Below are 72,089 nucleotides of genomic sequence, written 5' to 3'. Positions count from 1 at the left end.
ATCTTCGCACGGATCTGTGGCAAGAACTTCGAAGTTTCCGCAACGCAAAAAAGTGATTTTTGCGGCTCGAAAGTTCCTACACATAAATGATGAATTAATTGAGACCTTAACCCTTCGTATTCCTTGAAGGCTATAAGTAGCCATCCTCAGAAAGATTCAAAGGTGAATTCTTTCTCTCCGAGTCTCCCTCGTCAAGTTCTTCTTCGCTTTCTTTTACCGGAAGAGATCGGTAGTGCTTCCAAGACTTTGTCGATCCAAGAGGCTAGCACCTAACGGATCATATCAAGTTCAAGTCTCGTAAAGTTTCTGTCCAAAGCCAAAGAAGTTGTTGACTCTGTAAGTGGGCTTTTCGTTTCGAGTATAGCTACGGAATATGTTTATATTTCATTATTTTATATTACAAGTTCATTTCTTTTTGTTCCAAGATGCACTGTTATGACTCAAGTTAGATATGGTAAAGGAAATTTCCAAAAATATGATAAGATATGACAAGTTATGACCCTGATGTGGTGGGTAATAATAACCGATATATGGCCCTGATGCGGTGGGTAATAATAACCGATATATGGCCCTGATGCGGTGGGTAATAATAATCAATATATGGCCTCATCCCTTAAAGGAATTACATATAGGGGCTGATCAATAAAAGGAAATATCTGAAAATATGATAAGATATGAGAAGTTATGGCCCTGATGCGGTAGGTAATAATAACCGATATATGGCATCACCCCTTAGAGGAATTACATATAGGGGACTGATCAGTAATACCATGGAAAACAAGATGATTAACAATGCTATGTTTTTGACTAAGTTATGTTTCTGTCATGAATTCTGAATGTTTTGCTAGAAGTATATGTTTTCGTTTAAGTTATATTTCTGTCATGAATTCTGAATGTTTTGCTAGAAGTATATGTTTTCGTTTAAATTATGTTTCTGAAGTTGTGTTTTTGTCATGTTTCATGAAATATGTTTTCGTCATGCATTCTGAATGTTTTGCTATATTTTATATTCTGTCATACTATGTTCGATCAATCCCACTTACTGAGTGTTTCCCCAAGCACTCACCCCCCTTACTCCCATCCCTAGATAAAGACGATGAACAAGTTGAGAAGGAGGAGCAGGAGATGTTTTGGGGCTGGTAATGAAGCCGTGTCCAAGTGATTTGTCCTTTTAGTTCATGTTATCCTTATTTGTACGCTTTCACTTTTGGATTGTAAAGACAATATTTTCGTTATATTATTACTGGTTTGGTATGCATTTTATGAGGCTTGTTGTTTTCGAGTATTTATATTCGCGAGCAACGTCGGTGTCACGTGCCTTGGTCACGGGGCGTGACATTAACTAAGTCAGTATTAATTCAGAGTTAAATTTGTTAAAATTATTAAACAAAGTAAAGGTAAGGTTCAATTTAAGTCAATCTTTAATTGAGATAAATTATGACTTAATTAAAGTAAAGTTAAAATTTTGAATAAGGTTTTAATGTACATTCAGGTTTGTTTTACAATGACTTAGAATAAAGTTAATATTTTAATTAGGTTAAATTAAGGTACTGATCAAATAAACTTAAGTTCTTGAAAAAAAAGTTAGACTAAACACTTATTAATTATTTCATGAAGTCTAAAGTCTATGTTAATTGAAATTTGATTGATTCAATTGTTTAAGTGTCTAAATGAATAATTTTCTTTTAAAAGTTCTTTTTAAATGATTTTTTAAAAGAGATTTTTTTACAAAAAATAAATAATTTTAATTTTAAGTTTACTTTAACTTTAACTTTAATTTTAATTTAAACTAAAATTAAAATTTTAATTTAAAGTTTTCAGTATTAATTTAAGTTTTAAATTTAAGTTTTAAGTTTAAGTTTTAAATTTTAAGTTTTAATTTAAGTTTTAAATTCAAGTTTAATACAAGTTTTAAATTTAACTTAATTTAATTAGTTTAATTTAATATAATTTAATTAGTTTAATTTAATATAATTTAATAGGTTTAATTTAATTTAATTTAATTAGAATTTAATTCAATTCAATTTAATTAGTTTAGTTTAATTAGTTATATTTAATTTAATTTAGTTTCATTTAATTTAATTTATTTTAATTTATTTTAATTTATTTTAATTTATTTTTAGTTTAATTATATATAATTTAATTTAAATTTAATTTATTTTTAGTTGAATTCCAATTTTATTTTAATTTAAATTTTAATTGAATTTTAATTTTAATATTATAATTTAATTTTAATATTATAATTTAATTTTAATTTAAAATTAATGGAATTTTAATTTAAAATTAATTGAATTTTAATTTAAAATTAATTGAGTTTTAATTTAAAATTAATTGAATTTTAATTTAATTTTAATTTAATTTTAATTTTTATTGAATTTTAATTTTAATTTAAATTTTAATTCAATTTAATTTTAATTTAATAATTTAATTTTAAGTATATTAAATTTAATTTGATTTTAATTTAAGTTTTAATTTTGATTTAATAATTTAATAATAATTTTAATTTAGTTTAATTTGATTTTAATTTAATTTTAATTTTAATTAATTTTAATTAAATTTAATTTTTGTTTAATAATTTAATTTTAATTTGTTTAATTTAATTTTAATTTAATTTAATTTTAATTTAGTAATTTAATTTAAATTTTCATTTAGTTTAATTTGATTTTAATTTAATTGAATTTATTTAATTTTAATTTAATAATTTAATTTTAGTTTTAATTTAGTTTAATTTTATTTTAAATTAATTTTAAATTTTTATTTAATTTTAATTTAATATTTAAATTTAAATTTTATTTTAGTTTAATTTTATTTTAATTTTTAATTTAATAATATAATTTAAATTTTAATTCAGTTTAAATTGATTTTAATTTAATTTAATTTAAATTTAATAATTTAATTTTAATTTCAATTCAGTTTAATGTGACTTTATTTTAATTTTTAATTTTGATTTAATTTTAATTAAATTTTAATTTTAATTTTGTTTAATTTAATAATTTAATTTTAATTTTAATTTAGTTTTATTTTATTTTAATTCAATTTGATTTTAATTTAATTTTAATTTTATTTTAATTTAATTTAATTTAATTTATGTCCTTAGTCATCTCACCCGATCTATGTTTTCAATGAGGAAATCCTATAATTTTTTTGAGATGAGTTAAGTTCAATTTCAGGATTTGGTTTAACTTTGTGTTAGATTTAGGTTTACCTTTAGACTCAACAAATAGACATTCTTCGGATAAACTTCTGGGCTATGGTGAGTCACCTAGACATCATTAGAGTAACCATGTCTTCGAGGTTTTTCAAATAGTCATATCCACTGAACTTAGTACAAAACCTTAGTCTAACTAGTTAGGATTCGTAAGGGGTAGTTTCAGTTAGTTCCACTCAGCCAAATGTACCAGGTCAAAGCCATATCTTCCTAGACATGCATAGACTGAGCTTTCCTAGCCTACTATCATCCAAACTTCACCATAGGTAAACTATACTGACAAGGGTATTTTGGTAAACTATACTAACCTTAAGCGCATCCCCTAATTCAGTAGGCTTCTCTGTTGGATTTGACTCGAGTCTGAATTCGATTTTAACTTGGTTCTTTAACTCCAACGGTTCCTCGTGAAGCTTGGTCAAGTAGGTCCAAAACTCGTGGGCATCCTTGACCTTTCCTATCCTGCATGTAACTTTATTAGGTAATAGATCTGAAATTAACTTTATTACCTTTTGGTTCGCTTCCGAGTTCTGGGTTGATCATCTTAGTGTCATGTCGCCATCAAAGTTGTTCATAAAGATGAAGCTTTCCATATGCATCCTCCACAAATTGAATTCGTGTCTCTCGTATATCTCATATGGTGATGGTTCGTGGATGCTCCGTCCTTCTTGATGAGACATTGATACACTTGCAAAAATTATAGACACGAACTCACGAAGCGATTTCCAAGACTTTGTCTTGAGATAAGTAGTGTGTGAGATAAAGAATTAAAGGTATTTCACCAATTTTTTTAAAAAAATAATAATAAAATAATAATAAAAAGTATTATGATAAAATTTACCAGAATTGTTATTTTATTAATTTAAACTAATAGTGTAAAAATTGAAGTGAATTTTTAAAAAAAAAAATTGGAGAGAAAAAACGAAAGGCGTAAAAATAATTTTTAAATGAAAACGATATATAATTTTGCTTTTAAAAAAGACCCCCTTTGCCTGATTAGTGGCTGCACCAATTCACAACGGTACCTGCTCTGATACCACTTGTTAGATCGTAAAGTTTGCTAGAGGGGGGTGAACAGGGATCTTCGGAAAATCGTAAATTGAATTGAGTAAGCAACGGAAACAGAGAAATAAGAACAATGCTAACACACTAAGTTTTTTACTTGGTTCAGAGCCTTTATCGACTCCTACTCCAAGGCCCACACTCATCGAGTGCTTTCGTTAGGTAATCCACTAATAGTTCGTAAAAAGAATTACAAGATTAGTACAAGAACAAAAAACTAAATTTCTGACAACAAGAAAATTAAAACGTAGTCGTAGGTTGTCGGAGGAGCTTCGCAACATCACAGGAACAGTGCGCAACAGAGCAATCGTAGAAGGAAGTTGTTGTTCTTTGCTCTAGGTGGAGGCCTCTGTTGGTTGCTACTCGGAAAACCTAGAGGTTCCACTGTACAAAAATTTTGTACAAAGGTCTGAACCTTTTCCTAGCTACCATGTGTTCTTTTAAATTAAATTTTGGATCGCCTGCGGAACTTAACACGTTTGATCCAAAACTTAATCTATTTGTTCTTTTAGGTTTTGACTTGGATCTCCTGCGGAACTTAACACGTTCGACCCAAATCTCCTTAAGTTATTAATTCCATTAAATATTAATTTCCATAATTGGTTCCCAGTACTAACGTGGCGAGGCACATGGCCTTCTTGGATATGGGAGCAACCACCACCGACTAGACAAAACCTTTTATAGAAATCTAATATTTAATTTCCTAAAATAACTTTAGGTTAACCGAAAAGAACAATCAAATCACAAGGAAAAGAAAAAACAAAAGAACACAACATCGAAAAACATATTCGAAATACTAGAATCGTAAGCCTCTTGTATTTGGTATTATTTCCATAAATAACTAGCATGATGCGGAAAGGAAAAATTACTAGTTATACCTTCTAGAAAGACCTCTTGATCTTCTACCGTATTCCTCTTCTAACCTCGGACGTTGTGTGGGCAACGATCTTCCGAGATGAGAAACCACCAATCACCTTCTTCTTCCTTGCAAGTTTCGGCCATCAAAACATCTTCTAGGATGAAGAGGTTCGGCCACCACCACCATGCTCCAAGGGATGCTAGAAACGAGGCTTTCTCTCCTTCTTCTCCTTCCTTGATCCAGCCACTAACAAAAGCTCCACCAAGAGGTAAGTTTCGGCCAACAAGAGGAGAGGAGAGAAATAGGGCCGACCACACCACCAAGGAAAAAAGAGGGAGAAAAATAGAATAGAGTCGTTAGCTTTGAAGCCTCCTCTACCCCCTCTTTTATAATCCTTGATCTTGGCGAATAAGGAAAATTTAATAAAAATTTCCTTAATTCTTTTTCCATTGAAAAGGAAAAATTATTTAATTAAAAACAATTTTCTTTCTCAATCTTATTTGGCCGGCCACACCAAAGCTACAAACAAGGAGAGTTTTAATTAATTAAAACTTCCTAATTTGTCTCCAGAAATTTATAAAATTTCTCCAATAATTTAATCCCTTCATGATTGGTTTATAAAAAGGAAATTTAATAAATTAAAATCTTTCTTTTAAACATGTGGATAAAAAGAAAGTTATCTCTAAAAATTAAAATCTCTTTTAATCTACAAATAAGGAAAGATATCAAATCTTTTCTCAATCTTTTGTAGAAACAAATAAAAGAGAATTATTAATTTTTAAACTTTCTTTTAAATCATGAACATGGTTAAAAAGGAAAGTTTTCTTAAAATTTAAAATCCTCCTTTAATCAACAAATAAGGAAAGATTTCAAATTTTAAACTCTCTTTTAAACATGTAGATGATTTACAAATAAGGAAAGTTTTTACCAAAAATTAAAATCATCCTTTTAAACTACAAATAAGGAAAGAGATTAATCTCTTCTCTTAATCTTTTGTAGAAAGTTATAAAAGGAAATTTTTAATTTTTAAACTCTCTTTTAAAATCATGATATCCACATAAGAAATAATTTTAATAAAAATCCTTTTAAATATTCTAGTGGCCGGCCACCTAAGCTTGGGACCCAAGCTTTGGCCGGCCACCTACATGGATCATCCACTTGGTCTTGGCCGGCCCTAGCTTGGGTTCCAAGCTAGCTTGGCCGGCCCCATTGGATGGGTAAGAAGGTGGGTATGCGATGGGTATAAATCTCTATATACTAGAGGCTACGATAGGGACCGAGAGGAGGAATTGGTTTTAGTCTCCCGATGAAATTAAGCATCCCGTGTTCGCCCCGAACACACAACTTAATTTCATCAATAATAATTCATTCCACTAAAGAACTATTATTGAACTACCGCACCAATCCCAAATTACATTTTGGGCTCCTTCTTATTATGAGTGTGTTAGTCTCCCTGTGTTTAAGATAACAAATGTCCACTAATTAAGTAAGTTACTGACAACTCACTTAATTAATATCTAGCTCCAAGAGTAGTACCACTCAACTTCATCGTCATGTCGGACTAAGTCCACCTGCAGGGTTTAACATGACAATCCTTATGAGCTCCTCTTGGGGACATTCTCAACCTAGATCACTAGGACACAGTTTCCTTCTATAATCAACAACACACACTATAAGTGATATCATTTCCCAACTTATCGGGCTTATTGATTTATCGAACTAAATCTCACCCATTGATAAATTAAAGAAATAAATATCAAATATATGTGCTTGTTATTATATTAGGATTAAGAGCACACACTTCCATAATAACTGAGGTCTTTGTTCCTTTATAAAGTCAGTACAAAAGGAACGACCTCAAATGGTCCTACTCAATACACTCTAAGTGTACTAGTGTAATTATATAGTTAAGATAAACTAATACCTAATTACACTACGACCTTCCAATGGTTTGTTCCTTTCCATTATGGTCGTGAGCTACTGTTTATAATTTATAAGGAAACCGATAACATGATCTTCTGTGTGTGACACCACACACCATGTTATCTACAATATAAATTAATTGAACAACTACATTTATCATAAATGTAGACATTTGACCAATGTGATTCTTATTTCTAGATAAATGTTTATACCAAAAGCTAGGCTTTTAGTATACACTCTAACAATCTCCCACTTATACTAAAAGACTAAGCTGTCATATCTGCTGCCATACATCTGATTCCCAACCCTTCAACATGTCCATCAAAAGCTCTCGCCTTAAGGACCTTAGTGAAAAGATCTATAGGTCATCATTTGATGCATTCTAGGCAGCAACAACTTCTCCTCGTTTATACGATTTCTCGTATTGGGTGGTACTTGCGCTCTATTGTGTTTACTTGCCTTTATAGACTTATGGTTTCTTCGAGTTTGCTACTGCACCAATATTATTACAATAAATTGTAATAATCTTTGAACAAACTAGAAATCATATCTAAGTCTATCTTGTGGTTATTGAGTCATTCAGCTTTTATGACTACCTCAGAGGCTTGCCATATACTAAACTTCTATGGTGGAGTCCAGAAAAACACCTATGCTTATCACTCTTCCATAGTTATGACTTTAGCTCCTAAAGTAAACACAAAACCCCGAGGTTGACTTATTATTGTCCCTATTCGATTGGAAGTCAAAATCCATGCAACCCACAAGGACCAAATTAACTGCCTTGTAAGCTAGCATATATTCTCTAGTGCCTCTAAGGTACTTCAATATATGCTTTACTGCAATCCACTGTCCTTGTCCAGGGTTACTTTGATATCTGCTAACTATGCCCTTGGCAAAACAGATTTCTGATCTCGTGCATAGCATACATTAGGCTTCCGACAGCCGAAGCATAAAGAACTGCCTTTATTTCCTTTATCTTCTTTGATGTCTACAGAGACATATCTTTAGATAAAGTTACTCCATCCTAAAAAGTTAAGAAACCTTTCTTGGAGTTTTGCATGCTTAAAACGAGCAAGGATTTTTCTGATATATGAAGCTTGGGATAAGTAAAATATTCTTTTCTTGCGATCACTTATTACTTTGATCTCAAGAATATATACATTCTCCCAAGTCCTTTATATCGAATTATTTGGACAACCATACCCTTACTTCTGACAACATTTTGATATTGTTTCCAACTACCAAAAATGTTATCTACGTATAGTACAAGAAATACCACCACACTTCCATCACACCTTTTGTATACACAAGACTTATCCGGTTACTAAATTCATAGACTTTGATAAACCGGATGTTCTAAGACCTTGAAGCTTTGCCTCAGTCCATAGACTGATTGAGCTTGCACACAAGATGTTCTTAGCCCTTTGCAATGAACCCTTCTGGTTGCTTTATATGGATGCTTTCTTCAAGACTTCCATTAAGGAATGCTGTCTTGACATCCACTTGCCAAATAGATAAAAGAATCCGGATAGAGTTAAGCATGGCTACCAGTGAAAAAGTTTCCTTTTTCATCAAGCCTTGCTCTGAAAGTTACTACCTTCCTGTCTATCCCTCTTTCCCTATTATAGACCTTTTTACACCCAACGGCTTTTACACCATTTGGTGATTCTACAAGTTTCCAGATTTTATTAGAATACATATATTCTAATTCTATTATTCATTACTCTTTGCCAAGATATTGCATCTTTATCTTGGAGTGCTTCATCATATGTCCGGAGATCGGGTTCATGTCCTCCAGGGATCGAGTCCAAAACTCTCCCAAAACATGAATCTTTTAGGTTGCCTAACAACCCTCCCACTACGATAAGGCACTTTCGTAATTGTGTATCATTTGTGATACGTGTTGCGATTTCTTGTGGTATCTCATCTTGTACAATTGGTACTAGATTAGACATGTCTTTTATTATTTCCTTAAGAACAAATTTTCTTATGGGCACGCGGTTTATTACATAGTCCTTTTCTAAAAATCGGTCATTGATGCTAACAATGACCTTCGATTTAAGACTATAAACCTACTTTCATTTCTCTAGGATAACCCACAAACAAGTGAATTTTCAACTTATCATTGTCTCTCTTCAGCATATGTGCTGGACTACCCAAATCTGAATATGCTTCAAAATAGGTTTACGCCTATTCAGCAATTTTATATGAGTAGAGAGTTCTGACTTTGGAAGGTACTATGTTCACTTCCGTTTCCAGAGTATATCCTTAAAATGAATTTGGTAAAATAACTCATCATCAATCTACTTATTTCCATAAGAGTCCTATACCTTCTTTCTACTACACCATTCTGTAGAGGTGTACCAGGTGTAGTTAGTTTGGATTGAATCCCTACTTCTGATAAGTGACTCCTAAATTCTCCCAAGAGGTACTTGCCACTATGATCTCACCATAGGTTCTTTTTACTTTATCGTTTCTCCACATCACCTAGTACTCTTTGAACTAATCAAAGTACTTAGTCTTGCGGTACATTAAGTAAATTTATTTGTATCTTGAATAGTTGTCTATAAAATAGGCGAAATATTCAATACTACCTCTTGTCCGGATAGTCATAGGATCACACAAATCAGAATGAACCAATATCTTTGACTCCATACCCTTTAGACTTGAAAGCTTCTTGGTTATTTTTCCTTCCAAGTAAGACTCGCAGGTTGGAAAGATTTCCACTACTAATGAACCCAAAAGTTCATCAGCTACCAATGAATCATACTCAAGTTAATATAACCTAGCCTTAAATGCCAAAGATATAATTGGTTCATTTCCGAAGGTTACTTTCTCTTAAAGTTAGAAGATGTGTTACTAATTTCCATTTGTTCCATCGTGAGAGTTATTGGATTTATAAATTGCCAACCAACGTACCAGAACAGATAACTTCCCTCTTTTTCTTAATAACAACTTTGTTATTAAAAGAGGCAGAATATCAAGTTCTTTGAATAGTTTAGAAACTGAAAAACTAGTTCTTTCTAAACTTGGTGCGTAAAGACAATTACTCAAAAATCCATGTTTTATTCTTATCAAAAGATAAACATCTCCCACTGCAACAGCTACCATTTTTACAGTAGTGCCCATGTGGACGGTGATTTACCTTTTATTTAGTTGTCGGGTTTCCTGGAACCCTGCAATGAATTGCAGACATGATTAATGGCATCTTGTATCTACACTCCAGGTTCTGGTAGATAACACCACTAGACATGTTTCAACTAATGAATTAAATACACCTAAATTGTTCTTAGTTCTTAGAAGACAGTCTACCTTAATGTCCAAGTCCTATTTTCAATCATTACAATTGGGACTACTAAGTCTTTTCTATAGTATGACTACTAGGGGATTGACAAATATTTAAATCCTAAGAATCACAAAAAATATTTGGTCAAGATCAACTCCTTAAAAATCCCCATGAATTTTGTATGCCACGTTAGTGTGGACGTATACAAAATCAAAGAGGAGATTTTATCCATTAATTTTATTATCTTGTCAACTTTACTTTATGACGAATAAAATTAATAGTTGATCTGTCTTTGATCAAATATTTGGTCAAAACTTTTGAATTTAAAATAATATTGATTCCTCAAATAATATTATTTAAATTCACCAACACCTCAAACACCGTGAATTTTGCATGCCACGTTAGTGTGGACGTATACAAATTCAACATTTGTAAAAGGAGGGTTTTAACCCATTAATTTTATTATCTTGTCAACCTAACTTTTGACAAATAAAATTAATTGTTGGTATTATTGGTCACACAAATAATAGCAGTGACTCCGATGGGGAGGATACTATTAAATGTGTCTAAGTGTATACCATTACTTGACACTAAGTCCATTAATAAGATTATGCACCTTCGTTGGGAAGATCACACGCTCTTAATTAACTTCCTATAGTCATCCAAAATGGAAGTCATTCTAGTGATCCACAAACAAGCTCATCCGTTATGGAGGAAGGCACTTAGAGCCAACGCAAACTTGTTTGCATCACTTACAAATCAATAATGGAGACCATGGGATTTACTTAAAATCCCTCTCCCACTTAGTTATTTATAAATGAGGAATTTTAACTATGCTAGCCTACTAAATATGTAAACCAACATGACATGACAATATAAAAGCAATAAATAGAAAATCTAATTTTCAACTATTATGGCTTTTATCTCTAGTTGTCCTCCGTGTGTTGTCATCCCAAGCTATTGCCATATTTGGCCACCGCCACCGGGTCTAGCTGTCGCATCCATCTTGCTCCTAGTTCCGCTGCGCCTCTGGTCCTCAGAAGGTTCCACAATTTGCAAGATTCGATCTGCGACATAAATAGAATTTTACATTTTTGATCCTATATTCCATAAAAGGAATGTACATGTATCTAGATCAAAAATAAAATCCTAATAAAACTAAATACAGCTCCTGCTGTATTTTATAATACAATCATGCAAACACAATAAAATGCCCTTGACATGTCCAAGGGTCCAATCACAAACATAATAACTATAAGCAATAATAGTTGGATCCTGCATCCACAAAGTTAGCACATCCTACTATTATCCTGCCTAAATTAAGGTATGCATAATTAAACATACAATACATATGAGCTCCTCAAGACATCTGTTGGTTGCTACTCGGAAAACCTAGAGGTTCCACTGTACAAAAAATTTTGTACAAAGGTCTGAACCTTTTCCTAGCTACCATGTGTTCTTTTAAATTAAATTTTAGATCGCCTGTGGAACTTAACACGTTTGATCCAAAACTTAATCTATTTATTCTTTTAGGTTTTGACTTGGATCTCCTGCGGAACTTAACACGTTCGACCCAAATCTCCTTAAGTTATTAATTCCATTAAATATTAATTTCCATAATTGGTTCCCAGTACTGACGTGGCGAGGCACATGGCCTTCTTGGATATGGGAGCAACCACCACCGACTAGACAAAACCTTTTATAGAAATCTAATATTTAATTTCCTAAAATAACTTTAGGTTAACCGAAAAGAACAATCAAATCACAAGGAAAAGAAAAAACAAAAGAACACAACATCGAAAAACATATTCGAAATACTAGAATCGTAAGCCTCTTGTATTTGGTATTATTTCCATAAATAACTAGCATGATGCGGAAAGGAAAAATTACTAGTTATACCTTCTAGAAAGACCTCTTGATCTTCTACCGTATTCCTCTTCTAACCTCGGACGTTGTGTGGGCAACGATCTTCCGAGATGAGAAACCACCAATCACCTTCTTCTTCCTTGCAAGTTTCGGCCATCAAAACATCTTCTAGGATGAAGAGGTTCGGCCACCACCACCATGCTCCAAGGGATGCTAGAAACGAGGCTTGCTTTCTCTCCTTCTTCTCCTTCCTTGATCCAGCCACTAACAAAAGCTCCACCAAGAGGTAAGTTTCGGCCAACAAGAGGAGAGGAGAGAAATAGGGCCGACCACACCACCAAGGAAAAAAGAGGGAGAAAAATAGAATAGAGTCGTTAGCTTTGAAGCCTCCTCTACCCCCTCTTTTATAATCCTTGATCTTGGCGAATAAGGAAAATTTAATAAAAATTTCCTTAATTCTTTTTCCATTGAAAAGGAAAAATTATTTAATTAAAAACAATTTTCTTTCTCAATCTTATTTGGCCACAGCTACAAACAAGGAGAGTTTTAATTAATTAAAACTTCCTAATTTGTCTCAGAAATTTATAAAATTTCTCCAATAATTTAATCCTTCATGATTGGTTTATAAAAGGAAATTTAATAAATTAAAATCTTTCTTTTAAACATGTGGATAAAAGAAAGTTATCTCTAAAAATTAAAATCTCTTTTAATCTACAAATAAGGAAAGATATCAAATCTTTTCTCAATCTTTTATAGAAACAAATAAAAGAGAATTATTAATTTTAAACTTTCTTTTAAATCATGAACATGGTTAAAAGGAAAGTTTTCTTAAAATTTAAAATCCTCCTTTAATCAACAAATAAGGAAAGATTTCAAATTTTAAACTCTCTTTTAAACATGTAGATGATTTACAAATAAGGAAAGTTTTTACCAAAAATTAAAATCATCCTTTTAAACTACAAATAAGGAAAGAGATTAATCTCTTCTCTTAATCTTTTGTAGAAAGTTATAAAAGGAAATTTTTAATTTTTAAACTCTCTTTTAAAATCATGATATCCACATAAGAAATAATTTTAATAAAAATCCTTTTAATATTCTAGTGGCCGGCCACCTAAGCTTGGGACCCAAGCTTTGGCCGGCCACCTACATGGCTCATCCACTTGGTCTTGGCCGGCCCTAGCTTGGGTTCCAAGCTAGCTTGGCCGGCCCCATTGGATGGGTAAGAAGGTGGGTATGCGATGGGTATAAATCTCTATATACTAGAGGCTACGATAGGGACCGAGAGGAGGAATTGGTTTTAGTCTCCCGATGAAATTAAGCATCCCGTGTTCGCCCCGAACACACAACTTAATTTCATCAATAATAATTCATTCCACTAAAGAACTATTATTGAACTACCGCACCAATCCCAAATTACATTTTGGGCTCCTTCTTATTATGAGTGTGTTAGTCTCCCTGTGTTTAAGATAACAAATGTCCATTAATTAAGTAAGTTACTGACAACTCACTTAATTAATATCCAGCTCCAAGAGTAGTACCACTCAACTTCATCGTCATGTCGGACTAAGTCCACCTGCAGGGTTTAACATGACAATCCTTATGAGCTCCTCTTGGGGACATTCTCAACCTAGATCACTAGGACACAGTTTCCTTCTATAATCAACAACACACACTATAAGTGATATCATTTCCCAACTTATCGGGCTTATTGATTTATCGAACTAAATCTCACCCATTGATAAATTAAAGAAATAAATATCAAATATATGTGCTTGTTATTATATTAGGATTAAGAGCACACACTTCCATAATAACTGAGGTCTTTGTTCCTTCATAAAGTCAGTACAAAAGGAACGACCTCAAATGGTCCTACTCAATACACTCTAAGTGTACTAGTGTAATTATATAGTTAAGATAAACTAATACCTAATTACACTACGACCTTCCAATGGTTTGTTCCTTTCCATTATGGTCGTGAGCTACTGTTTATAATTTATAAGGTACTGATAACATGATCCTCTGTGTGTGACACCACACACCATGTTATCTACAATATAAATTAATTGAACAACTACATTTATCATAAATGTAGACATTTGACCAATGTGATTCTTATTTCTAGATAAATGTTTATACCAAAAGCTAGGCTTTTAGTATACACTCTAACAGCCTCCTTATATAGGAAGCTCCGGGAGCTCGGATCCCTTCCGGGCGCATGGAGCGTGACATCGGCCCAGCCAATTAGCGCGCTCCACGTTGCGACGAGATAAACTTTTGCATTCCGGGCGCCCGGACCAGCTCCGGGTGTTTGAATCCCTTCCGGGTGCCTGGAACCCCTTTTTCCAGCAAAAGTTTTTTCTTACAAGAAAAAGAGTAGTCCGAGCAAATAAATATTATACTACCCTGTAAAACAAAAGTTAGTACAAATATATATATAAACAGAGTAGTAATTAGATTCTGTCTCCTCGAGACTAGAATCTAGTCACGATCTCAACTTAGATTTCCAAAATGGATCTAAGTTGGATCGACGCCTATAGTTCCCTCAAACGGAGAACGCGTCCTCACCAAATCACTTCCCTCTAGTGACTTACTTTTACTTACCTTTTGTCTGACATCTGGTCAGCCAGTCGACCTGTCTATACTTCGTGCCAGCTATTCGATCAGCCCGTTGACTTACCTGAACTTTGTGTCAGATATCTAGTCGGCACGTTGACCTATCTAGACTTCGTACCAGCTATCCGGTCACCGCGTCGACCTAGTTGGATTTCTTGTCAAATATTCGGTCGGTCTGTCAACCTATCTAGACTTCTCCTACACACTCAGTTAGATCCTTAGATCACAACAAACCTAACTTAACATTGTCATTCATCAAAACCTGAGTTAGACCGTTAGTGCTAACCGCATCAACACATTGTTTATCTACCTTACTCCATGCTTACATTCTTCTAGGGCATGTAACCAAAGTCCAGCATAACCCTACGAAGATCGCTCCGGAGAGTTTTCCCAAGTTATAATGCCATTAAGTAAAGAAGTAACTCTAGAAAGTCTAGTTAAAGAGTTACCATAGGGCCACCTAGTCATACAATCATTAGAGTTATCCTATTTACTTCCTAACAGTAGATTAATGACATTAAGTAGAAGGGATAACCTAGAAAGTTCTATTAAAGAGTCACCCTTTGTCACTAAGGGCCCCCCACCGATCATACAATTGCTAGATTATGTAAATCACTTTCTAACATTAATAAGGGAAAAATCCACAAACTTTAATTAGCTTCCCTTCTAGGGAATTACCCTCCATTTCAAGGGGACGTCGTAGAGAGTAAGGATACCCTCTGTCATAGGGTTCCCCGTTCATACAATCCAAAGCACCTCCTCTACTTGGTGAACAAAACTCTACATCTACATGAGCCATCTTCACACACATTTCATCAAACACATACAAGGCACAACACACATAGAATATGTCAATAAACATATCATAGCATAAGAAAATATCTAAATACATAGTTCATACATCACATCACATCACATCACATTATAACTACTTCCTACTTCTAGATCTAGAGATCTACTCCATTGGGAAGGATTTACAAACCAAAGACACAAAATAAAGCATGCTTACAATCCTAAATATGAGAAAGGAGAAGAAGAAATGCTTATCGAGGAGTTTGTCGGTGTCTTAGGATGCTTCCTTGTTCTAAAGGTGGACAGATCGATGAATATGGAAGCTCTAGAGTTTCCCAAGAGGAGAGAACCCTTCTCCAAGGAATGGAATGGAGCTCCCAGTTGAAGATCCAAGTTTAATCTAATAAGTCCCCTTATATAGGAGTTGAAGGTTGGTCGCATGACACGGCTCGTGCCACTGGGAATGGATGGTCGTGTCACGTGAGAAACCACAGATCTAGTGGCCACGACCCATGGACCTGGCCACATGCCTTCATGGCATGGCGACCGAGCTTACCACGCTACTTGGCGCTAGCCACAGGCAAGTCATGGCGTGGCAACAGAGGCAGGCACGACCCATGCAGCTGGCCATAGGGTTGCCCATAGCGGGGACGCAAAGCCCACCATAGGTTGTGTCAATGGGCCTGATCATCTATGGTGGGGCAACTGAAGCTGCCACTGGTCGTGCCTAGTGGCACGGTCGACCATGGTAGAACATGGCTTCCTTAGCTTGGTCATTTCGCTCCCCGTTTAGTTCCAATCTTCATTCCTATCATCAAAAATTACACGGAAACAGTATCTAGGAGTAGAGAATCATAATAAAAGAGCACAAAGTAGAATATCATGGAATTACAACATACAAAGTCAATCTAAAATAGCATGAAAATATAATAAAACTTTATATATTTCACGCTCATTACTACTAGATGTTAATGCTATTAGAGGCAAATCTTATGAGGTTTGCTCATTGATGCCTTTTCCTTTAAGCATCATAAGAATGGTATAACATCTAAACAACTCTTTTGATCTATGTCTATGTCTACACATGTATGATCTTTTCATTTTGAAAAGTGTGTAATCTTTTTAAGAAGATTATTTTTGCTTTTGCTGTGTGTTTTATCATAAAATATATGTAATTTTTCATGTAAACTTCAATAAGTGGTATTTCCATATTTACCCTTCGTTTGGTCCAACCAGACTTAATCTCTTTCTCTCTTTGAGAATCTTATTCTCTAACTTATTCTTAGGTCTTCAAAAGATACTCATAATGTGTGTAACTCAATAGGTTCCTGGTTATATTGACCGCCCATAATTAATCATTAATTATATATTAGTCATGAGTGACACCTAGTAGTACATAATGTAAATACCCTGAGTTAGTTTTGATGTGATTAATTAGATTAAGTTAGGTCATATGTATTTGATCCTTGTGTCTACGTGTACAGGAACTTAGGAACACAAGAAATCGAGTGGAAGACGGAGCTAGTGAGAAGGATTGTACGGGAAGGGAGTCGATAGGCTATATGCATCTGAAGGACGAGGTGCTATAGAAGAGTACACCTGCAGATTAGAAGGATGTGTGTGGTGGTAAGAGGGATGAGAAGTCGGGAAGGAAGCTTGCTCAAGGAGAAGGTTAGAGTTGGGTTCGGGTGAGCTCAACTCCAAATAACCGGAGCATCACCCATGAAGAAGACCATCTTTGTTTGCCTTGTGGAAAGCTCCTTCCGTGGGTTGGAAGGTACCTTCAATGCTTCATGGAAGGTGCCTTACAGCCTATGGAAGGTGCCTTCACTAGCTGTTATCCGAGGGTAAAGTTTTATCCTTAGTGGATAAAATCTATCTGATGGAAGACACCTTGGACCACTTTGAAGACATCTTCAAGCCACAGATAACATTTTCCAAGGGTTATAAAAACACTCCTGGACCTAGGAATTCTATAACAACTTGAACAACAAGTCTTCTACTATTTCCTAGTCTTTCTTTTGAGCTATCAACTTCTATAAGAGGCTTCTCCGCCTACAATGAAGGAGAATTCTAGCGGAGAACTTTCAAAGCCTTGGATTAACAACCACCTAGATTATAACCAAGTTAATTTTTGGCCTTCTTATTTCTTTCTTTTAGTTGTTCATTTTTATGTTTAATTTAATTGTACCTACTACTAATCTAAGTTGAAAGAATTAAAAGGGATCATTTTATTTTGTAGACAATGCACCCCCTCTTGTCAGCCCCCACTGAACCAGCACATCATGACCCTTAATTGACGAAAAAATTATAGTTGATTTTTTTTTAAAAAAAAATTGAAACCTTTAGTAGTTATAGTTATCAATGCTTCTATTCCTTTCATTCATCTTATACCTACTTAGTTCATAACATGATCTATGTGTCAGTCTCCACTAAGATGACTACGTCACACCTAGCACAAGTTGTAGTTCCTCATTCTATAAATTCAAATTACTCAAAAGCACATATCCAAGAAGACCATCTTCTTGACGTGTTTGCTTTGACAAAAAACTTACGAGTAATAATCCTAACAAGAGATCATAGGGTATATATCTCCTTATAAAAGGAGTAGTGAATCATTTGTGGGCTATTCAAATATCTTTAGGCATATTGACTTATACTAAATTATCCCAGATCTATATCTCCTAGGAGATGTCCTACTAAGATATCAAAGTATAAGCCTCTATGACCAAGATGACTTAAATACCTCAAGTCTGTTGAAACTTACACTCGATGTGCAATGAGATCTTCATCGACATGCAAAGAACCATATGAAGTCTTATAGTAGGTCATATCCAATGGACTAGTTACCCATAACTAGTATCCATATGTTAACTCTAAACATCCCAATATTTCCAACCAATGAGGATTGGTTGCTTGGATAAGAGTGTAACATATATTAGTCTCAGAATTGACAATATCCAGTTTCATCAATTCATCGATTATGGAAGATTTTAATATGTACATAATTACACATGATGAGATACTCACTAATTATGATTCAATCATAATTTCTCTCATGATATGCATTATATTATAGACTTTATTAATTGAGTTTAAGATTAAATCACATACATATAGAATGCACACTCAAATAGTAAATTTTATTTATCAAAGACAATATTAAAGGCGATTGTCTTTAAGACACCTCTCAAATATAATATACTCTCACTTGACTTAAAGACAATTGCCTTGGTATCTATTACTAGAGGACTCAACATGCCTCTCAAACTTATTTTGTGGTAGAGATTTTGTCAAAGGATCTGTTAGGTTCTTTTCAAAGGAAATTTTCTTAATTTGTATTTCTCTCCTACTTATGGTCTCCATGATTAAGTGATAGTGATGAAGCACATGTTCAGATTATTAAGATCATTGATGAGACCAGTTCTTCATAGATCTACTATGACAAGTTAAATTCTTGAGAGATGTGAATTTCTCATAACTGAATCAAAAGACGTGTTGCTTATTGAGAATGAGGAACCTACTATCTATAAAGAAGTTTTGAAAGATTTAAAAAGGGGCAAATGGTTAAAATCCATGAAGTCAAAAATGGATTCCATGTATGAAAATCAAGTTTGGAACTGTAATGACCACACCCTTCTTACTACTACTACTACTCTCTAAAGGTGACCGTTACTTAACTACTAACTCTACTTAACCGGTATGATCGAAACCACGAGGAGTCCTTACCAAAATTTTTTGACAAAGTCTCCCCTGTACCAGTGATCAAATTCATCAATACATGCAAATAATACACAGTCACAGGCAGCTGGAACATATATCAAACACCCACGCAGTTAAATAAGTGACAAAAACTATAATATCTACCTATTACATAGAAACTCATCACAGCAAGCAAACTAAACACGAATAAACTCAATAGGGATATAGAATATAAAATATAGTCTCAATGGCATCAAACATAGAGTACAACTCAATTACTTCTTATCCACTAAACACGAAAACGCAAAACTTCCCAGTTCTCTCCCACAGTCCTGGCATCACACACCATCTGCACCACCTTGTCGCCTCCCTTGCTATATCCTTTCCTTTCCTTTATCTGTAGTAAGAGGAAATGCAATCTATAAGCAAAATTTGCTTAGTAAGCGCTATCTAACTCACAAAAACACGAATATGCATGTATACATAAAGAACTAGAAACTATATGCTCTAAAAGAAAGTAAAGCATAAACATAACTGCATCATGTTTAAATGTACTGAAACTAGAAATAAATCTACTCATGCATAATCAATAGTAAAGCACTATAAACTACATACTCATGATATACAAGAATAAACTGCATGCTAGTAGATAAATCTAATCATACTCAATAAACTAATCAGGAAACAAATAAAACTAATACTGCATGCTAGAATTTTAAAGAACTAAACTTACTGATTCTAAGCATATGTGAAACTTGTTTCATTTGTTCCAAAACTTATACTTTATTACTTCAAAACAATAATAAAGTTCTTCTTGGTTAAAAAAACTTATACTTTAATACTTAAAAATAATAATCAACTTCTTTCTTAGGCCCAGACTTAGTACCAATGTGCGCTCCATAATAGGGACTGTGGTAGCTAGTCATCAGTCCTACGAGGGTAAAGACCTTGGTCTTACCAGGGCCAAGACCTTGAAATTGGTCACCTGGATTTGTTTAACGACAACCTTGGAAGTCGGGTACTAGCCTTTCTTTAAAATAAAATACTTATTTTATTTTTATGTTCTTATAATAAAATGCCTTGGCATTTCTTTGAGCATTTGGTGTGCTGCTGATCTCAATACTTAAAATTTAGGGATCCTATCAAGACCTTGGTCTTTTCTCACTTATAACTACTCATTATAGCAAGGAAAAACTAAACTAAATGCTATGTATATATATGTATAAGCTATAATCTGTTCTTGCTTCAATTAAAAGAAAATCTGTACGCTTGGATAAATGTAGCAAGGAAACATAACCCAAAGCTAACAATCCTGTTGAAGCTAAAAAAAGAAACCTAATTTAAACCTGTTTAAAACTTAACTTTTGCCAAGCAGCAGAAGACACAACCGAAACTAACAATAAGGCTGCTCGTGCTTATAAAATAAACAAGAAAAAAAACTAAATTTTTAATGCTACTAAACAGGGCTGATCATGTTTATTAAATAGCAAGAAAGCTAACACTATGTTCCTGGATTTAGGGTTGTTCGTGCCCACTACCTAGCACAAAACGGTCTAAACAGAAATGTTAATTATAGGGTTGTTCTTGCCCAATGCAAAGCACAAAACAGACTAGATTAAACATGCTGAAGACTTAAAATAAAACTATATATATACTGATTCATTGCTTCAGCAGAATTGCAAGGAAGAAAGAAAAAAGAAGCTTGGATCTATTCCAACATTAAGGCAGGTATTTCGTGGTCTATTTCTAATCCCTTCTCATCTCCTTAAGAATTCACGGCAGAAAACCTAAAATCTTTAAACATGCCTCAGCAGATTTGCAAGGAAGAAAAAAAAACCAGCATCTTAGATCTTTCTTAACAATCCCAATTCTCTACGCAAAAGTCTGAAAATCGAAAGAAGGCAGATTCCTCTGTTCAGGGGCACAACAAGAAAACCAAAAGGGACAATATGCTCACATACATAACCTTCTCATGTTCCTTCTTGAATCTTACGGCAGAAAGCCTTACACAACAAACCCTACAGCCAAATCCGAAAACAACAGGAGTAATCAAATCCCGAAACCACTCTAGGGTTCTCAACAAGCCTCGAAAAAAACAAGAAGCTAACAAGAAATCCGAGCTACTCCTACCGTAGGTGAGTAAGCAACTTACCCTTGCTTTTAGGACTTACAACCAGAAGGGGCAGAACTCTAGGGTTCGGAGAGGTGAAGGTCTCGGCGTCTCCTTCGGGTCCGCGTGCTCTCCACGATGAGAGGGTCACGGTTGGGTGAAGACCGGACGGAAAAAGTCTAGCTCCATCGCCTTCTCTGCCCGAACAGTGAAGTCGTCGCCGTTGTTCGCGAGAGAGGTGGAGAGGGATCGAGAGATTAGGTCACGGGGAAAAACTTAAGTCCTCTCTTAATAACTTGGTATTTGATTATCTAACTACTGCTTAAATAAATTCTGTTCTCTATATGTTCACGAAAAAGTCGCGGAACAGTTGGTCGGCTGGGTTCGGTTAAGGCTCGGTTTAGGTCCAAGGTCCACGGTTCGAATCTCGACTTGAATATTTTTTTGTCGAAACTTCATTCGTTTAGTAAAAATACCAAACGACCTCCAAAAATTACATAAAAATACTCTAAAAATCTCTAGAATATTTTAAAAGCATTTCCAAATATTTTTAAGAACATTTAGAACTTAAAATAGGGAAAATTGGATCATTACAGGAACTTGGTAGACCAACCCGAAGGCATAACATCTATTAGGTACAAGTGACTTTTCAAGAAGAAAATCGACATGGATGAAAATGTGATTACCTACAAAGCAAGATTAGTGACTAAAGACTATCGTCAAATATAAGGTATTAACTATGATGAAACTTTTTCACTTGTAGTCATGCTTAAATCCATTCGGATACTCCTGACCATAGCAGTTCATCATGATTATAAGATATGATAAATGGATGTAAAAATAACTTTAATCAATAGAAATTTGTTTGAAAAAGTGTATATGATACAACCTGAGGGTTTTACATCTATTGATAAAAATAAAGTATGTAAGTTTTAATGATTCATTTATAAATTGAAGCAAGCATCTAGGAGTTGGAACATCCATTTTGATGAGGTAATCAGACAGTTTGAATTCTCATAAAATTTTGATGCACCCTTTATGTACATGAAGGTTAATGGGAGTGTGGTTGTGTTACTAGTGTTATATGTAGATGACATATTGCTCATAAGAAACAATATGTCTACTCTACATTCATTCAAAGTTTAGTTATCCAAAATATTATTCATGAAAGATATGAGAGAAGCAACATATATCCTTTGGATTAAGATCTATAGAGATAGATTAAAATAATTACTTGATCTTTCATAGTCTACATACATAGATAATGTACTAAAATAGTTTAGCATAGAAGAATCTAAGAAAGCTTTTCTTCCCATACATGAGATTTATCTTTTGAAGTTTATGTGTCCAAGCATGCAAGACTAGACGATGCATATAAGGCATATCCTATATATGCTATATGATTGATCATGTATATTATATTATGTACTAGACCAGATGTATCATACGCTTTGAGTGTCATGAGTAGACATCAGTCAGATCTAGAAATGGATCATTGGGTGGTTGTCATGGTAATCCTTAAGTACACAAGAAGAACTAAGGACTTTTTCTTCGTATATGGAGAAGTTAATATGGTTATACGTGGATATACTGATGTCAACTTTCAAACAGACAAGGATGACTCCAAATCTTAGTATAGATACATATTTACTTAAAATATAAGTACAATAAGTTAGAAAAGTTTCAAACAAGAAATCATTACTGATTCTACTACTGAGGTTGAATATATTGCGACTTCAGAAGTAGTAAAGGAAGTGATTTAGATCAAGAAGTTCATAACTGATGTTGGTGTAGTTTTGAGCATTGTTGAAACATTATCGATTTACCACGAAAACAATCGGGCCAATGCAGAAGCCAAGGAACCTAGTTTTTATCAATGATCTAAACATGTGGTTCGTCTCTATCACTTGATCATGGAGATTATCAATAGAAAAGAAATACAAATTGATAAAATTCTCATCAAAAGGAACCTAGCAAATCCTTTGACAAAACTTTTACCACAAAATAAGTTTGAGAGGCATGTTGAGTCCTCTAGTATTAGATACCAAGGCGATTAGCTTTAGGCTAAGTAGGAGTATGTTATATTTGAGAAGTGTCTTAGAAGCAATCACATTTAACATTGTCTTATTTATTTGATAAATAAAATTTACTATTTGAGTGTGCATTCTATATGTATGTAATTTGATCTTAAACTCAATTAATGAAGCCCACAATATAATGTATAGCATGAGAGAAGTTACAATTGAATCACAATTAGTGGGTATCTCATCATGGGTAATTATGTATATATTGAAATCTTCCCATGTCGATGAATTGATAAAATTGGACATCATCAATTTCATGAGATTAACACATGTTATACTCTTTGATTTATCTAAGCAGTCGATCCTCACTAGCTGGAAGCATAGGGATGTTGAGAGTTAAAATGTGGATGCTAGTTAAGGGTAACTGATTCTTCGGATGTGACATGCTATGAGACTTCATGTGGTTCTTTACATGTCGATGAAGATCTCATTGTAGCTCGAGTGCAATTTTGCTTAGATTTGAGGTATTCAAGTCATTTTGGTCATGGAGACTTATACTTTGACATCTTAGCATAACATCTTCTAGAAGGTATAGGTTGGGGTGTTTGGGTATAAGCCAATATCCCCGAAGGTGTTGAATAGCCCACAAAGGATTCACCATAACTTTTATAAGGAGATTATGCCCTATGGTCTCTTGTCAAGATTATTATTCATAAGTCTCAGGTCAAAGCAAACACATTTAGACCTAACCACGATTCAGAACCGACGGTTTGACGATTCAACGGTTCAGAACCGTCGGTTCGACGATTCTTACCAGGTCAACCCTTAACCTTAACCACCCAAGACAGTTATGGTTCACAGTTCAGAATTACAAGTTCATGGTTTGATTCACGTTCACCACTCTTTGCCACGGTTCAAGATTATTATATAAAAAAATTAAATTTAAAATTTAAAATTATTTTAAAAAGGTCTTGCACTTATTTAAGTTGCCTACGTATCCCCTTAGGGTATAAGGGAATCAAAGCTCACGTAGTTCTTTTCCATTTTTACCCTTTTACATTGTCACTCGCTTCCATTTCTCGTTCCTGTCGTATTCATTCCTTCAATATCAAAATCTTTAACTTCATCATTTGAAAGTTGCATTCCTTAGATCTTTTTTCATCTCTAGTCCAATTATCCAGTAATGCTTAGGTTTCCAATGAATCAGGGGGACAAAGTTAATCATCGTTCATCTAATATATTGTCGTCAACATTGAACGTCTACTCCATAACAATAGTTGACACTGGATAAGCTAAAATTTCTTTGGCGATCATAGAGAGAGAACGGGAAAGCTTTGAGCCTTCTATGACCACCACTTTAAGATATCGAAATTTTCGCTATCTACTTTATTAAAATAAAAAAAGTCATAAAATCATTCTCAAGTTCATGTGTAGAACTTGAGAATCCTCGTAGACATTTTGTCCATTATTTTAATAAAAGTTATACTTTTGGAACTTCTAAATTACTACTAGTAGTTTGTTGTATTTCAAAAATATTTATTTGTATTCCATATTTTGCATAATATTGATTATAAATATCATATAAATAAATGCTAACATTATATATAATATTAACTGGATCAGGAAAAGAAGAATCTTTAATTGAAATTAAAACGTCATAATATAAAGTTAACATTTCTTGTAAAACTTCTAATTTAAATCTAGGATTTAAAGAAAGTACAATTAAATAAATTTTTAGGAATAAAATAAAAATATTTTTCTCATTTAGTTTTCATAGCTAAGATGCAAGAAGATAAAAATTTATTATTAATATATTCATTTAAAACTAATACTATATTAAAAAAATTTCTCAACTAATTGAGCAGTGGGGTAATAAACACTAGAAAGTTGTTCAGTTGCATCATTAAATACTTTTAAAATTTCACAAATACTACTATAAATATTCCATTATTGTAAAAATAAATATATATTAGTATTAGTATTAGTATTTTGTGTAAAAAATGAACATAATAATTCTTTATATTGAAATGAATCTTGTAATAATTGATATGTTAAATTCCAATGTGTTGGTACATCACGTGCAAAATTTTTAGGTCTCATTCCATTAGTTTTACAAAACCTTCATTATAGATGGATGAGATCATAAATAAGAAATTACAATTCTAATTGATTTAATATAATTTTATAAAATTTTTAATCTATCTTGAACACATAAATTTAAAACATGGCATGCACAATGAATATTAAAAAAATAAACCATCAATAATAGGTTGATAAATAAATTTTAGATCATCTATACAAGCGGTATTGACACTAGCATTATCTAATAATATTGAAAATATTTTATGAGTTAATCCATATTTTTCTAAAATTAAACATAATAATTGTGCGATGTTATGAACATTATGTGATTTATCAAAAATTTTATAAGCTAACAATATTTTTTGAAGGTTCTAAGAGTTATCGATCCAATGACAAGTTACACTCATATACAAATGTGTTTGATAATGATCACTCCAAATATCATAATATAAAGAAACTTTATTATTTAATTTACTAAATTCATCAATTAAATTCTTTTTTTCTTTGTTTTATTAATTTTTTAATTATATGAGTAAGTGTAGTCTTAGGAACACGTTTAGCATATAGATTAAGAGATTTTTTACAAAAATCTTCAAATGTGCATTTAGATCTAAAACTAAAAGAAAGATGTTTTACGAAAACAAATTTAGCTAATAATTCTCTTAATTTATTATCCGAATATAAAAATAAATTGGAATCAGTACTAGCGCTAGTTGAAGAAAATCTTGATAATTGTGTTTGAGAATGGTTAAGTCCATATTCCGTCGGGTGCTTTGTTTCTACATGTTGTTTCAACGACCCATAGCCGCCGTTGACTTGAAATTTATAGGCAGCATTGCAGTGCTTACATTTTGCACACATTTCTCCCGACAGAAGAGTGACCTTCTCAAAATGTTTAGTGAAAATATAAGACTTTAGAGGAGGAATTTCCCAAATCTTAGAAGTAATTGCATCGGTACTTCCTTATATTTCGGGAGTCGGATTTGGAAGGTGCTCGATCTCATCATCAGTGGATTGAATGTTGAGGTACTCCTCCTATGGATTCACTATTTTCTTTCCCTTCCGAGTTCGAGATGATGCACCTCTACGACCTCCTTCCATTGTAATTAGAAATTAGAAATGAAAGTGCGTAGAAACGAAGATAAAAACATATAGAGAATACAAAATTGAGATTAAGAGTAGAGAAGATGTGTGTAAAAATGATGAAATGATCTATCTATTTATAAAGTTTGGATAGAAACGGACAATAAATCATAGTCATTGATCAAAAAATAGTCAAATGATCCTAACTATTGAAAAAATTACCCAAACCCCCCTTCCCCCCTCCCATCACTCCCTTAATGGCTAGGAATCGTCAATTAACTGGTGGTTCTAACTGGCTAAAAATTAAAAAAATCTGGTTGAACCAGCGAGCCGAACTAGCGGTTAATCGGCGGTTTGCCAATTTTACACTTAAGGAATCGGAACCGGTCTGGCAACTTACCAGCCAGTTCCAGTTCAACCCAGTGAACCGGGTCAATGGGCAACCGATCCATTGATCTGGTTATGGGCCCAAGCCGGATCCAGGCCAGACCAGACCCGGGGTCAAGTCTAAACACATCAAGAGGATAATCTTCTTGGATATGTGTTTTTGAGTAATTGAATTCATAGGACAAGGAATTGTATCTTGGGTTGGGTATGATGTAGTCAGCTTAGCGAGGGCTAACACATACACCATGTCTTAAACCAAGTGGGTATAAGATGAGTAAAAGGAACTGAGATACTAATTAATGTAGCTGTTGAAGGGTTTAAAAGGTATTCTAAAATTAACTATGATTTTTTTGATTAATTGGGAGATCATGATATACTACTAGGTATCACTCATGATTGATTTATAATTAATAGTTAATTATGAACGACTAATATTACTAGGATCTATTGGGTCACACACACTATGAGTATGTCTTAAAGATCTATGAGTAAGTTAGATAATAAGATTCTCAAAAAGAGAAAGAGATTAAGTTTGGTTGGACCAGACGAAGGAAAAATATGGAAAGTATTTGTCGCGATGGAAGCGTTAATGGATCATGCCTATTGTAGGCAAGTTGGGCTTGCTCATGAGACATGAGTTTGGTTTTGGTTCACACCTCTTGTAGGTGAATTAAGCCAACACATATGATGTGGGCTTAGGCTTCAGTTTTGACTTACTCCTCAAGTTTTAATAGAACAAGAGAGAATTAATTCAATTAAGGGTTTTTAGTTTTCTCTTCTCTTTTTGTGACGCCATCGAACATCATCTCATCGCCCACCAAGTTGATTGGTTGACCTCTTCCTTGGTTGGAGCTTCTTCTTTGGCCAACCCTTCCCTTGGCTTGAGCTTCTTCTTTGGTAGACCCTTCCATTGGCCAAAGCCTTTGAATTAGTTGGCCCCTCCCTTGGCCGGATCTCCATTGGTTTTGTCGACTCAAGGTTGTGCCACCAGTTTCCTCCTCTCTTCTCTCTCGTGCTATCTCCTTGATTTGGCTAGTATCAAATAGAGAGACAACTTGTGGCTTGCGAAGTCATCTTGAAGATAACTGTGCGTGAATATAAATAGAGGCAAATCTTATAAGGTTTGCTAGTTGATGTATTTTCCTCTTAACATCATAAGAAAGGTATAACATCTAAACGACTCTTTTGATCTATGATTATGTCTTGCACTTGTATGATCTTGTCATTTTGGGATGAGTGTAATAAATTTTAGAAACTCATTTTCGCTTCCACTATATGTTTTATCATAAAACTTATGTTTTTTATTGCATAAATCCCAATAAGCATTCAGGAGTCGGAACATACATTTTGATGAGAAAATTAAAGAGTTTAATCGTGTTCTTAGTGTTATATATAAATAATATATTACTTATAGAAAATGTCTGTTCTACATTCAGTCAAAGTTTGGTTATCTAAAATATTCTTCATGAAAGACATGTGAGAAACAACCTATATCCTAGGAATTAATATCTATAGAGATAGGTCAAGACGGTTGTTTGGTCTTTCGCAATCTACATACATAGATAAAGTGCTAAAATGGTTTAGCATAGATCAATCCAAGAAATGTTTTCTTCCCATGAGACATGAGATTCACCTTTCAAAGTATATGTGCCAAACCACACAAAACAAAAGGATGCACATGAGTTAGATCCCATATGCATCAGATATATGATCAATCATGTATGCTATGATATGTACTAGGCCTAATGTATTGTATGTTCTGAGTATCATGATCAAATATCAGTCGGATCTAGGATTGGATCATTGGGTGACTGTCAAGGTAACCCTTAAGTATTTAAGAATAACTAAGGACTCGTTCTTGAAATATAGAGAATGTGATATGGTTATACACGAGTATACTGATGCCAGCTTCTAGACGAATAAGGATACTCCAAGTCCTAGTCTGGAAACATATTCACCTTAAATGGAGACACAACAAGTTAAAAAAGTTCTAAGCAAGAAACCATTGTTGATTCTACCACTGAAATGATATACATTGCCGCTTTAGAAGCGGTAAAGAAAGTGGTTTAGATCAAGAAGTTCATCACTAAAATTAGAGTGGTTACGAGCATTATCGAAGCATTACCAGTTTACTGTGACAACAATAGGGTCATTGCACTAGCCAAGGAACCCAGATCCCATCAAGGATCTAAATATGTACTTCGTCATTATCACTTGATCAGGGAAATTATAAGTAGGAAAAATACAAATTGAGAAAATTTCCATGTAAAGGAATCTAGTAGATCCTTTGACAAAACCTCAACCACAAAATAATTTTGAGAGGCATGTCCTATGGTATTAGATACTAAGGCGATTGGTTTTAGGCTAAGTGAGAGAATGTTATATTTGAGAGATATCCTAAAGGTGATTGCCTTAAACGTTGTATTATTTATTTGATAAATAAAATTAAATATTTGGATGTGCATTTTATATGTATGTGATTCCATGTTAAACTCAATTAATGAAGTCCACATTATAATGCATATTATGAGAGAAAATTATAACTGAATCACAATTAGCGGGTATCTCATCATGTATAATTATGTACATATTGAAATCTTCTCTTATCGTTAAATTGATGAAACTAAACATCGTCAATTTCATGATACTAGCACATGTTATACTCCTTGATTTATCCAAGTAACCAATCCTTGTTGGATGAAAACATAAAGATGTTAAGAGTTAACATGTGAATGTTAATTAAGAGTAACTAGTTCATCGAATGTGACATGCTATGAGACTTTATTTAGTTTTTTACATGTCAATGAAGATTTCATTGCAACTAAGTGTAAGTTTTCTTAGATTTGAGGTATTTAAATCATCTTAGTAATGAAGACTTATACTTTGACACCTTAGCATAACATCTCCTAGGAAGTGTAGGTATGAGGTAATTGAGTATAAGTCAATATGATCGAAGGTGTTTGAATAACCAAAAGAAGATTACCACTCCTATTAAGAGATGTATATCATATGATTTTTTGTCAAGATTATTACTCATAAGTCTTTGGTCAAAGTAAACTTATCAAGAAAAAGGTTTTTTTAGACATGTTTTTGAGTAATTTGAATTTATAGGATAAGAAACTACAACTTGAGTTAGATGTGACGTAGTCAATCTAGTAGGGATTAACATATATATCATCTTCTAAACCAAGTATGTATAAGATGAGTGAAAGGAGCAAACACACTGATAATAGTAGACATTGAATAGTTCAAGAGATATTCTAAAATCAATTGTAATTTTCTGGTCAATTGAGGGTCATAATGTACTAGGTGTTATTTATGATTGATTCATAATTCATGATTAATTGCGAATGACCAATATAACAAGAACCTAGTAGGTCACACGTACTGCAAGTATATCTTAAAGGCCAAAAAACATGTTAGAGAATAAGATTCTCAAAGAGAGAGAAACTAAGTCTAGTTGAAGCAGATGAAAGACAAATATAGAAAATATTACCACGACAAAAGCACTAATGGGAAACTACTCTTGTAGGCGAGTTGGGCCTACTCATGTGACATAGATTTGGATTTTATGTTCACGTTTCTTGCAGACAAATTGGAACAACACATGTGATGTGGACTTAAGCTTGGTTTGAGCCTCAAGCATTAGTGAAGAGGTATACAAAAATCTCTCCATGAAATAAAAGGGTTAAAAGTTTTCTTTTGTTCCTCTCCCTTTTGTTTTATCGCCACCCACCCTAGAGCCACCGCCCACCAAGTGCCCTCTTTTCCTCTTGTGTCGCCACCCCTTTAGTGTCGCCGCCTCCCCTTGCAACCGTTTTTCTCTGTGTGTCGACCACCAAGTGACTAGAAGGTGGGAGAAATTATTTTTCTGAGGGTATGTGCTCGTCTAAAATTAATCCTTTACCCATTATAATAAGTCTGTCATATTCTAATCAATTGGGCAACTCGTGTATGACTAATTTTTATAGTTGTTATATATTGTAGCAATTATTACGATAGATTAAAAATATTTTTGAGATAAAAAATAAGATTTAATATTTAGACCAACTCCAACCAATACACCAAAATATCAAATATGGTGTAAAAAAACACCGCCTTACCCCAACCCATATACCAAATTCCCACAATAAAAATGGTACGGGAATAGTGTAGCACCCAAGACCATTTTTGATGTGGGGGAGGACTCAAGGTTTTTTTTTATTTAAACAAAGCTTATTATATTATATAATTGATAAAATTAAATGTAATATATATTATTAAATATCATATTATTAAATATCATAAATAAAAATTATTTTGTAATTATTATTTTTTACTTATAGTAATACTAATTATTTATTATAAATTTAAATTAAATGTATTTAGTAGTATATTTTAATTTTATTAGACATATTTGTAAAGATTTAATTTTATTAAAAAATTTATTTTAAAATTATTTAATATATTTTAATTATAATTACATTTATAAATTATATCACTAATTTCATAAAAAAATATATTAAAATATTAAAAAATGTGAGAGGCATAAATGTAAAACACATCATCCATTATCACAATATTACTAATAAAAATTAAAAAACATGAGTTAACACTAAACCTAAATGAAGTATCAATTTTAAATATAATAATTATCATAAAAAATATTAATAAATTTGCTAGTTAGAGCCCTAGAGACAATCATATGATGATTGTTGTATGGACTCGATGTATCATATTCTTATATATTTATAAAGGTATTTTCTTTATAGTTATTATACTTACTTGTATTGGTGCCAAATAACTAAGTATAATAGCGTCCTTGAGTAGAAGGTTCTTATCTATATCAATCGATTGGTTGAATCGATAGTGAGATGATATAGAGAACACTACTCTTAATCATTCCTAGTAAAGTATTAACATTCAGGGGCAATGTTAATGCGACGAGACTAGCATGTAGGTCAACTCGATGACTTGATCTCACAAGTCATGGATATAGAGATATCAAGTTGACACATGGGTATGCATTGGAGAATGTATACTGAATGATCCACCATGAGAAAGTATCATGGATCGTTATATGAGTGTCATATACTTTCTCATGTGACTATTAGTATGACTATGAGTCCTTGGACCTGAAGGCACCATGGTTCCCTACATAAGGAGTTATATATTTTGACTTCGTCAAACGTCACCCGTAACTGGGTGGACTATAAAGGCGATTACTGAGTGTGTAACAAATTATGCGAAGGGATGTGAGTGATGTAGATGAGATCTATCCCTCCTATATGATGGGAGTGACATCATCATTCTTGATAAAGTGAGGCCACTAAGTGCATGGCCATGCCCAAATGAGTCAATATGAGATATTGAGCTCATTTGCTTAGAGTGAGTCTACTTGGAGTTCAAGATATAGATTGATTAGAGGATGACACGGTCTATGCCTCAATTTAATCAATCTAGATATCAAGGATAGAATGACATTTTCATATATTATGAGGGTCACAATTAGTAGTCACAAGGTGATGTTGGATCTCAACATTCTTGTAACTTGGGTAGTAATGATGTGTTGTTAGATACCGCTCATTACTTATGCTTCTAAATGAGTTTAGGAGCATTGCCAACGTTACAAGAACCTATAGGGTCACACACAAAAGGCAATTAGATAGAGATTAGGTTCATATGATGAACTAAGAGGATTAGGTTCATGTGATGAACCAAATTGGATTAAGAGTAATCCAAATTAGACTAATTGAGTTAGACTCAATTTGATTCATGTTTCCAATGAATCTAATTAGATTATGATTCATTGAGTCAATTTAATTCAATGAATATAGATTTATTAAATTAAATTGGTTTGAATCAAATGGTTAGATTTGATCAACCATGGGTGATAAGAGGTCAAGTTTGACTTGATTTGAGAAGGGAAGATGAAGGGTCAAGTTTGACTTGACCAAATGCCACCTCATTGTGACATGACATGGGTCCGGCCAATGATGGTGTTCCACATCATCAAGGCTTCTTTACTTGGTCAAGATTGACTTGACCAAGTGCCACCTCATGAGGGAAACCAAGAGCCATGACTCTTGGTATCCTATGAAGGTTTAAAACCCTCTAAATGTGGGCGACCACATAATGGTGCTTGAATAGCATTGTGTGCTCATTCAATCTATCTTCTTCCTTCCTCTTTTCTTCTCTTCTCTCCCTCTCCTCCTTGGCCGAGACTCCTTGGGGTGCTAACACACTCTAAGGTTTCCTCTCCATCTCTTGTTCGTGTGGATACTTCTAGAGGTGTGTACACTTGAACACACTTAAGATCCGACGGACCTTAGACGAGCGGGATTTGCGAAGGGTTTCGCTTCAAAGGTATACTTCCCTTTTTCATGTAGATCTAGTGTAGATCTAGGATAAAACATGTACATGATTTATTTTATATGTCTTCGCACGGATCCGTGGTAAGACTTCGGGGTTTCCGCAATACAAAAAGCGGTTTTTGCGACTTGAAAATCCCAACAAAATTAAAATCATATTATTTTATTATTTTATTAAGAATATGTTTAAGAATAATTTTAAGAATTATTCTAAACACTAAACCTAAATCTTTTTTCTTTCACACTAAAATAATTTTAAAAATTATTGATAATTTTCTCTATTTATTCTTTATATAAAACAATATATATTATCATAGTTCTCTTTAATCTACATCTTAAGATTTATAATACCACTAGCTAAATTTTTTTTATAAATACCTTAGATCGATGATATTAAAAGGCATATTTTTTTAGTCTTTTAATTAAGATCAATATAATATTTATTTTTATCAATTTAAAATCTAATTAAAAAATTAACTTATATATAACACTAATTTATACATATTTATATATTATATTACTCATATAATATAATGTATTATATTATCCATATAACACATGCTCGTTTTTTTTTTTATTTTTTTTGGTCGTATAGTATGAGTTAGGGGTATAATCGAGCCGAGTCGAACCGAACTCTTGGATGTTTGAGATTGACTCGTTTATAATCGAGCCGAGTTCGAGTTTTATTTAACCAATATATTCATGGCTCACGAGCTTTTATCGAGTCTAAACGAGCTTAATAAATATAAATGATAAATTTAATATATTTTTAAAAAATTATAATATCCTGGTTAAAATTTATAATTTTATTCTAATAAATAAATTTAATATATTTGTCTATATTTTTCATAAGTAGAGTATAAAATATATAATTAAATTCAATATCAAAACTATTATTATTTTTATTTAAAAGTTGATTTATGAGCTTAACGAACATGTTCACGAACTAACGAGCCGAATATTGTGAAGTTTGAGTTTGGTTTATTTATCTTAACGAGCCTCATTAAACGAGCTCAAACGAGATTTTATCGAATCGATTTTCGAATAGTTCATGAGCGGTTTGACTCATTTACATCCCTAGTACGAGTGAGTTGGAATAATAAAGAAATCTTTTAATTTTTATTTTTTCTATAAGTATTTTTTAATATTGAATAAAATATTAATATATAAGCTAATTACAAATTTGCTGCAAGTCTTATCATCTTTACACGACACGACACGAAAATGGGCACGAACTGAGATGACTAGCTATTACTCGAGTCAAGAGTCAAGACTACCCGGTTGCGATCGGACCTACTCTCACCGCAAAAAGTGCGTAGGGCGGAAGAGCGCTGCTCAAGCCGCCTCCTCCTAATCCTTTCCGGCGGCCGATAAGGTGCCGGAATTCCGGCGAGACGCCACGTCTGGGGTGAGTTTATGCGTGTTCTTTTCCTCTGGGTGGGTGTGTGAAGTTTGGCAGCGGCGGTGGTGCTTTAGTTATGGCGCCGCGGCGGAAGAAGTGGACGGAGGAGGAGGAGCGCTCCCTCCTCGAAAAGTACGCCGAGATGGCCGCGGATGGCTCTCTTTCCCGCCTTCGCACCAGGGAGCGCCGCTTCCGCCCCATCGCTGCCCATGTCAACGCTGCTCACCACGCCGTCGACCCCTCTGCCTACCCCTTCCTGTGGTCATGGAAGGACGCCGCCACCAAGGTCCACAACATGCGACATCAATACTTGCTTGTCAAACGCAAGCTGCTCCCCCTCGATCCGCCGCCCTCCTCCGACTCGCCCTCCGCTGCTGTCGACTGGGCAGGACAACAAGGGGTCTCCCACTGGCCAAATTTCCTCATCTACCGATCCGTTTTCGGCGACGCGCCCTTGCCATCGGCTGACCCCGATCCGGCATCCGGAGGGGCCTTCGACAACGACGCCGAACTCGGGTTAGGGCTAAGATTTGACTCCGGACCTGAAGGCGGAGAGGAAGGAGCCGATCAGGAGGTCGAGGACGATGAAGCTTTTGATTTCAATGAAGTGGTACCCATTGCAGCGGAGCCGCCCCCGCCTTTGCCTCCTGTTACAGATTTGAGTAGAATGAAGGTGAGGAAGGCAAAAAGTGCCAAGATGCGGCTACGGGAGTGGGAGCTGAGAATGGAGGAAAAGGAAGCTGAGCGGGAGAGTGCGAGGAAGGAAAGAGATAAAACGGTGTTGGAGGCAGAAGAGGAGAGGGAGCAGAGGAGGAGACAGGCACAGGTGCAGTGGAGGGAGGAGGAGCTGGAGTGGGAGGAGCGGATGGATGGAAGGAGGGAAGAGTGGATGAAGCGGATGGAGGGGATGCTCAAGGAGCACAGGGCCGAGATGGAGGGGATCCAAGCAAGGATCCTCCACGAGCAACAGAGTGTGATAGGGCAGCTCCTCGGAGTGCTCTCGCAATGGGCACCGAGTCCTGTGTTCGGGGGCCTCTCAGATGGGGGTGGCAGTAGCACAGCAATGGGAAATCACCACCACCATCATCAGGCACACAACCAGCCCGTACCCTATCTCTCTCAGATGATGCAGGGGCTGCATCATGTTAACGGAATTGGTCCAGGAGAACATCGGGTTGATGGTGATGGACCAGATGATAACTTCATGGTTGATGATTGACTTCTTTGATTACTCCAACAGAGGATTCTGATATCAAACATGCTCTCCAGAACCAGTCCTAAAATTTGGTGGCAGAAATTGGAAATTTTGTATATGGCTTTGGAGGTACTTTTTGTGGATGCTTTGTCTATTAGGTCTCGCCCATGGTCATTCTTTCATTTCTAAGCTGTAAGGTATGTTTTATGTATGCATTCTAGCTGCCAAATTCATATTTGTTATAGTCCATATGAACTAATCTTTATATAAGAGTTGATTGGCTTCTCAGGTTTGGTAACTTTTAGTTGACTCATTAATGCAATTATTGCAAGGGAAGAATACACGTGATTTTCATATAGCTATTACAGCAAATTTTATACAATTCCTGTTTCTGTTCAAGATTTTAGTAATTCATGGGTAAGCTTGTGTCTTGCAAAATTTCATATATGAAAGAATCTTCATGCGTTCATGTTTGAGATGCAATGATTAGTTATTATAGTTTCACGAGTTTCACAATCTTCCAATTAATTGGCATGGAAACTGGTTCGAAATGTAATGCTTTATCACTTAACTTGAATTATTTTTTACATCAATATTATAAACCGGCTTGCACAGCTTGAACAAGTGGAAACCTCTTTGAATGTATGGGTGGAATGTCTGGATAGTCGCCCAGACATTTGTGGAATATCTGGATAGTTACCCAGACATTTGTTTTGTTGACCATTTTGAACTCAGAGATGCCCAAGTGAATAAGAACCATTTCACCATATGTGGAATTGTAATTTACATGGAACTTATGAAATGTGTTGTCATGCTTAGCAAAGAAAGTAACATTGTAGATTTTTTGTAAGTTAAAGATTGCATGTATTTATATGAAAGTAGACACCAATCAAATTTTTTTTACATTGACAATTGATACAACACCAAAATTTAACCGTCGAACCACGTAAGAACCTTGAATCATGTTTTAAAATCTTATGACTGGAATGATATGGTTTAAATATCGTATCGTGTTGTGCCAATAGAGTTTTGGTATTTTTTTAAATATAAAATATATTAACTAAAAATAAAATATTTAACATAAACATTTAAAAAATAAATTTTTAAAAAAGAGCAAAAAAATATGAAATTGTAATAATTTCATATTATAAATAAATAAATAAAATTTTATTATATATTTTAAAAATTAAAATAAATAAAATATATAGTTAAGTCTATTTAGATTATTCCTATCATAGTTAGGAGTTTATGATAAAAGTTGATTAAGTTTATTAATGTAAGTTTTAATAAAAAAAAAAAAAAATCTAGCCCAGCGTGTTTGTGTCTCACGATGGCCTATGCCGTTGACCCCCCCCCCCCCCCCCCCCAAAAAAAAAATCTCTGTCATGTTGGTCGCACGTCGTGGCCAACGGGGTCACGTGACCGCTCTGTCATTGCTTGGGTCATGCGACCCCTTCGCCGTGGTCGTGGGCCTCGTTCTGGGTGTGTTGATGCCGGTCTACGGGTGGAACAAAATGTTTTGCCCATTTTGTATGGTACGACACAAGATTTCAAACCATGCTTTGAATATAGTTGATGAAGAGAAGAAGATAATAACCTGTTTAAAAATCCTCTCACTAAAAATCAAATTGAAAAATGTATTTATTCAAAAAAGGACAGCCCGATGTACGAATCTCCTGTCATGCGGGATCCCGGGGAAGGATCCATTGTACGTAGTCTTACCCTGTTTTTTTGTAAGAGACTGTTTCCAGGATTCGAACCCGTGACCTTTTGGTCACATGACAATAACTTTACCATTGCGCCAAAGCTCCCCTTCAAAAATGTATTTATTCAAAGATAATTAATTATAGAACTTTGGACTTCTTTTATATACTTTACTCTCTCACAAAGAATCAAACTGAAAATTATATTCATTCAAAAATAATTAATTATAAGACTCAGGATTTCTTTTTATATACTTAATTTACAACAAATGCAGAAATAAAGATTCTAAATAAATAAAATATGCTAATCTTAATAGGGATTAAAATTTTATAGATTATTTTAAATTAAGTTCATAAAATAATTTCTGATGTGGTCAATATATTTTTATTAAAGTTGTGTGGGATACGTCTCACATCTAAAGGAAAAAAAAAATCAAGAACCATTATCTAGATGGTAATGATGCACTATCCGGATAAAATATTATCCAAATGATGATAGTGCAATATTTGAATAACTATTATTCACGATGATAGTCATTATTTGGATAACTATATGCTTTTGGATAATTATCATCATGTTGTGGTAACTAAATCAAATTTTGCATATTTTGATGGAAAGACACTATATAAGGACAATTTCAGGAGGTCCTTAAACCAATGCAATTTATTTAGTAGTACACTGTTAGGAGAATAATATAGGGTTTAGAAGATCCTTCTTTTGTAAAATCTCAATCATTGTCCATCGTCATTTTAGAAATTATCAATGATTGGAGGTTAGAAATTATCAATGGCTGGAAGTTAGATTCCCATCTTATATTGCTTTTATCTTCGCATATTTGATTTACATACAACAATAACAACAATAACCAAGCCTTTTCCCACTAGGTGGGGTCGGCTGTATGAATCCTTTTACGCCATTGAGTTCTATCTCCTATTATATCATCATCTATATTTAAATAAATTTTATCTTGTTTTATTGTTGCTAACCAAGTCTTTTTTAGTCTTCCTCTTCCTCATTTAATATGCATATTTATCATAGTTTCACATCGTCTAACTGGAGCATTTATTGGTTGTCTATGTCTGTACCATCTTAAACGTGTCTCTCGGAATTTTTCCTCAATAGATGCAACTCCGACTTTCTCTCTAATGCTCTCATTTCTTATTTTGTTCATCCTCGTATGTCCACACATCCACCTTAACATCCTCATTTATGCAACTCTCATCTTCTGCTCATGTGCTTAAGTCATAGCCCAACATTCAGTCCCATATAACATAGCAGACCTAACTGGGATTTTATAAAACTTACCTTTAAGTTTAAGAGATACTTTACGATCATATAAAACACTCGACGCTCCCATCCATTTCACCCATCCTACTTGTATTTTATGTAAGACATCTCTCTCAATCCCTCCATTGTTTTGCAAAAATGATCCTAAATATTTAAATCTCTCGGTTCCGGGCAATTCGTCATCTCCTATCTTAACAATTATTTCATTACTTCTAATATTGCTAAACTTAAATTCCATATATTCTGTCTTTAATCTACTAAGCTTAAAATCTTTTACTTGTTTCCCACCAAGATTTGAGTTTAACATTTACTCCTTTATTTGTATTATTGATCAAAATAATGTTATTTGCAAATAATATGCATCATGGTAACATGTATTGGATGTGTCAGTGAGTCATCTATGTAAAAATATATACACTTCGAGCTGATCTTTTACATAATCGTATCTTTATACGAAATGCTTCGGTTAATCTACTTGAAGTCTTCATTATTTTCATTATGTACTCTTCTTAATTGTTTCAATTTATGCTATATTAACACCTTTCTTTTCTATAATTTTCACGTAATTTCTCTCAAGACTCAGCTTTAAAAATCTTACTTTAGGATCAACTTTCATATTCAGTATGGTACTTGTAAGTTAGGTTTGCTCATATATTTCTAACTTATTATAAATTTTTATAAAGAGAAAAGTTTAAAATTGATTTTCTGTCACTATGGTATCCTTAATCTTTTTTCTATTACTTTTTCCCAAAGTTTCATTGTATGACTCATTAGTTTAATATCCCTATAGTTTGCACAATTTTGTACGTCTCCCTTGTTCTTATATAAGGGAACTAGAGTACTTATCCTCCATTGGTCAGACATTTTTTTCATTTTCAATATCATGTTAAATAATTTTGTAAATCATTCAATACCTTGTTTCCCTAAGCACTTTCATACCTCCATCGAAATATCATCTGGTCCAACGACTTTTCCATTGTGCATCTCATTTAAAGTTTGTTTTACTTCTGAAGTTTGAATTCTACGATAAAAATTAAAATTTCTATATTCATTTGACCTACTTAAATTACCTAAGTTAAGTTGGTCATCTAAAACTTCATTAAAAAGTTGATGAAAATATCTTTTCCACCGTTCTTTTATTTCTCCATCGTTTACTAATACCCTATTATATTAATCTTTAATATATTTTATTTGGCTAAAATCTCTTGTTTGCCTTTCTCTCACTTTAACTATTCTATAAATGTCTCTTTCCCCTTCTTTTGTATCCAATTTTTGATATAATCGTTCAAAAGTTTTATTTTTTGCTTCACTCATTACTTTCTTAGCTTGTTTCTTGGCTATTGTATATTTTTTTAAGTTTTCCTCGTTCTTACAAATATATAATTCCTTATAAGCTATTCGTTTTCCCTTAACTTTCTCTTGTACTTTCTTATTCCACCACCAAGATTCTTTACTTAGTGGTGCATGTCTCTTTGACTCACCGAGTACACTCTTAGCTACTATTTTCAACTTTGATACCATCTTATCCCATGTTATATTAGAGTCATCGTATATTTCATCTAATGCTTGTATTTCTACCTTCTCCTTAACCCTCTGTTTGGATGGGGTGAGGTAAGGTTCATTAATGGAAGGGGATGGAAGGGGAAGGGAGGGGAAGGGAGGGAAAGTAATATATTTATCTTGCCCTTGTTTGGAAGGGAGGGAAAGTTCAAAGGGATGGAAATGAAGGTTAAATATACAAATTTACAAAAATATCCTCTTATTTTTTTAATAAATCTGCATGTGAAAATATAAATAAGGATAATTTTTCCTTACCCTTCCTTACACCCCAATTTGGGGTGTAAGGAATTTCGCTGATTCCCGAGCATGCAAGGGGAAACTTTACCCTTCTCTCCCCTTCCCCTTCATGACTCACTCTCTCCCAAACAAGTGTTTTACCCATGTTTCCCTTTCCCTCCCCTTTACTCACCTCCTCCCAAACAGAGGGTAAATATATTTTGCTTCCCATCCTTTAACTTCCACAATTTAATTCTAGGAATCGTATATATTTTCTTTCTATTGATATTATGTTTTAGGCGTATATCCAATACTACTACCCTATGTTGGGTAGTTAAGCTTTCTCCAGGGATGACTTTGCAATCTTCACAAATCTTTCTATCCTTCTTCTTAACCATAAAAAAAGTCAATTTGCGATTTATTATTCTCACTTTTGAATGTGACTAAGTGTTCTTCTCTTTTCTTAAAAAACGTATTAGCTAATATAAGGTCATATGCTATCGCAAAATCTAATATAGTTTTTCCTTCCTCATTCTTCGTTCCAAACCCATAACTCCCATGTACTCTCTCATATTCTTCATTTTTCACTCCAACATGCCTATTTAGATCACCTCCTATTAAAATCATTTCATTTGGTGGAATATTTTGTAATATTCCATCTAAGTCCTCCCAAAACCTTGATTTGATAGCTTCATCTAATCCTACCTGTGGTGCATATACGTTAATTATGTTCATAGTTTCTTTCGCCACTATAAGGGCTATAATTCTATCCCCTTTTCTAACTGCTCTTACAACTTCATCCTTTAACAAACTATCTATAATAATACCCACTCCATTTATTGTTTTACTCTTTCCAGTGTATCATAACTTAAAACCCGAGTTCTCTATTATCTTTGTCTTCTCGTCTGTTCATTTTGTCTCTTGTACACACAAAATACTAATTCTTCTCCTAATCATCATATCTACTACCTCCGTTGATTTATAGTGAGAGTTCCTATGTTCCATATTCCAAATCTTAGATTATTAGTTTTTCTATCATATTTGTTCTTATCCAACTTATGGTGTGAGAACTCTTGCTTATTTAACACTACATCCAAGTTCTCATGGAGATGTAGCGGTCCTTGCTGAGACGTTACAATCGGACCCTGTAATGCGAACTCTTACATATTTAGTACTACACCCGAGTTCTGGAGATGTAGCGGTCCTTGCCGAGACGTTACAGTTGGACCTTGCAACGCGTTCCTTCCGGGGAAAAACGTAGCATTAGCACAATTGTAACGCCCCAACCCGGGGGGCCCCACCCGGACAGAATCGGGAACACCACCAGAATTACCCATCGGGTTGACGACTAGCTCCACAGACCACCGGAGGTCCTTTCAGCGTGCTTTGTCCTCACTCGCACACACCCTGGAAAACTTCCTAAGAGGTCACCCATACTCAGATTTCTCCAAGTCAAGCACGCTTAACTTTGGAGTTCTTAAGTTTGGGCTTCCGAAAAGGAAGGTGTACCTTGGTGATATGGATGGTACCATCTAACCTTTTAAGCCATACTTAATCAAAATCTCAGAACCGTGGTATTACAATCACCCCCACTTAAAGACACAACACCCTCGTTGTGTAACCACGAATCACACCACAGACAAATCCCAAAATCTCCCTCGCTAGGTGGTGCCCTGGGTGCTCCTGCCACAGGTGCACTCACGGTCGCAAGGTCGCTCTGATACCATATGTAACGCCCCGGCCCGGGGGGGCCCACTCGGACTGAACCGGGAACGCCACCAGAATTGCCCATCAGGTTGACGACTAGCTCCATAGACCACCGGAGGTCCTTTCAGCGTGCTTTGTCCTCACTCGCACACACCCTGGAAAACTTCCCAGGAGGTCACCCATCCTCAGTTTTCTCCAAGTCAAGCACGCTTAACTTTGGAGTTCTTAAGTTTGGGCATCCGAAAAGGAAGGTGCACCTTGGTGATATGGATGGTACCATCTAACCTTTTAAGCCATACTTAACCAGAATCTCAGAACCGGGGTATTACAACAATAGTTTAGTGGATCCATTCATTATTTAATTCCTTACATTTGGTATTACCTTCATACAAAATTTGTTGTGAAATTATCGTGAGGAGTGAACTCTGACAATATGTGATGTCATAATTGTCACACACATTGAGATGACCACCATAGATTTGACAGCTAACAAAAGTAACTAGAGAATCACCTTTGTGAATTCAAGCATCACAATTAGCCTTTGTTTGCTTAGATTTTTTTGTTAGTTTTTCGGCCATACCAATGGTGGCACTCGATATGGGATGTCAGGGATGTGGAGATGGAGGCAATGTGAAGATAGGCAAGCGAGGTAATAGATGATGACATATCACTTTATTGTGGCCAGAATATTCTTATTAATTATGCTGATTTGAATTATTTCACGTAAAATAGATTGCATAATTTAATTTTGTTTTCATGCAATTATTGACATCTTGATAAGTGAATGAATGAATGAATGAATATTGAGCATAATTTTTTATGTATAAAAGTTTCAATGTCCAAGTGATTCATATAATATTAATTGATTAAAGAGTGACCACTATATTGTTAATCAAGTTAAAATTATTATACCAAGAGGTGATATGCTCACTCCAGGCGCTCCTCACAACCGGTCCTTGGTTTATGTGAAGGGAGGTAAATCATAGGGTCAGCTTATAGTCGACTGTCAAGTGGCTAGATGGTGAGAGGAGTTTTTTTTCCCGAGATCATACGCCTGTCGTGAATTGATCTTTTGCCCCATTATAATAAAGCTATCACTTTCTAGTCAATTGGGCATCTTGTGGGGACAAAAAATAAAAATAAATTATACATTAATTATTCAAATCACATATGATTAAAATTAATATTAGTTGTAATTACTTATATTTTTTTTAATGAAATTTATCCTATATGAAATTTTATTATACTAAATATAATTAATTAGGATGGAATATTGAATTATTTTTTTATTTAGCCCCAGAGATCAAGAATGGAATATAATTCAATAGTTTTATCATAAGATTATATAAACTTATTTTACAAAGTTCATGTGATTAATTAAAATTTTCAATGAAATTCATCCTACTAGAGATTGTTATATTAAATATAATTAATTAGTGTGAAATGTTGAATTATTTTCTTAATTTACCCATATAGATTAAGATTGAAATAGAATTTAGTAGTTTCATCACAAGGTTATATGAATTTATTTGAATTAAAAATTTATTCCACAAGCAATTTTTATGTCATTAATTTATATTTGTGGTATGATTTACATCAGTAAAACATAATATTAAGTTTGTTGTTTCATTTTGGTAACATAATTATGCATTTTGTCTGATTGTAAATTTGAGAATATCAATCTTAAATGTGATAACAAAAAGGTGTGGAAGGAGAGAATTTTTCTTCATTTAGGATGAATGTACATTGATTATGCTATTATAAAGGATGAGCCACTTGTTGTTACTGAAACCAACACTTCATTTAGTATTGATCTAGTGGTTTAATCATCTCTCAATAATTTTTATAAAAACTACGCTTTCTATTGGGATTAGGGGGCTGAAACCAACACTTCATTTAGTATTGATCTAGTGGTTTAATCATCTCTCAATAATTTTTATAAAAACTACGCTTTCTATTGGGATTAGGGGTTTTGTCAATCGGTATGACATTTTATGCACTTCTAAAGGCTATTGATGCACAATTCAAGTTTTTGGATAAGGTATTGGCTAACACTTTAATTTGCAGTTCTCACCAATGAAATTCATTAACATTAGAGGCGTGTGTGAATATATCATGCGTATGAGGGATATAACGGCTCAACTTAAGACACTTAATATGGAGAAGGGTTAGAATGACACTTTCTGCTCCTATACAATCATGTTCTCCACAATTTGAGGTGTGGGGTTCGAATCTCGACAAAGTCGAGATAAATGCCTCCCTTATGTGCTAGTCACTATTCCAAAGGGTAGTAGCCGTCCGTGATTTACCTCCTCCGTATTGGCCCTGGGACGGGTTGGCGGGGGTGCTGGGGCGAGCGTATTCGCCTTTTGCCACCATGTTCTCCACAATTTGAACATTCTGCCCTAACAGTATAACCCTTTTTAAATCTCTTACAACACAAATAAGGATAATGACCATGCAGGTTATGCGGGTTCAGGTGAGAAGGATTGGTTATGGAAGAGATGGAAATTGTGAATTGGACTATGCGGTTAAGAGGACATCTTGGACAAGCATAAGGGAAAAAAATGCATATTAAGAAAATTCAAGTGTTTCTTCAAGGAAGGGACAAATAAAGAAGGATTGCCTTAAATTTTAGAAATGGCTTGAAAAGAGAGGTACTTAATTCTCATTTGTTTGTCATGAATCCAATATGATCATGGATTTTGGTTCTATAATCCATATTACCAATTCCTTGAAGGGATTACAAGACCCAAGGAAGCAATTGAGAAGTGAGCAACACATGTATTCTAGAAAGAAGATACCTACGTGGGGATGCTATTGGAACATTCAAACCAATTTTAAGTATTGGTTTTATTTTGAATCTAGGAAGGATATTCTATATTCTAATTTTGTTTAGAAATTTGATTTCAGGTTCAAGGCTAATATCGTTTGGGTATTCCTTTAATTTTTTAGATTCATCATTTAGTTTGTTATATAAATATGATTTTATTAGAAATAGTACTTTATCTTATGTCTTTTTTTTGTATTGATTTACAAAATGAAACTCACTACCCTATGATGCATGTTCTTGAAAATATTAGTGGTAAAAGATGTGTTATAAATGAGGATTTCTCTATGCTGTGATATTGGAGATTGTTACATATCTTCATTTAGAGAATTAAGAGATTGGTAAGTGATCTAGCACTTAGTTCCATAGATTTTACTTATCTTGACACTTGCGTGGGCTGCATTAAGGGTATGCATTGCAACATGCCAAATAAAGGTGTCACGAGGAGTTCTCATATATTGGAGATCATACACATAATGCTCACAGATATCTGTAGTCCAGATATTGATTTATATGGTCAGAAATCCTTTCTTAACTTCGTTGATGATTAATCACAATAGATGTATCCCTATCTCATTCATAATAAGTAGGAAGCGTTGGACCTTTTTAAAGCATATAAAGTAGAAGTAGAGAAACAATGTAGTAAGCAAATTAAGATAATGAGATTTGATAGGAGTGAGAACTACTATGATAGATAGACTGAGGATGAACAAACACCTTATCTGTTTGTTAGATTTTTCAAAGAGAGTGAGATTGTTGCTAATACACTATGCTTTTCCTCAAGACTAAAATGCAGCAGAAAGGAGATTTGAGCATTATTAGATATGGTTTGAAGTATACTTAGTGGCTTTAAACTTCCTAATTCATAGGAAGCTTTTAAAACTGCAGTGTATATATTACCCTAGGTTTAGGTTTAGGGTTTATATTTAGTTGTTTTGAGAAAAATTGGTTAAATTAAGTCATAACATTTGTGATTTAAGGAACATAACACATTGTGATACTTGGAAGATAATTAAAGATGAGAGGACCTAAGTCATATGATAAATGTTAAGTTGGTGCCTTGTATTACTACATCATATGTTTATTTTGTTTAATTTTCTCATTTGGCTTCTCTAGATAGCATGAATGAGATGAGTTTTAAGAGTCTGAGTTATGGTTAATATCGAGTTGGTGAGTCTCTAAAATTGCATCGTTAAGGGACTTATCCAAGGTCTCATTAAAGGACTTTTCTAAATTTTTTTCAGAGGACTTTCCTAATATTGAGTTATTAAGCTGCTTATTTGATCATAACTCTTTCATTTTAGCTAAAAATTCATGAATTATAAGTGAGGTAAGGTTCTCAGATGTTGTCTTTGAGATTAGTTCACTTAGAAGATTATTTTGCATTTACATATTTTTTGGGTAGTCATCTCTCAAAGTTTGGAGTGTATTTTTTTCAAGAGTTGTCTATTGTATATCTTTATCTCTAATACTTTGGATACATTACCAACAATTTTTAACCGGTCCATTAAGTGGAATTTGATAAATGGTACTCGTCCAATGGAGGCTAAATTATATTAGTCAAAAAATATTTCAATATCATCTAACCAATCAACAAATAAATTAGGGTCTATTATTTTATCAAATATAGTGGCATTTATTCTAACATGCTACATAAATTGGGGTCTATACACGATACATTTTTTTTTTTAAATAATTAGATTCATCTCTAGACATGAAATGACGAGATTGTGATCCTGCATACATGTTGTTCCTAAATTAGAAGTGCATGAAAAATAATTATTGGAGTCATTATGTTTGTTGTTTGCATGAATATAATTTGGTTGATTTCTTTTATATTTAAAATCTAGATATTGCATATATTCGGTGGTAGTTTTTTTATCACATTAATTTAAATAATACATGAAAAACAATGAATGATGCAACTAAAAAAGAATGCTGATGATGATAATTTATTTTGGTGGAAGATTTCTAAATTAAATCGAAAATGTTACAAAGTTGTTTTATATTTTATTAATAATGTAATAATATCTAGGAAAAAATTATTAGAATAACTAATTAAATTTAAGCAATTTAAATTATCAACTAAATAAAGAATCGTAATTTTGTAAAAAGGAAAGGCAATTATACTGAGCTGGTGTGAGTTGTCATCGATATTGAAGCTGGCATGAGATTCGACCTTGACCAATGGATGAAGATACGTGATATGAGATGATGTAATCTTTTGTCGATGTTGAAGATGTTATGAGTTTCGAGGTTATCAATGGATGAAAATATTTGCCAATTTTATAATATGCCTTTTTGCTAAACCTCCTTTTGTTGACAACTTTTTCTTGTTATTTTTTTCCCTTTTTTTTCTTCTTTTGATAAATCCTTTTTCCGGTTGCTCTCCCTACTTTTTCTTTGCAGCTATAGAAACTTTTTTCTTTTAGCATCTCTTCCTTCCCTTGTTTCAATCTCTTGTTGTTGTTTTTTTTTTCTTTTTTCAAACAATTTTTTAAAGCCCAAAATATAAAGTCATAGTACTTTCTAGACTAAAAATGTAAAAACCAAAGTGAGGATATGGTAGCACAGTGATGCTGCTATTAGGCATCTAATCAAGGAGGCAACTTGGAATTACCAAGTGATGAAGAGTTACTTAATGGGGTGACGTTGGAAGGGGACCTATAAGGTGGAAGTGGAAGCTAGTGGAGGAGTAAAGTGTTGGATCGTGACGCACGTGAGAGGGGGGTGAATCATGTGGTTTTCAAAAACACTTGTTTGTCGGTTTTAAAAACATGAGTACGCAACGGAAAGTAAGAAGTTCGAAGATAAGAAAGTACGAGAAGAACACAAGTGATTTTTTACTTAGTTCGGAGTCTTCGGCGACTCCTACTCCAAGGTCCAGGTCCCGCGGACCTATCGATAGACAATCCACTAAAAATCTTTTCCGGTACCCCCGAAAGAGAGAATCGAGTACAAAAGAATTAGGTCAAGTGCAACAAACTGCACTTTCCCTTTTATAAAGATCAAGTATAGAAAACAAATGTTACCAACACTCTTTAGATATTGAAATGAGGTACTTTGTGTTGTTGTCTGTTTGTTGAGCGCAATCGGAACTTCTCGGAGCAGTCGTCGGGCTCAGCAACTTCACAGTAGAGTTGCAGCAGGAACCGGGAGCAGTCGGAGGCTCAAATGTGCGCGTAGTAGCTTATATGTAGTTGTTCCAAAGCCTCCTCGAAACTGCCTTATAAAGGGCTTGGAAGACACCTTCCAAAGGCCTTGAAGGCGTCTCCAATGGGATAGAGTTTGCGCCTTATCTGCGAATCGGTCAAATTTTATCCGTGGAAGGCGCCTTCCATGAACAGTATCGAGGCGCCTTACATAGCCATGGAAGGCGCCTTCGGGTACTGTTCACCTGAAGGCAGCTTTGCTTGTTTTCTTGTCCTGCAACAAATGTGTTAGTCCAAAATACCCTGCAAGACAAGTGTTAGCACAATATAAAAAATAGAGTAATTAGTTCCTGTCCTCCCACGACCATGAACTAGTCAAGGTCTCAGTTTAGGGATCCCAAATGCACCTAAACTGGACCGACGCCTATTGTCCCTCAACTGGGACGCGTCCTCACAGTCACTCTCCTCCGGTGACTTACCTTTACTTATCTTTTGCCAGACATCTGGTCAACCTGTTCATCAGTCTAGACTTCATGCCAGCTATCCGGTCAGTTCGTCGACCTAGTTGAGCTTCGTGCTAGCTATCCGGTCAGTCCGTCGACCTAGCTAGGCTTCGTGCCAAATATTCGGTCAGTCCGTCCACCTATTTGGACTTCTTGCTAGTTATTCGGTCGGCCCGTCGACCTAGCTGGGCTTCGCACCAGCTGTCTGGTCGGCCCGTTGACCTAGCTGGATTTTTCCTGCAACAGTCAAAGTGTTAGATCACAACAAAACTAACTTAACCTACAAAATACTTTGTCATTCATCAAAACCTGAGTTAGACTGTTAGTGCTAACTGCACCAACATAGAGATCTTCATGGTGACACCATCAATACTTGTAGTAACCATGTGGTGGTAACAATGATATGGGTGGAAAGAAAATTATGGAACTAGCAACAATATTTTTTGTTTTCTTTCCCCTTTTTCTCATTTTGTTCTAGCCCTATTTTTTTTAGTATTTTTTTTTTTTTTGCCTTTCTTCAACCTTTCTTTGTTTTTTAATTGTTTTTTTTCTCTATTTTTTAAAATTTTTTATTACTATTTCTATAATAATAATAAATATTGTTTAGGAGCGATGGTGAGGTTGGTTGATGGAGACTAGTGACAAACTCCATTAAAAGTCTATAAGCATATAAACAAAGATTCTAAAACTTCACTATTAATTTGACATATCTAGGAGATGATAAACCTACTTGGACAATGATATAAAATCTCCAAATGAAATCAAAAGTTAGCATTAAATGACCAGCAATTACAATATGCTTTAATTTCCCATGCTTGAAAAATTGTAGCATATTTATGAGCCTTTTAAGTTTCCTATGAGTTTTTTAAGTTTTCTATGTGTCTTTACGAGTACTTTGTGTTTTTAACAAGTTCATCTACTAACATTTATGCTATTTGAGTCCTAGTATAAATATGCGTACTGCTATAATGCTAGGATATGGAATATATATCAAAGTTTTGAGAGTTCTCTTTGGTTGTGTGATAGAATCTCCTTGATGTGATGCCTTGAACTCTTAGGTCTGATATCTAAGTTTCTACATTTCTTTATACAATCTCCCTCTGTGATACCTAGGAGGAACCCTTAGGTGTGATACCTAAGTTTCTACAATCCCTTTACCATTTCATTCTATATTTCTACTCCCAAAACTGCCAAACTCTCAATCTTCACCTGTGCTACATCATATTTGGTATTAGAGCTTTAGAGCTTTAATATGTCTACAAGATTTGGGAGGAGCTTTAGAAGAAAGTTAACTGATAATCAACATGATGAGATACTTGCTCGATGGAGCAATTTCATGGCATGCAAATTCGTCTAAATGGTGTTGAAACTATGATTTCTCAATCTAAAGGTGATCACATCCCAGGAGAACAAGGAGAAACATCTCAAGCAAACAACAACTTGATTCAAGAAGGATTTCCAACACCTCAACAACAACCTTTTTTTGAGTAGGCTAGAGGATTTCTTGAGGCAGAAAATAATTACCAAGATGTTGCTGAAGATATCACAATGAAGGTTCGAACTGAGGTCCCAGATTTCAAAGGCAAAGTGAACCCCACTTTATTTTTTAATTGACTTGCAATAATAGAAGAATATTTTGATTGGTACGACATGTCATATGATCAAAGAGTAAGGCTTGCTCGATTGAAGCTCTTGGGTTTAGCAAAGATATGGTGGACTGGTGTTGAAGCAGACATAAGGAGATTAGGGCAACCACCAATTAACTCATGGCAGGAGATGAAAGTCAAACTACGAGAGAAATATTTGCCTACAAATTACTATGACATTATGTGATCAACTTATTAATTTAATGTAGAATCACTAGCTGAGTGTATGCAGAAGTTCGATCAATTAAAAACAAGGAGCCAAATTGCTGAAGATCCTAGATAAACTCTTGCAAGGTTTAAAGATGGATTAAGGCTGGAAATTAGAAAATTTATTAAGACAACCAATTTATAGCCTAGAACAAGCTTTCTAAGTTGTCTTGGATATGGAGGAGTATCTAAGTTATTTATTTGGTAAGAAGCTTGGAGTTTCAACGATGAATAAAGGAATTCATGAAACCAACTAGCAAGCAAGAGGTGGATTCGTCAACTCATTTAATCAACAAAGTGACTCTAAACTACCTTTGAAACCAATCGAGTTTAAGAATAACAGCAGCATATGTTTTAATTGTCAGCAACCACGTCAGAGGACTTATAATTGTCCTAAAAGAACCTACATATTGGGATAGAGCATGAAGATGTTTCTAAAAATCAAAGAGAAGAAGATGAAATTTTTTTTATTGTGGAGTTTATATTGACAATGATTTGGAAGAAGATGAAGACACTTCTTTGGCAATTGTTGTTAGGCATATTCTTACTACTACAAAAGTCGAAGATGAAGATTGGCGATGAACATCTATTTTTCAGATGTTGGTTCGTTGTGGGAATCAAACACATAAGCTTATCATTGATGGAGGAAGCTGTATAAATGTTATCTCAACATCTATGATAGAGAGTCTGAAGCTTCCTACACGGCCACATCCCGAACCATACAAAGTCGGATGGATAGATAACACAACTATTCCGGTAATACAACGCTTCCTTGTTTCTCTTTTTTGTGAAAAATTATAAAGGCTCTATTTGGTGTGATATTATTCCTATGAAAGTAACTCATTTCTTCTTGGGAGACCTTGGCTATATGATCAGATGTGCATCATTAGGGCAAGGAGAACACATATTCTTTCATGTTCAACAACAAGAAGTATTATTGAAACCAATGCAGACCGCTGAAATAAAGAAATACAAGCAAGCGGGAGAGTAAAGAAAGTTCTATATGTGCTCTTATAATAAAAGAAATTAAAGAAGTATTTGCTTCTGAAGCTTCCTTATTTGCTTTGGAAATCACTATGTTATTAAATGACCTTCCTCTTGCGGCTTTAGAAGAATTACCTAGTGAGCTTCCACCAATGCGTAAAATTAAGCATGCTATTGATTTTGTATCAGGTTCACAACTACCCAATCTAGCTATTAGCAATATCTTTAATATTGTGGATCTTACTTTATATTCTAGACATGAAGATGTCATGGCAAGTAATGCATATAATGCTCGTTTTACATCAATTCAAACAATGAAAGACGACATTAAAGATGTAGTTGATCATAAAGGGAAGCGGTTATCCAAAGTATCTTATTAAATGGAAGACACAACCCCTTTCTTATTGCACATGGATTATTGATGATGAATTTCAACAGCTCAATAGAGACCTTTATGTAAGATTCCACACTTTTAACTTGTCAGGGACAAATTTTTTCTCACTCGGGGAGAGTTGATGGAGATAAGTGACAAACTCTATTAAAAGTCTATAAACACAGAAATATAGATTCTAAAACTCCACTATTAATTTGACATGCCTTGGAAGATGATAAACCTACTTGGAAAATGTTATAAAGTTCATCAATTTAAAAGGGTTAAAAAGCAAAAGTCAGCATTAAATGACCAACAATTCTAATATGTTTTAATTTCTCATGTTTGGAAAATTGTAGTATATTTTTGAGCCTTTTAAGCTTCATGTGTCTTTATGAGTCTTCTAAGTTTCCTATGTGTCTTTATAAGTCATTTGTGTTTTCAATGAGTCCATTTATTAACATTTATATTACCTTTGTGATTCCTAATATAAATATGTGTACTGCTATAATGTTGGGATATAGAATAGATATCAAAGTTTCTAGAGTTCTCTTTGGTTGTGTGATACAAACTTCCTATGGTGTGATGCCTAGGAATCCTTAGGTATGATACCTAAGTTTCTACATTTCTTTATACAATCTCCTTATGGTGTGATGCCTAGGAATCCTTAGGTGTGCTATCTAAGTTTCTACAATTCTTTTGGCACTTCATTCTATATTTCTACTCCCAAAACCATTCAACCCTCAATCTTCGCTTGTGCTACTACATCATATTGAGATGGAAGCCAAACTACAAGAGAAGTATTTGCCTACAAATTACTATGACAAATTATGTGATCAATTTATTAATTTAAAGCAGAATCACTTGTCTGTAGTCGAGTATATGTAGAAATTCGATGAGTTAAAGACAAGGAACCAAATTGTTGAAGATTCTAGAGAAACTCTTGCAAGGTTTGAAGCTGGATTAATGTCTGAAATAAGAAGAGAATTATTAAGACAACCAATTTACTACCTAGAACAAGCTTTCCAAGTTGCCTTGGATATAGAATAGATATCTAAGTTTTGAGAGTTCTTTTTGGTCGTGTGATACAATCTCCCTATGGTGTAATGCCACCTAGGAACCTTTAGGTGTGATACCTAAGTTTCTACATTTCTTTATACAATCTCCATATGGTGTGATGTCTAGTAACTCTTAGGTGTGATACATAAGTTTCTACAATCCCTTTACCACTTCATTCTAGACTTCTACTCCCCAAACCACCGAACCCTCAATCTTCGCTTGTGCTACATCATTGGTGATGCACAAAGATGATGAGAGGAGGCAGAAGTTCAGTTAGAACCCGACTAAGCAACTATTGTGGGGAGAGTCATGGATGAAGGTGTCGTTGAACTTTAGGACAATGGAGAATATAGAAGGTAATTAGTACCGAGATTTAACCATTAAGTTTTAATTCTGATGTTGTGTCGTAGATATGGCTTGCCTTTCTAGACTCGATGAAGGCTCTAGAACACAACAATGCTCACCCTATAACAGACTAAGATGAAAACTTTCATGGAATCAACCTTTATAAGCTTCTGCTCGGGTCTAGATGATGCCAATCAGTCAATACTCTAGTCGATTGCTCCACTTGCCATGTCAGAATCTGACTGTATTACCTTAACTTTTCTTCAACGGAGTCATTCTAGCTCAATATCAGTCAACTGCACCACTTTTCTTCAATGGCTCATTCTAATTTAGCATTAGTCGACTGGACCTTCATAGTTACTTTCATTGTCAATCGTAAAATTTTTATTCAGCTTCATTTGCATGAGTCGAGTACCCTAGTCAACTACTAATGCATCAATTGATTGCAAAATCTTTTGTTTGCTTTCAACACATTTTGTTATCTGTTCTTCTAGTTGACTGATGTTGTCATCCAGTTGACCAATGCTACTCATAATAGATTTAACGTTGAAACCATTATTCCTAGCTAATTTTTGACCTAAACTAGACTTTGTTATGCTTGATTCCAGAGATTGCAATCACTGATCAAGTCAATTGATAATTGTTTCAGTCGATTAATACTTAAATTTTAGCCTATCTAAGACAGTTGACTGATATTCAAATTTCAGCCTGTCTTTGGTCAAGATTTCCTCATGCTAAGAGATCCCATGTCTTCAGGGACTTTCTTGCATGCCTTGCATCTGTCAACCTCGACTTACCAAGATTTCAACCTTATCTAGTATCCAGTTAACCTCACCTACTAGGATATCATTGACCTATTAAGACTTTCCATCATTTGCTATACATCTAGTCCTTTTTGATCAGTTTGGATTTTTTCAACTAACACACATTGAACTTCTTATATGACATCTAGTTTACCTTGAACGGTCTAAACTTTCATTGCCAACACTTGTTGTCCTTCTACAAATGATAAGTGCTTGGTTAACCTATGTGGACTTTCCATCAACTAAGTGCTCGGTTAACCTTGACTTGTTTAGATTGCTCATCTTCTAACTCTCTTGTTGGACTTTTTCCATTGTCCACATCTATGTATTTTGCGTCTACTAACACCCTTATTGGACTTTTCCGATTGTCAACTATCTAGTCAACCTCAACCCACTTGATCTTCTTCCACATTACCATTGCCCTAATTTAATTGTTGTACTAACATATAATAATCTCTTGGAGGTAAAACTCTCATAGAGAATCAAATTGAAAATTTTATCCCTTCAAAGATTATCAATTAGAGATAGGGGTGTAAATGAACCAAGCCGCTCGCGAGCTATTCGGGTCTCAGTTTGAATGATTTCGAGCTCGAAAACATTTTCTCTGAAACATTAGCTCAATACATGTAGAAATAAATATTCTAAATAAAGTTAATTCATTAATTTTAATAGGATTATAGTCAAATTTAGATTTTACCTTCAATTATTTCCTTTTTTCTATTTTTTTTGTTTGCATTATTGATATTATAAGATGATCGTAAATTTTATCTCTTATCCGAGATTCAAAATTGGTGATTGTTTATAGTCAAATGCAAGAAGTGATTGTTTATACATTTGGGTTATATACAACTGATGGCCTTATTTCACACGAGAAGTGATTGTTTATACATTTGGGTTATATCCAACTGATGGCTTTATTTTAGATTTTTGGTACCTTTGAACCATTTTTCTGATATTCTTTTCTTAGATTTGTAGTATGCAAGAACCATCTTTCTGATACATGTTCTCTTCTAATTTTAAGATAATTTGTTTTTACAGAACAAATTTATATTACAAACACATAATCACAAAGTGCTGGTTTACATAGGTGAGTTGTATACGACTGATTAGAATTTTACCAAGTCAGGACCATCTTTCTTACATTTTTTTTTCTTTCAATTCTAAGGTAAATTGCCTTTTTTTTGGGCTAAAGGAATTAGAGGATTCTTTGTGTATTTGACTCATGGTTTGCGAGTACAATTCTTGTACAAAGGAGAATGGCATTTGATTAGAGTTCTAGTTGAAGATGAAATTGGTGCTCGTTTGTGAACGTTATTAGCTTGAAAACTTAAGAAATTCAATTCCATTCTAGTACCATGAGTTTTAATCACTGTATGCACTTGTTGTAAAAAGACTAGGTCAGTGGATTGGATATGTTAATACTATTTACAATTAATGAATCTTTCATGCTGATTCTGTCCTGTTGAAAGGATTAAATGCCTAGTACATCATGGTGATGTGGGTATGCACTTCTATACAGCTTTACCCAGTTGTAGATCACAGTCATCATGCTTCTGTCACGAAGGTCTATGCTACAGTAAGGAAGTCACTAACATTATGAAGTCACTTAGTTGAACTATAAAGAAAGGGAACTTAAGGTTATGAAGTAAGGTCAGCTGGTTGAGCGACAAAAGCTTGGGTAAGCATTCAAAGCAAAAGCTAATAGCATGCTACTAATAGCCTGATGCATCTTTCCTTCCTCTCAGCCGGCTGAACAATTTCACATCATGTGATATTTCAAATATATCAGGCACAATTGATTGGGTTCTCTGTATGTTTCTGGTCTACTTATGCCACTTTGATGATCCTCTGAAATATGAATTAGGGACAAGCATCTCTTCATGCTGGCACTAAATTTGGTACTGAAAATTTATTCCTTCCAGTTTGCTCATTACTTTTACCTTTTTGAGTGACATTTCTTTCTCATTTTATATCAACTAGGTTTCATCCGCAATTGGCATGCAATTATATATACTTGAACATTTCTTTCTCTGTTCTTGCCTTTTGATGTGATGGTTCTTTATCCTGGCATGAAACTTGCCATTTGTTATTAAGTTTTTAATTGTGACTCGGGTGAAGTTGTATTTTGGACATCGTCTTTCATTATTCCCGTTCCATTGTCCAAAAAAAAAAAAAAAAAAAATTCTTCTTGTTGCATCAAACAACTAGCAATGGCAGATACAGTTTGTATGAAGGGATCGAAATGAACTGACATCTGTTTTCATTGGATTTTTTGTTTTTTACCATATTCAGGAATGTGGAGACATTTGTTTTATTCTGCAAGTGTAAGAAAGCAACTGAAGCGTTTGTTGAATCTTTGATACTATCATACATTTGTAGCTCCTAAAATCAATGCTTTTTTTATACTGATGAGAAGATGATTGCTCTAGTTCATTTCTTTATTTCGTTTATGTTGAAGTATGTTGACTCTATATTTATTAAAATAAGTTTTATATTATGATTGCTTGACTCGTATATAGATCTACATCTGGCCTTCATATGCCCATGATAGGCGTGAGCCAAGGTGTGGTTGTGGAAGTGATAGATCATTTATTGTTGAGGAAGACATAATTCAAGTGATCTGTGGTAGCAATGAATGCATCAGGCCATTAATGATACCTCTGGTGGTTTTCAATGATAAGGCTTGTAATCCTTGCTAATGCCATGACTACTATTCCTTTTGGATGTCTTCACTCTCTGAATGAACTAAATTTTCCTTTTAGTTATGATTTGGGTCTCTTTTTTAGTACCAAATAACACTTAGGAATGTTTTTCTTTATGATGTCTGAACTCATTTTTACTGGGTAGTTTGTTTCCCATTTTCTTGGGGATATTATTTTCTTTGACGGAAGGATTCCTTTCAGATATGCAATGCTTACTGATATTGACACATGTTGCGTGCCCCCTTTTTGTTTTTGGTTAGAAATATTCTTATTTTTATCTCACTAATTTGGATGAACACCTACTTAGTCATTTGATTTCAGCTATTGTCCTGTCAACATTGGGTACAATTTAGCACTTTTAAATGTGAACTTTTAGCAAGTACAAATTAATTAAATTTAAAATTATTGAGAAAATTATAAGAAATATGATAAAGTATTTTGACTAATAATTATATTTTATTAATAAAAATAATTATTGTATATTCGATTGAAATTAGTTTTTTAGTATTTTCTTAGATCAGTTCTATACTCTTTTAAAATCTAAAATAAATATGCTTTACAACATCTAGTATTTGGATTGATCTCTTAATTTATAAATGTGTTTTGATTAATCACTAAAAGTGAACTTTGGATTTATATAATTTAAATTAGAACAGACTTATGGAAAGGGAGGCTAAAATAACTACTTGAAAATTGAAATGACACTCAAACAATGTCTAACATATAATTTTGTAGTTGCTATGTTGTGGTTAGTTAGTACTTAAACATAAAATTGTAGCTTTAATTATATTCAGAGTGGAGAGGCTAACTAGGGCAACCGATAAATTAAGACAAAAAGATGTAGTTTGATTCATTTGATTTTCTTACACAATAAACAACACAAGTGTTAGTAGTTATGTTAAATATGTGCACACAATGAAAATAATAAATATGCAAAAGAACATGACTCTAATAAGAAGATATAATGTGTTTAGAAACCCTATGACTTACCGGGCCTTTGATGCATCACCTCAAAAATTTATTATGATTGCCTCTCAGTAAGAAATAATGGGAGATGACTTTATACAAGCAACCAAGGGTTAAGAGATGAGTCCCTAAGAGCATCCTCAACAGGGTGTTAAATAAGTATTATAATACTCATTTAATACCTCTCTCCATTGTGAGTGGGCATTATAAATTTTTTTAACAAGAGAGCGGAGAGAGGGTGTTCAAAGGTTTGAACACCTTTGAACATCCTCTCTCTTAATTTTTTAATATTTTTTTTTAAATTATAAATTTTTTAATATTATTTAAAAAATTAATAAAAGGGATGAATGAGTGGATGGTGGGGTCCGTGTTAATGTTAAAAGAGATATGAGTAAAAGAAGGATGTTGTTATAATGAGTATGTGACAGTGGATTCCATATTTTTTTGATGAGGTGGTAGTTGTTATAACATTATAGTATTGTGGATGCCCTAATAGTTTGAGTTGAAATCTTTAAACCGTGAACCTTTGAGATTTATATATTATTCAGTAAGTGTTAAGTATTCAAAAGTTGAAGACAGTTGACTAATCTAGTCAACCCCTATGGATTATTATTTGAATAAAAACATTTTATTCACTAGGATTAACATTTAGTTAACTCCATAATGAATCGATATGTTTAAATTAACTACTAATCAATTGGACAATAAGTGATCCCACATTTAGACGCCTAACATCCTTTGTAAGCCTACACGAAGATTTATAACTAAGCTAGACAAGAAAAATATGACTTAAGAGAAGGCGTTCCCAACCAACATACTAGTCGGTTTATCCATACAAAGCTAAATGATGTTACCCCAAGCTATATGACATAACTAAGCTATTCACTTTACTAATCTTTCATGCACTAAGTTTTTAGATCCCTTGATCTAGATCGTCAAACATTGAGTGCATCAAACTTCTCAAACATGCCACATACAAGTTGAGCAATGCTCTATGCCATCAAATCCACTTATGCTCTAAAGTCCTTTGAACTCATCTAAAGATCCACAAATTATTTTAGGCTATTGAGCAAGAAGAAATTAGACAACCAACAATTCAAAGCTCTCCCTCAACCTAAATTCCCCTCCATCTGATATAATAATATCGCGAGTTGAGTTATTTTCTAGAAGGCTCTTTATTTCTTGACTGAAAGAGAGAGTTTTACTGACCTAAACCTCTACATTTTTAAAATTGCTATACATCAAGATAAACAATAGGTTATAAACAAATACATGCAAGCAAAATCCAAATAATTGTTAGGACAATTAACTTAGATGGTTGAATGACTAGGGGAGGGAGATTGTTGGATCAAGAGAAATGATAGAAGGAGGGGACTCATGAGCTTAATCAAAGTTATTTCAAAAATTTTGTCCGAGTTGTCAAAATGCAACAAAAAAAAAAAAAATTCTGAAATCTTTTTGAAGAATTGGAGCGAGAATCTTTCTACCTTCATCCTGAGCTCCATTGATCCTTCATGGTGAGTCTTTTTCAAGGGCATATTCTGTCCATACCTTTAACGCGAGCTTCACCATGCTGCAAGCTCCTTCTATCAATTGTAACAAAAAGATAATTATGTTTACCCCAAACAACCCTCATAATTCGTTTCCAAGTTATGTGAAGAGAGGACAAGCTCCTTCTATCAAGATATAATCATAGTGAAACTAAAGAGTTTGTAACATGTAAAGAAAGACCTTTGCTCCTAGGACTACGATGTGATTGTAAAAAATGGAATGAATTCTCTAGACAATGAGAGTTCAAATCTCATTCAGGGCATATTATGAAAAGTTTGAAAAACTTATGATGGGTCATCTGTGCTTTCTAATTTTGGTGGCTGGTGGAAAATTTTTGTGGGGTCAGATCAATCACCTTCAAGATTAATCGGACCACAAGAATTAGATAACTAGATTAAAAAAATAAAGATCTTTGAAACCTCCCAATTTAGTCGGATCATAAAATTTGGATATCTAGTATATATATATATATATATATATATATATATATATATATATATATAAAAGCACTTAAATTTTTTGTTCTTAATACTATAACACAATCCCTAAATCTGAAAGGCAAAATCTGATTAGCATAATCAGGAACTAAAAACAAACAAATATAAAATAAGTGTGTGTGTGTGTGTTACCTTGCACATTGCACGTTGTGCAACCGTTCGCGATTGTGCGGTGTAGCACTTGTAGATCGTTACGCACGTGAGAGGGAGGGGGGGGGGAGTGAATCACATGGTTTTAAAAATAGTCTTTTTTAAAAACTTAATAAAAAGTGCAGGGGAAAAACTAAACATGAAAACAAAACAAGCACACTAACTCGGTCGGTTACTTAGTTTGGAGCCTTCGACGGCCCCTATTCCAAGATCCATGATTTCTCGGATCATATTGACGGGTAATCCATTAAAAATCTCTTCCGGAATCGTCAAAAGAGAGAATCGAGTACTATAGTAAAACAAGGAAAAGTGTAACAACATACACTTTCCTTTATGCAGAATTAAGTACTTAAAAAAAAACTTTTGTTATCCAACACTTTGAAGAAGATCGAATAGAGCTTGATATTGGATGGCTAATAGGAGGACGAAGTCGAAGTAGCCGGAAGCCCAAAAGTTTGCTTATAGGAGTTGTATATGAGTTGTGTTGAAAGCTTGGGCAAGCCTTCTGTTTATAGGTTGTTGAGGGCGCCTCCCATCCTCGTCTGAGGCACCGCCAAGTGCAAAAGTGATCTCAAAAACCTCGGTCAGGTTAATCTATGCTTATTGCTATTTTTATCTGCTCGAGGTTGCCTTCAAGCAGTCCGAAGCGCCTCTATGTCTTGCTCCAGGGTGCTTCCAATTGCAGGAGGCACCTTCACGCCTTCTATACGAACCCATAGTTGAAGCATTCGAGGCGCCTTTGTGCCATTATCCAGGGTGCTTTTGTTAGTTAGAGCCCTGGAGCCAATCATTTGATGATTGTTGTATGGACTCGTTGTATCATATTTTTGTATATAAATAAAGATATTTATTTTTGAGTTATTATACTTACTTGTATTAGTGCCAAATAACTAAGTATAATAGCGTCCTTGAGTAGAAGGTTCTTACCTATATCAATCGATTGGTTGAATCGATAGTGAGATGATATAGGGAACACTATTCTTAATCATTCCTAGTCAAGTATTAACATTCAGGGACAATGTTAATGCGATGAGACTAGCATATAGGTCAACTCGATATCTTGATCTCACAAGTCATGAATATAGAGATATCAAGTTGACACATGGGTATGCATTGGAGAATGTATACTGAATGCCCCGCTATAAGAAAGTATCATGGATCGTTATATGAGTGTCATATACTTTCTCATGTGGCTATTAGTATGACTACTAGTCCTTGGACCTGAAGTCACCATGGTTCCCTACATAAGGATTTACGTACTTTGGCTTCGTCAAACGTCACCCGTAACTGGGTGGACTATAAAGGCGATTACTGGGTATGTAACAAATATACGGAGGGATGTGAGTGATGAAGATGGAATCTATCCCACCTATATGACGGGAGTGACATCGATATTCTTGATAGAGTGAGACCACTAAGTACATGGTCATGCCCAAATGAGTCAATATGAGATGTTGAGCTCATTTGATTGAGTGAGTCTACTTGGGATTCAAGATTTAGATTGATTAGAGGATGACACGGTCTATGCCTCACATTAATCAATCTAGATGTCAATGATAGAAGGACACTTGTCATATATTGTGAAGAGTCACAATTAGTAGTCACAAGGTGATGTTGGATCTCAACATTCTTGTAACTTGGGTAGTAATGATATGTTGCTAGATACCGCTCATTACTTATGCTTCTAAAAGGGCTTAGAAGCATTGCCAACGTTACAAGCTAAGAATCTATAGGGTCACACACATAGGGCAATTAGATGGAGATTAGGTTCATTTGATGAACCAAGAGGATTAGGTTCATGTGATGAACCAAATTGGATTAAGAGTAATCCAAATTAAACTAATTGAGTTGGACTCAATTTCGTTCATGTGTTAAATGAGTCTAATTTGGACTTAGACTCATTGAATCAATTTAATTCAATGAATAGAGATTCATTAAATTAAAATTAACTTGAACCAATGGTTAGATTAGATCAACTATGGGAGAGAAGTGGTCAAGTTTGACTTGACTTGAGAGGAAGATGAAGGGTCAAGTTTGACTTGACAATTTGCCACCTCATTTGTGAGTTGACATTAAGTGGGCTAATTATGATGTGCCACATCATCAAGGCTAGCACATGTGTGTGCCACCTCATGAGGGAGATCAAGAGTTGTGACTCTTGATATCCCATGGAGGTTTAAAAGCCTTCTTGAAAAGTGGCCGGCCACTTATGTCATTGTGTGTGAGTTTCATTTTTGGTGTAACTCCCATCTTCTTCCTCCTCTCATCTTCTTCTCCCTCTCTTCCTCCTTACCGTGACCATCAAAGGTGCTAGCACACATTTTGTGTGGGTTTCTCCATCTCTTGCTTGTGTGGATACACATAGAGGAGTATCTACTTTGATACTCTCGAGATCCGGCGAACCTTGGACGAGCGGGATTAAGCGAAGGGCTTCGCATCAAGGGTAACCTCTTTATCTTGTAGATCTAAAGTAGATTTAGGCTTAGAAAACATGTATATGAAATTTTATTTCTTCTCACGGATCCGTGGCATGGGAATTTCGGGGTTTCCGCAACGCAAAAAGCGGTTTTTGCGGCCCGAAAAACCCAACAGTGGTATCAGAGCCACGTGCGAAGCGTATACATGTTTTAATTTGTATTTTTATGAAAATTACATATCTTTGAATTTCTATAAGTTTTTGATTTTTATATATTTTATGGGTAATTTTCTCGTAGAAGCGAAGCACAAGTGTTTAGACACTTGTAGGCTTCGACTACCGAGAAAATATTTCCGAAACGGCATTGTTTCGCCCTAAATCGTTTTGGGACAGTGGACTAAGGCACTGTAGGATCGCTAAGGAACACTCGCGATGGTTATATCGCGGGTAGGGGTGCTACCCCTGACCCCGCAAGGGGCTTCGTTTCGCGATTGCGCTCGAAAATTGCTAAACGGGACCGCCGGGAATTTTTTACTCATAAAATTATAAAAATTGTAAGAAAAATTACAGAAATTTATAGAAATTACATAATTTAGAATTATGTATTATTTTGTGATGGTCATGACTCAAAAGATCCAATTAGATTGGAAAATTGTGTTGTAATTCATATTATGGCTTGCGTGTCATTTTCTGTGATGTGCGTGTTGTATATGATACGCGACCTGCGCGTCGTGCCTTTCCTATTTTTATATTCCTATTGTAAATAGTTTAGACTCGAATGTAACTCGAGTTTCACCTTTGTAATGTACAAATTAGAGCGGTGGAAGATCCACTCGAGACGGAGTTACGAGGAGGGCGCGAGCAACACAAGGTGGTCAAAGGAAGGAGCTTGAGAAGCTGTTGACCTTAGGTTGACCATCCGATCTTCTCATTGGCTTGATAAGATCGTAGTAGGGCCATGACTAATCACAAAATATTTAATTAATTTCTTGTGTGTGTATATGCGATGCATGCTAGAATAGTAATTAATTAGTGCCTTAACGATTAGATTAGATCTAAGTCGCGTACATGATGCGCCCTAACGATTAGATTAGATCTAAATCGCGTATATGATACACCTCGTCGATTAAATTAGATCTCAATCGTGTCAACTCGTAATGCCTACCATGCCGTGATACCTATCACTACCTCGATCACATGTTGTTGTTGAATCTGCCAAAGCAGAGCAACACATATTATCTTGGTAGGGTATGGAGGGACAATCTTGGTCCCGCCTATCAACACATGAGTGAGTACAACTCAATTAGATTGAGTAACTAGTTAACTCAATTGGATCGTGTTTAACTATAGGCATTTTCCAATGGTTGGTAGATAGGTCAAAATCACGTTTATATTAACTCTTGGGCGTATTAGCCAAAGATAACTCAAGTTTTAATATAAATGCAGATCTTGATCCTATAAACAAGAGTTGCATAGAGATGTAATTGGTAATTAGTTACCTATCGATCATACTAAGTCTTGGGCGATTTAGCCAAAGCTAACTCAAGGCGTAATATGGTGTGGATCTTGTCCCACAAGAATTATAGAATTTAGTGGGAGCATCATTTAATTAAAGGCCTAATTAGATGATTAATAGAATATGATATTTATTTATTTTTCTGCATTTTTCTGTTGTATATAACCATGACGTCAAATACGAACTCTTTCTCCCTGCGTTCCGTCCTTGAGAAGGACAAGCTCAACGGAGCTAATTTCCTGGACTGGTACAGGAATCTGAGAATCGTTCTCACACAAGAATGTAAACTGGAGTAGCCCATTCCGGAGGCACCTCTTGCCACTGCCACGCGAGCTGACCGTGATGCTTACAAGAAGCATCAAGATGACGCATTAGATATGTCATGTCTTATGCTCGCGACCATGAACTCTGAGCTTCAGAAGCAACACGAGTTGATGGGCGCTTATGATATGGTTGAACATCTTCGTCAACTATATCAAGGACAAGCGAGGCACGAGAAATTCGAGATCTCTAAGGCACTGTTTCAGTGCAAGATGCAAGATGGGACTCCCGTAGGCCCATATGTACTCAAAATGATTGGGTACATAGAAAACCTACAGAGGTTGGGATTCCCACTTTGCCAAGAGATGGACACTGATATGATCTTGCAATCCTTGCCAGATAGCTATAGTCAATTCATTCTAAATTATAACATGAACGAAATTGACAAGCCACTGTCCGAGCTGCTTAGCATGTTAAGAACTGCTGAGCTCAACCTTAAGAAGGTTAAGCCCAACTCTATTCTGATGGTTCAGATACACAAGGGCAAGGGCAAGCCCAAAGGCAAGGGAAAGTCCCAAGTCAAGGGCAAAGGCAAGGCACTGAAACCCAAAGGAGGGGTCGCCAAGGATGGTACCTTCTTCCACTGTGGTCAGACCGGGCACTAGAAGAGGAACTGCAAAGTGTACCTGGAAAATCTTAAGAAGAAGAGAAGTGAGACTTCCACTTCAGGTATCAATGTTATAGAAGTCAATCTATCTATTTCTTCATCATGGGTAATAGATACCGAATGCTTCTCACATTTGTACTAATGTGCAGGCGCTGAGAAATAGCAGGGCATTGACGAAGGGCGAGGTGGACCTACGCGTAGGCAATGGAGCATGGGTTGCTGCTGTTGCTGTAGGAACTTATCATCTATTTCTGCCTTCTGGGCTTGTATTAGAATTAGATGAATGTTGTTATGTGTCTGTTTTAACTAAGAACATAATTTCAGTTTCTTGTTTGGACAAGAAAGGTTTTTCATTTATAATAAAGAACAAATGTTGTTCAGTTTATTTAAATGATATGTTCTATTGTAGTGCATCTCTGATGAACGGACTCTATATTCTAGATCTTGAGAACCCTATATATAACATAAGTACCAAGAGGTTCAAGTCAAATGACATGAACCAAACCTATCTCTGGCACTGTCGCTTAGGTCATATAAATGACAAACGTTTATCCCAGCTCCATAAAGATGGTTTGCTGGACTCATTTGATTTTGAATCATATGAGACATGCGAGTCATGCCTTCTAGGCAAGATGACCAAGACTCTCTTTAGTGGACACAGTGAGAGAGCGACTGACTTGTTAGGTCTTATACATAGTGATGTATGTGACCCTTTCAATGTCACTGCTAGAGGTGGTTATAGGTACTTCATTACATTTACTGATGACTTTAGTAGATATGGTTATGTGTACCTGATGACACATAAGTTAGAATCATTTGAAAAGTTTAAAGAATTCAAGAATAAAGTACAAAACCAGCTTGACAAAAGTATTAAGATACTTCGATCAGATCGAGGTGGTGAATACCTTAGCCATGAGTTTCGTGACTATCTAGCTGAGTGTGAGATTCTATCTCAACTCACTCCTCCTGGAACACCACAGTGGAATGGTGTATCCGAAAGGAGAAATCGTACCTTATTAGATATGGTACGATCTATGATGAGGCACACAGATCTTCCTATGTATCTTTGGGGCTATGCTCTAGACACAGCAGCCTTCATTCTTAACTGAGTTCCATCTAAGGCTGTAATAAAGACATCATATAGGATATGGACTAGGAGAGATGCCCAGGTGTCTTTTATGAGGATTTGGGGTTGTGAGGTTTACGTTAGACGTCAAGTCTCGGACAAATTGGGACCCCCCAAATCCGACAAGTGCTATTTCATTGGATATCCCAAGGAAACGAAGGGATATTATTTCTACATTCCCAGTCAACACAAGGTAGTTGTGGCTAAGACTGGGGTATTTCTAGAAAGAGACTTTGTTTCTAGAAAGACTAGTGGGAGTACGTTCGATCTTGAAGAAGTTCAAGATGTGGACCATAACACTGAAGCCTCAATGGAAGTTGAACTGGAACCACAAAGTGTTGTTGATGATGTTGTTCCACGAGGAGTTGAGGAACCACAACCAGTTCAAGTAGACCTACCTCTTCACAGGTCTGATAGGGTGCGTCGTCAGCCTGAGAGATATTCATTTCTCTTGTCTGACCATGATGACGTTGTGCTCATTGAGGATGAGCCTACTTCCTATCAGGAAGCTATGATGAGACCGGATTTCGAGAAATGGCTAGAGGCCATGAGATCCGAGATGAAATCCATGTACACTAACCAAGTATGGACTTTGGTTGATCCGCCTGAAGGGGTCAAACCCATTGGGTGTAAGTGGGTCTTTAAGAGAAAGACTGACATGGATGGACTTATTTATAAGGGTCGCTTGGTAGCTAAAGGTTTCAAGCAAATTCATGGTATTGACTATGATGAAACCTTTTTTCCAGTAGCGATGTTTAAATCCATTCGGATCATGCTTGCTATTGCAGCGTACCACGATTATGAGATCTGGCAGATGGATGTCAAAACCACGTTTCTGAATGGAATCCTGCTCGAGGATGTGTACATCACACAACCTGAGGGTTTTGTAGATCCACAGCATACTGGCAGAGTATGCAAGCTGCTTCTCGGAGCTGGAATCTTCGATTCGATGATGTAATCAAACAGTTTGGTTTCATCAAGAATGAAGATGAATCTTGTGTCTACAAGAAGGTTGTAGGGAACACAGTTGTCTTCCTTATATTGTATGTGGATGACATACTACTCATTGGGAAAGACATCCCTTTGCTGCAGTCTGTCAAGACTTGGCTAGGGACTTGTTTCTCAATGAAGGACTTAGGTGAAGTATCCCGCATTCTAGGCATACAGATCTATAGAGATAGATCTAAGAGGTTGCTTGGCCTAAGTCAGAGTACATATATTGACAAGGTACTCCTACGGTTTGCCATGCAGAACTCCAAGAAGAGATTTCTACCGATGTCACATGGTGTGAGTCTTTCGAAGACTCAAGGTCCCTCACCTAGAGAGGAGAGAGACCGCATGGATCAGATCCCTTATGCTTCAGCCATAAGATCTATCATATACGCCATGCTATGTACTCGTCCTGATGTTTCGTATGCTTTGAGCATGAAGACAAGATACCAGTCAGATCAAGGTGAAAGTCACTAGATAGCGGTCAATAATATTCTTAAGTACTTGAGAAGGACTAAAGAATATTTCTTGATATATGAAGGCGATGACGAGCTAGTTGTAAAGGGTTATAGTGATGCCAACTTCCAGACCGACCAGGATGATTATCGATCGCAGTCAGGGTTCGTGTTTTGCATAAATGGTGGTGCTGTGAGCTGGAAGAGTTCGAAGCAGGACACAGTCACTGATTCTACAATAGAGGCCGAGTATATTGCTGTATCATAAGCAGCAAAGGAGGCAGTTTGGATCCGCAAGTTCATTACTGAGCTTGGGGTGGGGTTCCTAGCATAGCTGATCCCATAGAGCTCTATTGTGACAACAATGGAGCAATAACACAGGCTAAGGAACCTCGCTCACACCAGCGGACCAAACACATACTACAACGCTTCCATCTCATTCGAGAGATTATCGAGAGAGGAGATGTGAAGATTTGTAGAGTACCCACTGAGGCTAACATCGCAGATCCCTTGACCAAGGCTTTGGTATAGAGAAAGCATGATGGTGACACTAGGTCTTTGGGCCTTAGAGCCTACGCTGATTGACACTAGTTCTAGTAGGAGATTGTTAGTTAGAGCCCTAGAGCCAATCATTTGATGATTGTTGTATGAACTCGTTGTATCATATTCTTGTATATAAATAAAGGCATTTGTTTTTGGGTTATTATACTTAATTGTATTGGTGCCAAATAACTAAGTATAATAACGTCCTTGAGTATAAAGTTCTTACCTATATCAATCGATTGGTTGAATCGATAGTGAGATGATATAGGGAACACTATTCTTAATCATTCCTAGTCAAGTATTAACATTCACGGACAATGTTAATGCGACAAGACTAGCATGTAGGTCAACTCGATGACTTGATCTCACAAGTCATGAATATAGAGATATCAAGTTGACACATGGAGAATGCATTGGAGAATGTATACTGAATGACCCGCCATGAGAAAGTATCATGGATCGTTATATGAGTGTCATATACTTTCTCATGTGGCTATTAGTATGACTACTAGTTCTTAGACCTGAAGTCACCATGGTTCCCTACATAAGGAGTTACGTACTTTGGCTTCGTCAAACGTCACCCGTAACTGGGTGGACTATAAAGGTGATTACTGGGTATGTAACAAATTATGCAGAGGGATGTGAGTGATGTAGATGAAATCTATCCCTCCTATATGACGGGAGTGACATCGATATTCTTGATAGAGTGAGACCACTAAGTGCATGGCCATGCCCAAATGAGTCAATATGAGATGTTGAGCTCATTTGATTGAGTGAGTATACTTGGGATTCAAGATTTAGATTGATTAGAGGATGACACGGTCTATGCCTCACATTGATCAATTTAGATGTCAAGGATAGAAGGACACTTGTCATATATTGTGAAGAGTCACAATTAGTAGTAACAAGGTGATATTGGATCTCAACATTCTTGTAACTTGGGTAGTAATGATGTGTTGCTAGATACCGCTCATTACTTATGCATCTAAAAGGGTTTAGAAGCATTGCCAACGTTACAAGAACCTATAGGGTCACACACATAGGGCAATTAGATGTAGATTAAGTTCATTTGATGAACCAAGAGGATTAGGTTCATGTGATGAACCAAATTGGATTAAGAGTAATCCAAATTAAACTAATTGAGTTAGACTCAATTTCGTTCATGTGTTAAATGAGTCTAATTTGGACTTAGACTCATTGAATCAATTTAATTCAATGAATAGAGATTCATTAAATTAAAATTGACTTGAACCAGTGGTTAGATTAGATCAACCATGGGAGAGAAGTGGTCAAGTTTGACTTGACTTGAGAGGAAGATGAAGGGTCAAGTTTGACTTGACCATTTGCCGCCTCATTTGTGAGTTGGCATTAAGTGGGCTAATTATGATGTGTCACATCATCAAGGCTAGCACATGTGTGTGCCACCTCATGAGGGAGATCAAGAGTTGTGACTCTTGATATCCCATAGAGGTTTAAAAGCCTTCTTGAAAAGTGGCCGACCACTTATGTCATTGTGTGTGAGTTTCATTTTTGGTGTAACTCCCATCTTCTTCCTCCTCTCTTCTTCTTCTCCCTCTCTTCCTCCTTGCCGTGACCATCAAAGGTGCTAGCACACCTTTTGTGTGGTTTTCTCCATCTCTTGCTTGTGTGGATACACATAGAGGAGTATCTACTTTGATACTCTCGAGATCCGGCGAACCTTGGACGAGCGGGATTAAGCGAAGGGCTTCGCATCAAGGGTAACCTCTTTATCTTGTAGATCTAAAGTAGATCTAGGCTTAGAAAACATGTATATGAAATTTTATTTCTTCGCACAGATCCGTGGCATGGGAATTTCGGGGTTTCCGCAACGCAAAAAGCGATTTTTGCGGCTCGAAAAACCCAACAGTGGTATCAGATCCACGTGCAAAGCGTTTACATGTTTTAATTTGTATTTTTATGAAAATTACAGATCTTTGAATTTCTGTAAGTTTTTGATTTTTATAGATTTAGATTTCTAAATAGGCTTAAACTGGATCTACGCCTAAAGTCCCTAATTGGGACTCGTCCTTACTAGATACTCTCTTCCAATGACTTACCTTACCACTCAGAATCGCTTGACTTTACTTCGGTCCACTAGGTCTTCCACTCAGTTGTCAGGTCCATAGACCCAACTGAACTTCAGCTAGTTGTCAGGTCCTGCAACAATTACAACCTGAGTTAAAGTTAGAAAAAAATACAAATAGATATACCAATAAAAATGATTTAAGAGAAATTTAAATGATTTTGATTTTTTATTTTATTCTCTTGATCATTTTAGGATTTAACTTTTTAGATCTTCATTCATAAAAAATATAACTTATCAAGTATAAAGCAGGTAAATAGATCAATAAGTATATCGAGTAATAAATTTTTTTAAGGTAAAGTTTTTTTATAAAAACTTACAAGTCTATTTCAGGGAGGAGTTAATGATGTCAAGAAAATTTTCAAAATATTTTTTAAGAAATTTTGAAAGGGATTTTCAAAATTTGTAAAAGGTTTTCAAAATTTTGAAAATTTAATTTTAAAAAATTAATTTTGAAAGAATTTATAAATCATTGGGCAATGTATTTTTAAGTATTTTTTAAAAAAATTCAAAGATAGACTTTACAAGAATTTTGTGACCTTTTTGGGTTTTGAAAGAAGTTTTCTAAGGTAAATTTTAAAACACTTTTCAAATTAATTTATAAAATAGTGTCGCAAAGTAATTTTTAAAGTTTAATTTTCAGAGTAACTTTTGAAAAGCAAATTTTGGAAGCATTTTCAAAAATATTTTTTAAACAAAGTTTGACAAAGTTAAAAATTGTAACATAGTATTTTGCAAGGGGGTTTCAAAGTAATTTTTAAAGTAAGTCTTGAATAAAAGTTTCAAGTATATTCAAGGATATTTTTCAAAAACTTTGCATGAATTTTTCAAAGTGTTTTCAAGAAAGATTTTTCAAATCAAATTTCAAAATATTTTTAAGTTGTCTAAATAGATCCTCCCCCTTAAATAGACACTCCTCCTTAATCTGACACCTATGATTATCAAGGAGCTCTATCTAATTGTTTAAAGGACTTAGTGTTGAAATACTGATTTTCAGATAATATGTAACTTTGAAAAACCATATAAGTTAATTTTGATTAATTTAAGATTATTTAAATTATTTATTTAATTAATTATTCCTAGAAGATTAATATAGGATTAAGTTAAGTTAAGTAATTTGGATTGTTTATTATCAATAATGATTAACTATTATTTAACTTTTAATTTTATTAAGTTACGTTTAGTTACATTTTAATTTAGGTTAAATTAAGGATTACGTTGTAATCAGTTTAAGTATGAATTGATTAATTAATTTTTAGAATAATTAATTATTTTTTTGGATTAATAATACTTAGTTATTAATAAAGATTTAAGTTAATTGATTAGTAATTTGATCAATTTAAATTAAGTTAGTTTAAAATTTTAATTAGGATAAATTAATTTAAGAAATTAATTAAATTAAGTTTTCAATTAAGTTTATCCTAAATTATCAATTAAGGTTAGATAAATTCAAGTTAAGTTTATGTTAAGTTAGATTAATATTTTGAGTTTAATTCAATTAAGTTTTAATTCTTTACTTATTAATTATTTAATTAAGTTTTAAGTTTAATCTAATTAAATTTTAATTGATTTAATTATTTATTTAGTTAAGATTTAGGTTTAAAAGAATTAATTTAATTTAAGTAAACTTTAAGTTTAAATAAATTTCATTAAGTTTTAATTTAAATTTAATTAATTTAGGATTTCATTAAAATGTTTACAATTTTTAGTTAAAGTTTTATGTTTTATTTAATAGATTTAATAGAGGTTTAAGGTTTAGTTAAATGTTTAAGTTTATTATTATTATTTATTTTAGGATGAATAATTCGTAATTAAAGGATTTAGATTTTAT

The 72,089-nt window shown here is 34.5% G+C and overlaps 1 protein-coding gene across 5 annotated transcripts; it reads left to right on the top strand.

Annotated features, from left to right (window-relative positions):
- The first annotated feature begins 34,609 nt into the window (after window positions 1-34,609).
- On the top strand, window positions 34,610-57,120 carry LOC121968481. Of its 5 annotated transcripts, none has more exons than XM_042518846.1 (4): window positions 34,610-36,138; window positions 51,290-51,509; window positions 55,834-56,212; window positions 56,834-57,120. In XM_042518846.1, exon 1 carries the CDS (start codon window positions 34,823-34,825, stop codon window positions 35,963-35,965), a length of 1,143 nt encoding a protein of 380 aa, XP_042374780.1. In that variant the 5' UTR covers window positions 34,610-34,822; the 3' UTR covers window positions 35,966-36,138; window positions 51,290-51,509; window positions 55,834-56,212; window positions 56,834-57,120. The 5 variants fall into 5 exon arrangements, with proteins under 5 accessions (XP_042374780.1, XP_042374775.1, XP_042374763.1 ...); XM_042518841.1 differs by lacking the exon at window positions 56,834-57,120 and having other exon boundaries at window positions 55,834-55,992; window positions 56,060-56,714; XM_042518829.1 differs by lacking the exon at window positions 56,834-57,120 and having other exon boundaries at window positions 55,834-56,716.
- Window positions 57,121-72,089: the final 14,969 nt, after the last annotated feature.

This window comes from Zingiber officinale, chromosome 1B (assembly GCF_018446385.1).
Source record: "Zingiber officinale cultivar Zhangliang chromosome 1B, Zo_v1.1, whole genome shotgun sequence".
NCBI classification, from domain to species: domain Eukaryota; kingdom Viridiplantae; phylum Streptophyta; class Magnoliopsida; order Zingiberales; family Zingiberaceae; genus Zingiber; species Zingiber officinale.
The sequence above is the reverse complement of the archived record's forward strand: the minus strand, read 5'-3'. Positions and strand labels throughout refer to the sequence as shown.

Bases quoted from the DNA above. Each gene is read 5' to 3' on its own strand.
- LOC121968481 (XM_042518846.1), top strand. From the start codon at position 34,823: ATGGCGCCGCGGCGGAAGAAGTGGACGGAGGAGGAGGAGCGCTCCCTC.